The sequence below is a fragment of the Schistocerca piceifrons genome, chromosome 1, assembly GCF_021461385.2.
Source record: "Schistocerca piceifrons isolate TAMUIC-IGC-003096 chromosome 1, iqSchPice1.1, whole genome shotgun sequence".
NCBI classification, from domain to species: Eukaryota; Metazoa; Arthropoda; class Insecta; order Orthoptera; family Acrididae; genus Schistocerca; species Schistocerca piceifrons.
Window position 1 is genome coordinate 1,098,366,337 of NC_060138.1, and position 72,089 is coordinate 1,098,438,425.

General features: G+C 43.5%; 1 non-coding gene across 1 annotated transcript; it reads right to left on the minus strand.

Annotated features, from left to right (window-relative positions):
- Positions 1-25,640: 25,640 nt before the first annotated feature.
- Positions 25,641-25,715, minus strand: Trnal-caa. Its single transcript has one exon. It is a non-coding gene; the product is annotated as a tRNA-Leu (tRNA).
- Positions 25,716-72,089: the final 46,374 nt, after the last annotated feature.

The following is a 72,089-nucleotide window of genomic DNA, read 5'->3' on the forward strand; positions in this document are numbered from 1 at the left end:
TGGCATGGACTGAGCGGTTTTTTTAGGTTAGACAGTCTCGGTAAAGATCAAAAAGGGCTCCAGTCTCAAAGGGTACAGGGCAAAGAAATGAAAAGAATCGACCAAGTAACAGCCCGTATTGCAGTTGTAAATTGTCGTTGATGTGTTGGAAAAGTAGCAGAGCTTCAAGCGCTGATAGAAAGCACTCAAGCTGAAATCGTTATAGGAACAGAAAGCTCGCTAAAGCCGCAGATAAATTCTGCCGAAATTTTTACAGAGGCGCTAACCGTGTTCAGAAAGATTAAATAAAGTAGGTGGTGGTGTGTTTGTGTCTGTTGGTAGTAGTTTATCTTGTAGTGAAGTTGAAATAGATAGTTCTTAAGAATTACTATGGGTAGAGGTTATACTCAACAGCCGTACCAAAATAATAATTGGCTCCTTCTACCGATCCCCCGACTCAGATGATATAGTAGCTGAACGGTTCAAAGAAAACTTCTATCTCATTACAAAGATGTACCCCACTCATACAGTTATAATTGGTGGAGACTTCAATCTACCCTCGATTTGTTGGCGAAAATTCATGTTCAAAGCCGGTGGTAGATAGAAAACATCTTCAGAAATTGTACTAAATGCTTTCTCTGAGAATTACTTTGAACAATTAGTTCATGAGCCCCCACGAATTGTAAATGGTTGCAAAAACACACTTGACCTCTTAGCCACAAATAATCCTGATCTAACACAGAGCATCATGACGGATACAGGCACTGGTCAACAAAAGGTCATTGTAGAGAGGCTCAAAACCATATCAACCAAAACCACTGAAAATAAAACGCAAAATATATCTGTTTAAGACAGCAGATAAAAATTCGCTTCATGCCTTCCTAAGAGAGAGTCTCCATTCCTTCCAAGCTAATTATGTAAGTTTAGACCAGATATGTCTCAAATTCAAAGATACAGTATCAACAGCAATAGATAGATTCATACTGCATAAGTTAATAAGAGACGGGACTGATCCACCATGGTACACAAAACACATCAGAACACTGTTGCAGAAGCAACAAAAATGCATGCCAAATTCAGATGAATGAAAAATCCCCAAAACTGGCTAAGTTTCACGGAAGCTCGAAATTTAGTGCGGACGTCAATGCGAGAAGCTTTTAATATTTTCCACAACGAAACATTGTCTCAAAATATGGTATAAAACCCAAAGAGATTCTGGTCATATGTAAACTACATCAGTGGCAAAAAACAATCGATACCATCACTGCACGATAGCGATGGAAATGTTACTGATGATGGTGCCACTAAAGCGGAGTTACTGAATACAGTTTTCCGCAATTCCTTCACGAAAGAAGACGAAGTAAATATTCCAGAATTTGAAACCAGAACAGCTGTTAGCATGAGTCACATAAAAGTAGATATCTTAGGTGTTGCGAAACAACTCAAATCACTTAAGAAAGGCAAGTCCAGATGGTACACCAATCAGGTTCCTTTCAGAGTATGCACACACAATAGCGCCTTCCTTAGCAATCATATACAAGCGCTCACTTGACGAAAGGTTTGTTCCTAAACAATGGAAAGTAGCACAGGTCACAGCAATATTCAAGAAAGGAAATAGGGGTAACACATTGATTTACGGACCCATATCACTGACCTCAATTTGTAGTAGTATTTTGGAGCATAAACTGTACTCGAACATTGTGAATCACCTTGAAGAAAATGACTTACTGATACATAACCAACATGGATTCAGAAAATATCGTTCTTGTGCAACACAGAAGTAATGAATGCTGTCGACAAGGGATCTCAGATCTATTCCATATTCTTAGATTTCCAGAAGGCTTTTGATACCGTTCCTCACAAGCGACTATTAATCAAATTGCGTGCATATGGAGTACCGTTTCAGTTGTGTGACTGGATTCGTGATTTCCTCTCAGATAGGTCACAGTTCGTAGTGATAGACGGTAAATCATCGAGTAGAACAGAAGTGATATCTGCCGCTCCGCTAGGTAGTGTCATAGGCCCTCTGCTGTTCCTGATTTACATAAATGATCTAGATGACAATCTGAGCAGCCCCCCTAGATTGTTTGCAGATGATGCTGTATTTTACCGTGTAGTAAAATCATCAGACGATCAATTCTGATTACAAAATGATCTAGAGAGAATTTCTGTATAGAGCGAAAAGTGGCAATTGGCACTAAACAAGGAAAAGTGTGATGTCATCCACATGAGTACTAAAAGAAATCCGATAAATTTTGGGTACACTATAAATCGCACAAATCTAAGTGCTGTCAATTCCACTAAATACCTAGGAATTACAATTACGAGCAACTTAAATTGTGGGTAAGGCGAAACAAAGACTACGCTTTGTAAGCAGAACAGCTAGAAGATGCGACAAACCCACTAAAGAGACAGCCTACATTACACTTGTCCGTCCTCTGCTGGAATATTGCTGCGCGGTGTGGGATCCTTACCAGGCAGGATTGACGGGGGACATAGTGGTGAGAGTGTCACTGATATGATACGCGAGTTGGGTGGCAATCACTGAAACAAATGCGGTTTTCTTTGTGGCGAGATCTATTTACGAAATTTCGACCATCAACTTTCTCTTCCGAATGCGAAAATGTTTTGTTGACACCCACCTACGTAGGGAGAAATGATTATCATAATAAAATAAGAGAAATCCGAGCTCGAACGGAAAGATTTAGGTGTTCTTTTTTTCCACGCGCCATTCGAGAGTGGAATGGCAGAGAAGTAGTATGAAAATGGTTCGATGAACCCTCTGCCAGGCACTTAAGTGTGAATTGCAGAGTAACCATGTAGATGTAGATGCAAGTGATACTAACACATGTTATTATGAATCATGGCACTATATAGTTTCTGAAATAAGTTAACAAAACTTTTCGTGGATAACTGACTTTCCTCTTACACTTCTAATAATAAAAATGTTCTTGCTTTCAACTGAATCACAGACGTGTGAACAGAGAGCAGTTAGTATTTTACACTATCTTCACGTCTCATGTTAAACATGTAGATGGTGCTTTCTAAATTGTATTCCTTGTCCACAATTCTTGCTGGACTCATTGCAACTACAAGATAGATTTAGTCTCGAAATATCTGACATCCAAGAAATTACTTGTTTAAGACGACTTGTTATTGTAAATACACCACACCTTCTGTTCAACATTATGCAATACCTTACTGCACGAAATAACTACTCCTTGTGCACATCAGCCGTTGACTGCACAGTACCGCCGGCCGGAGTGGCCGTGCGGTTCTAGGCGCTACAGTCTGGAGCCGAGCGACCGCTACAGTCGCAGGTTCGAATCCTGCCTCGGGCATGGATGTGTGTGATGTCCTTAGGTTAGTTAGGTTTAATTAGTTCTAAGTTCTAGGCGACTGATGACCTCAGAAGTTAAGTCGCATAGTGCTCAGAGCCATTTGAACCATTTGCACTGTACCACTTTCCAGACAGAATGCCTGCTGCTCACGGTTCTAGTCACTTTACGTGTTAGTAGGTTTGCAGGGTACTTTCTGGAGTCAAGGATAAGATTATAGGGGTATGATGTTCTTATCTCCAATGCCACCCTCCACCCTCCCCCCCCCCCCCTGGCCCCGAACCTGAGGCAGTTATATGTGGTACATTCAAGGAGGTCCTCTTCCGCCTCACACTTCACCCCTCTTCCTCCTTCCGTGAACCAATAAGAATCAGAATCAAGCTCCTCTCTCCCCCTCCCTGCTTTTATTATTAGAGAAATCGCAGGGGCTTTGTCATTCTAGGTCTGTACGCTGCAGCGAGAGAACCATCAGCAGCAGAGGTAGATCAGCTTAAGAAATGGTGGTAAATGTTACTATAATTCATGCGGTGTGGTTGAATTACTGTAAGTCAATGGCATTATGCAACCGGAAAACGGCGATTCGTGCTAACGTAATTTTAGAGGTAAGATAGTTCGATATTGCAGTGTGTAGCTGAATTACTATAATTTAATGAAACCTACATCTACATCCATACTCCGCAAGCCACCTGACGGTGTGTGGCGGAGGCACATGGCATCTTCCGCAAAAAGGCGGAAAATATTATTCCAGCCACTCCTCTAGGCGAATTGTGTAAGAGATTGTTATCTTATTTAAAAACGGTAGCCAATATTACCGTAATTAATGGCCCCACACGGTCACCTTAAGGTTTTGTATCTTAATCACCACAAGCAGCAGCAATGTATTGGCCAGTTCCTGCAAGCACTCCACCTCCTACTGCTATTTACAATTTCGGTCGATTTTTTCACAAATACGCACTCTAAGTATGTGAGTGAACAATTAACACAGAGAAACAAATAAAACTATTGTTACCAGGAGCATGTCCCTGCATTATTAATGTCATAGTTAGTTATAAACATGGCATAAGCAATACATGTCTCACTTGTACACTATTGGCCATTAAAATTGCTACACCAAGAAGAAATGCAGATGATAAACGGGTATTCATTGGACAAATATATTATTCTAGAACTGACATGTGATTACATTTTCACGCGATTTGGGTGCATAGACCCTGAGAAATCAGTACCCGGAACAACCACCTCTGGCCATAATAACGGCCTTGATACGCCTGGGCATTGAGTCAAACAGAGCTTGGATGGCGTGTACAGGTACAGCTGCCCATGCAGCTTCAATACGATACCACAGTTCATCAAGAGTAGTGATTGGCGTATTGTGACGAGCCAGTTGTTCGGCCACCACTGACCAGACGTTTTCAATTGGTGAGAGATCTGGAGAATGTGCCGAACATTTTCTGTATCCAGAAAGGCCTGTAGAGGACCTGCAGCATGCGGTTGTGCTCCCTGCCACACTTGGATAAGCAGCTGCCAGCAGAAAGTCGTATACTCCTAGCTCACTTATTTGTTACATAGTTTAATTCTTAATTTCTTTGCGTGTTTTTGGTACTTGCATTGTTTAATTCATAAATTTCGGGCGTATTATAGTATTTGAGAGTTGTAGCATCGCGTTTTAGTACCTGAATAGTGTAAATTCGCGTAGTCTCCTTCCGCCGCCGAGCAGTGTGTCAGCAGTGCGCAAGTAGCAGCGTTACTGCATTTACTAGGCAATCTTGTATTTTAATAACCGTTTAAATTTTGTGTCGATTTGTTTGTGCTCTCTGTAGATTAGTTCGGACGTTCTTTGCACAACAGTTTTTAGCATGGATAGGGACTGCAACTGCTGTGTTCGGATGCAGGCTGAGTTGGCATCCCTTCGCTCCCAGCTTCAGGCAGTGTTGGCTTCGGTCACACAGCTTGAGGCTGCTGCCAATGGGCATCTTTGTGGGGGTCCTGATGGGGGTTTGTCGGGGACGGCCAGCTCGTCCCACGCATCCCCCGATCGGACTGTGGCTGGCCGGGATACTGCCCACATTGAGGCTGATCCCTCACCTGTGGCAGAGTGAGAGGTCGTCTCGAAGTGTGGCAGGGGGCGAAAGACCTTCCGGAGGGCTGAACGGAAGGCCTCTCCAGTTTGTCTGACGAACCGGTTTCAGGCTCTGTCTCAGGCTGATACTGATCTTCGGCCGGACGTGGCTGCTTGTCCTGTTCCAGAGGTTGCCCCTCAGTCTGCAAGATCCAGGGGGTCGCAGAGGGTGGGCTTACTGGTAGTTGGGAGCTCCAACGTCAGGCGTGTAATGGGGCCCCTTAGGGATATGGCAGCAAGAGAGGGGAAGAAAACCAATGTGCACTCCGTGTGCATACTGGGGGGAGTCATTCCAGATGTGGAAAGGGTCCTTCCGGATGCCATGAAGGGTACAGGGTGCAACCATCCGCAGGTGGTCACTCATGTCGTCACCAATGATGTGTGTCGCTATGGATCGGAGGAAATCCTCTCTGGCTTCCGGCGGCTATATGATTTGGTGAAGACTGCCAGTCTCGCTAGTGGGATGAAAGCAGAGCTCACCATCTGCAGCATCGTCGACAGGACTGTCTGCGGACCTTTGGTACAGAGCCGAGTGGAGGGTCTGAATCAGAGGCTGAGACGGTACTGCGACCGTGTGGGCTGCAGATTCCTCGACTTGCGCCGTAGGGTGGTGGGGTTTCGGGTTCTGCTGGATAAGTCAGGAGTCCACTACACGCAGCAAGCGGCTACACGGGTAGCAGGGGTTGTGTGGCGTGCACTGGGCGGTTTTTTAGGTTAGATGGCCTCGGGCAAGTACAGAAAGGGCAACAGCCTCAAAGGGTACGGGGCAAAGTAAGGACATGCGGGGACCAAGCAGCAATCGGTATTGTAATTGTAAACTGTCGAAGCTGCATTGGTGAAGTACCGGAACTTCAACCGCTGATAGAAAGCACCGAAGCTGAAATCGTTATAGGTACAGAAAGCTGGCTGAAGCCAGAGATAAATTCTGCCGAAATTTTTACAAAGGCACAGACGGTGTTTAGAAAGAATATATTGCATGCAACCGGTGGTGGCGTGTTTGTCACTGTTAGTAGTAGTTTATCCTGTAGTGAAGTAGAAGTGGATAGTTCCTGTGAATTATTATGGGTGGAGGTTACACTCAACAACCGAGCTAGATAAATAATTGGCTCCTTCTACCGACATCCCGACTCAGCAGCACTAGTGGCAGAACAACTGAGAGAAAATTTGGAATACATTTCACATAAATTTTCTCAGCATGTTATAGACTTAGGTGGAGATTTCAATTTACCAGATATACACTCCTGGAAATTGAAATAAGAACACCGTGAATTCATTGACCCAGGAAGAGGAAACTTTATTGACACATTCCTAGGGTCAGATACATCACATTATCACACTGACAGAACCACAGGCACATAGACACAGGCAACAGAGCATGCACAATGTCGGCACTAGTACAGTGTATATCCACCTTTCGCAGCAATGCAGGCTGCTATTCTCCCATGGAGACGATCGTAGAGATGCTGGATGTAGTCCCGTGGAACGGCTTGCCATGCCATTTCCACCTGGCGCCTCAGCTGGACCAGCGTTCGTGCTGGACGTGCAGACCGCGTGAGACGACGCTTCATCCAGTCCCAAACATGCTCAATGGGGGACAGATCCGGAGATCTTGCTGGCCAGGGTAGTTGACTTACACCTTCTAGAGCACGTTGGGTGGCACGGGATACATGCGGACGTGCATTGTCCTGTTGGAACAGCAAGTTCCCTTGCCGGTCTAGGAACGGTAGAACGATGGGTTCGATGACGGTTTAGATGTACCGTGCACTATTCAGTGTCCCCTCTACGATCACCAGTGGTGTACGGCCAGTGTAGGAGATCGCTCCCCACACCATGATGCCGGGTGTTGGCCCTGTGTGCCTCGGTCGTATGCAGTCCTGATTGTGGCGCTCACCTGCACGGCGCCAAACACGCATACGACCATCATTGGCACCAAGGCAGAAGCGACTCTCATCGCTGAAGACGACACGTCTCCATTCGTCCCTCCATTCACGCCTGTCGCGACACCACTGGAGGCGGGCTGCACGATGTTGGGGCGTGAGCGGAAGACGGCCTAACGGTGTGCGGGACCGTAGCCGAGCATCATGGAGACGGTTGCGAATGGTCCTCGCCGATACCCCAGGAGCAACAGTGTCCCTAATTTGCTGGGAAGTGGCGGTGCGGTCCCCTACGGCACTGCGTAGGATCCTACGGTCTTGGCGTGCATCCGTGCGTCGCTGCGGTCCGGTCCCAGGTCGACGGGCACGTGCACCTTCCGCCGACCACTGGCGACAACATCGATGTACTGTGGAGACCTCACGCCCCACGTGTTGAGCAATTCGGCGGTACGTCCACCCGGCCTCCCGCATGCCCACTATACGCCCTCGCTCAAAGTCCGTCAACTGCACATACGGTTCACGTCCACGCTGTCGCGGCATGCTACCAGTGTTAAAGACTGCGATGGAGCTCCGTATGCCACGGCAAACTGGCTGACACTGACGGCGGCGGTGCACAAATGCTGCGCAGCTAGCGCCATTCGACGGCCAACACCGGGGTTCCTGGTGTGTCCGCTGTGCCGTGCGTGTGATCATTGCTTGTACAGCCCTCTCGCAGTGTCCGGAGCAAGTATGGTGGGTCTGACACACCGGTGTCAATGTGTTCTTTTTTCCATTTCCAGGAGTGTAGACTGGGACACTCAGATGTTTAGGACGGGTGGTAGGGACAGAGCATTGAGTGACATTATACTGAGTGCACTATCCGAAAATTACCTCGAGCAATTAAACAGAGAACCGACTCGTGGAGATAACATCTTGGACCTACTGATAACAAACAGACCCGAACTTTTCGACTCTGTAAGTGCAGAACAGGGAATCAGTGACCATAAGGCCGTTGCAGCATCCCTGAATATGGAAGTTAATAGGAATATAAAAAAAGGGAGGAAGGTTTATCTGTTTAGCAAGAGTAATAGAAGGCAGATTTCAGACTACCTAACAGATCAAAACGAAAATTTCTGTTCCGACACTGAGAATGTTGAGTGTTTATGGAAAAAGTTCAAGGCAATCGTAAAATGCGTTTTAGACAGGTATGTGCCGAATAAAACTGTGAGGGACGGGAAAAACCCACCATGGTTCAACAACAAAGTTAGGAAACTACTGCGAAAGCAAAGAGAGCTTCACTCCAAGTTTAAACGCAGCCAAAACCTCTCAGACAAACAGAAGCTAAACGATGTCAAAGTTAGCGTAAGGAGAGCTATGCGTGAAGGGTTCAGTGAATTCGAAAGTAAAATTCTATGTACCGACTTGACAGAAAATCCTAGGAAGTTCTGGTCTTACGTTAAATCAGTAAGTGGCTCGAAACAGCATATCAAGACACTCCGGGATGATGATGGCATTGAAACAGACGATGACACGCGTAAAGCTGAAATACTAAACACCTTTTTCCAAAGCTGTTTCACAGAGGAAGACCGCACTGCAGTTCCTTCTCTAAATCCTCGCACAAACGAAAAAGTGGCTGACATCGAAATAAGTGCCCAAGGAATAGAAAAGCAACTGGAATCACTCAACAGACGAAAGTCCACTGGACCTGTCGGGATACCAATTCGATTCTACACAGGGTACGCGAAAGAACTTGCCCCCCTTCTAACAGCCGTGTACCGCAAGTCTCTAGAGGAACGGAAGGTTCCAAATGATTGGAAAAGAGCACAGGTAGTCCCAGTCTTCAAGAAGGGTCGTCGAGCAGATGCGCAAAACTATAGACCTATATCTCTCACGTCGATCTGTTGTAGAATTCTAGTACATGTTTTTTGCTCGAGTATCATGTCGTTTTTGGAAACCTAGAATCTACTCTGTAGGAATCAACATGGATTCCGGAAACAGCGATCGTGTGACACCCAACTCGCTTTATTTGTTCATGAGACCCAGAAAATATTAGATACAGGCTCCCAGGTAGATGCTATTTTCCTTGACTTCCGGAAGGCGTTCGATACAGTTCCGCGCTGTCGCCTGATAAACAAAGTAAGAGCCTACGGAATATCAGACCAGCTGTGTGGCTGGATTGAAGAGTTTTTAGCAAACAGAACACAGCATGTTGTTCTCAATGGAGAGACGTCTACAGACGTTAAAGTAACCTCTGGCGTGCCACAGGGGAGTGTTATGGGACCATTGGTTTTCACAATATATATAAATGACCTAGCAGATAGTGTCGGAAGTTCCATCCGGTTTTTCGCGGATAATGCTGTAGTATACAGAGAAGTTGCAGCATTAGAAAATTGTAGCGAAATGCAGAAAGATCTGCAGCGGATAGGCACTTGGTGCAGGGAGTGGCAACTGACCCTTAACATAGACAAATGTAATGTATTGCGAATGCATAGAAAAAAGGATCCTTTATTGTATGATTATATGATAGCGGAACAAACACTGGTAGCAGTTACTTCTGTAAAATATCTGGGAGTATGCGTGCGGAACGATTTGAAGTGGAATGATCATATAAAATTAATTGTTGGTAAGGCGGGTACCAGGTTGAGATTCATTGGGAGAGTCCTTAGAAAATAAAGTCCATCAACAAAGGAGGTGGCTTACAAAACACTCGTTCGACCTATACTTGAGTATTGCTCATCAGTGTGGGATCCGTACCAGATCGGGTTGACGGAGGAGATAGAGAAGATCCAAAGAAGAGCGGCGCGTTTCGTCACAGGGTTATTTGGTAGCCGTGGTAGCGTTACGGAGATGTTTAGCAAACTCAAGTGGCAGACTCTGCAAGAGAGGCGCTCTGCATCGCGGTGTAGCTTGCTCGCCAGGTTTCGAGACGGTGCGTTTCTGGATGAGGTATCGAATATACCTCCCGAGGACATCACGAATGTAAAATTAGAGAGATTCGAGCGCGCACAGAGGCTTTCAGACAGTCGTTCTTCCCGCGAACCATTCGCGACTGGAACAGAAAAGGGAGGTAATGACAGTGGCACGTAAAGTGCCCTCCGCCACACACCGTCGGGTGGCTTGCGGAGTATAAATGTAGATGTAGATCCTGCTGAAATGTAGGGCTTCGTAGGGATCGAATGAAGGGTAGAGCCACGGGTCGTAACACATCTGAAATGTAACGTCCACTGTTCAAAGTGCCGTCAATGCGAACAACAAGTGACCGAGACGTGTAACCAATGGCACCCCATACCATCACGCCAGGTGATACGCCAGTATTGCGATGACGAATACACGGTTCCAATGTGCGTTCACCGCGATGTCGCCAAACACGGATGCGACCATCATGATGCTGTAAACAGAAACTGGATTCATCCGAAAAAATGACGTTTTGCTATTCGTGCACCCAGGTTCGTAGTTGAGTACATCATCGCAGCCGCTCCTGTCTATGATGCAGCGACAAGGGTAACCGCAGCTACGTTCTCCGAGCTGATAGTCCATGCTGCTGCAAACATCGTTGAACTGTTCGTGCAGATGGTTGCTGTGTTGCAAACGTCCCCATCTGTTGACTCAGGGATCGAGACTTGGCTGCACGATCCGTTACAGCCATGCGGATAAGATGCCTGCCATCTCGACTGCTGGTGATACGAGGCCGTTGGGATCCAGCACGGCGTTCCGTATTACCCTCCTGAACTCAGCGATTCCATATTCTGCTGACAGTCATTGGATCTCGACCAAAGCGAGCAGCAGTGTCGCGATACGATAAACCGCAATCGCGATAGGCTACAATCCGACATTTATCAAAGTCGGAAACGTGATGGTACGCATTTCTCCTCCTTACACGAGGCATCACAACAATGTTTCACCAGGCAACGCCGGTCAACTGCTGTTTGTGTATGAGAAATCGGTTGGAAACTTTCCTCAAGTCAGCACGTTGTAGGTGTCGCCACCGGCGCCAACCTTGTGTGAATGCTCTGAAAAGCTAATCATTTGCATATCACAGCATCTTCTTCCTGTCGGTTAAATTTCACGTCTGTAGCACGTCATCTTCGTGGTGTAGCAAGTTTAATGGCCAGTAGTGTAATATAGACTGCGCAACTTCAGGTGTGCCTCAGGGCAGCGTAATAGGTCCGCTACTTTTTACGATTTACATTAACTGTCTGGTTGATGGTATTGACAGAGGCAGTAGACAGTCTGCCGATGATGCTGTGGTGAACAGGAAAGTAGTATCACACAAAAGTTGTGAACAGATCAATGAGGATTTGCAGAAATAAATGCGTGGTGTAATGACCGGCAGTTATCTCTCAATATTAATAAGTGTAACCTACTGCGTGTAACAAGGCAAAAATCCCCATTAATGTACGAGTACAAAATAAATGCCCAGACTTTGGAAGTGGTAACACCCGTCAAGTATCTGGGTGTGACTATTCGAAATGATCTCAGAAGGAATCATTGGATTACACAAGTAACGGGTAAGGCGAACTCTAGATTGCAGTTTATTGGTAGAATCCAGAAGCGGTGCAGTCCTTCAACAAAGGAAATAGTTTACAATACGTTAGTTCGTCCAGTCTCACAGTATTGTTCGTCTGTGTGGGACCCTTACCAGTTGGGTCTTATCCCAGAGATTGAGAAGGTCCAAAGAAGAGCGGCATGATTCGTGACTGGTACATTTAGCCATCGCGAGAACGTTACAAATCTCATAGTAATTTCGAAGTGGGACACACTTGCAGATAGACGGCGCGCTAAACGGAAGGGGCTGCTCACTAAATTCCGAAATCCGATCTTCACCGAGGATGTAGAGCATATATTATTACCACCAACTTTCAAATCGCGCAATGAACACCATTCAAAGATAAGGGAAATTAGAGCTCGTACTGAGGCGTTCAGACAGTCGTTTTTCCCTCGCGCGAGCCGCGAGTGGAACAGAGGGGGTGGGGGGGGGGAGGGGGGGGGAGAATATGACTTTGGCGCGAATTGTGCCCTCCGCCACACACCGCTTGGTGGCTAGCGGAGCATATATGTAGATGTAGAGTTAAGCGAAGTTCTGGTAGAATGTTAATTGTTCTGTGGTTGCAAGTATTACAGGAGCTGCAGTGGAAGCGGAATTGATTCCGACTAATTTTTAACTGAAATATGTTTTGAATAAAATTCTCATAGTAGCTGACTCTGCGCGTGTTACCGTTTTTTTTTTTTTTTTTTCGAAATTTGTCGCAGCGCACAACAAGAACAACTGAAGTTCGTATTCAAAACAAATCAGGTCACAGGTTCTAAAGTAAGTGATATAACTAACATGTGGCAATGCGCGGATGGCGTGGAATGATCACATCACCGAACTTATACTTCACAGTGTAAATAAATAGCTAAAACATAGAATGCACCGATACATACAATTAATGATACATGGTGGGAATATCTAATGACCATTTAGTCGTCGTATCTCGAAAATGTGGCTATTGTTATCAGTTAACTTAGGAATATGAATGTGAACGTCTTACTTCTAAAAAAGCAGATGACAGAAAAACGAGTCCGAGTTCTGTTATAAACAAAAAGGTTGTACGAAAATATAACATTGCTATTACTACATCGAGATCAGAGAAGCTTCTTCATAATACTGAATTGAATCGATGAAAATTAATATGCAGCATCGCCCCCCTTGAATGGCTATGACAAAGGTTGCAATAACTTGGAGCAGCCATACAAATGTACCATTAGGGGTTTATTTCATGTGATACTGAAAAAGTGTACATAATAATTACCTTGTTGCAAACACAACAAATTATAATAGACATATTATTCAGCAAACACTGAAAACACTTATGGAATATTCCGTCGGTTCTTGGTGGAACATTGATATAATAACAACTTGAATACACGGTGTTAATGCTCCAAATAATATTTATTTAATAGTTCGTTATTAACCGCCTTTCGGCTTCTTCAGCCATCGTCAGTTATCTGACGATGGTCTAAGAAGCCGAAAGTCCGTTCATCAAGAACTATTAAACATTATTGTGGAGCATTAGTACCGTGTATTCAAGTTATTAAGAGCAAACATTGGTTAATGGGAAGTAATCAGAGTATAACTTCTTGTGTGGTTGCATATTCTCTAATCTAGCTAGCTATTTGGGTAACACTGTCACTTCATGTCGGATTACTCGTCTTCCAAATACATTTTGTAAACGGAAGTCATGAAAACACCCGTTAATCACTGCTTGTAATTAACATTTAAAATATTCAAGATCACTTCATGACCTAGTTCACTGCATTTTGCAGTTCAGAGTGCTCGACATACATCTTTGGTGATTACATTTCCTTCTAATACAGTTAAAAATTTTCTAATTTATGAGGGAGAGGACGTCAGGATCGGTTCGCATTGTGGCAGATGATGATCACGAAAGCTGGTACCGAAGAAATGGCGCAGACAATGTCACTCGACAGTGTTATGATCCATCTTGGTAGCCAGCCTCTAAACCAAAATCATCGGCTGGAATAATCGACGGAAACCATCAGTTCGTTTCGTCAAGCATCTCAAAGTCACCTCTCTCAGATCGTCAGTTGTGGTGTGCATGAAGCAGGCATACCGCAGAATTACTGTCACGTAGAGTTTGACCTGTATAGGATATAGAAAGCACGGGTCAGTTCAAATTGAAACGTCCCCTTTGAACAATTACACATGACTGTGCTTAAACTGAGGCATAATATTTTTTAGCTCAACGCAATCTGACTTTCAAAAATCCCTACAAAAGAATGGCCCTGACTAACATTAACCTATCCGTTTCACAAATCACTTACCTCACAAAAATCTTCGTTATTCGAACTACTGCAATACAGCGAGCGCCACTACTGCCAGCTAAATAAAAGATTCAAACTACTGAAGGCACTAACTACTGATAGGCATAGTTAGCAAATGAAAGATTTTCATAGAGAACAAACAATGTATTTCCCTTAATAATGTTCAAAAGTCATAATATATATAGCAGTTCATGACATCCCTTCTTACAAATGTACTGTTTCTGATGGACACACGTCCAGATCATCAGCTCTCAAAAATCCGCCATCTCACTTCCCCACATCCTCCAGTGCTGGCAGCTCACCTCCAACTGCGCAACGATACACGCTGTTAACATCCAGCTGCCCAACACTACAATGGTAGACAACAATGCAAACTAGCCACAGACTGCACACAGCACAGTCAGTGATTTTCAAACAGAGCGATACGTGGCGTTACCAATAAGAAAACCTAAACAGCCTACTTACATAGCCCCCATGCTCCCCACAAAAAATTTTACAAATTGTTTTGGGCACTGGCCAATACATATTTGTTAAAAAAATTTTCACAATTACAATAACAAAGAAATCATATGCACACACTTATTGATACAATGTTGGTCAAAAGTTAAAATTTTCTCACAGTCCATAAAGACAGTCCTGATCATTGATCACAGTATTAATTACAATTTTATGCACAAAGTCTGAGCAGTAAAAGAAAATGCACATGGAAATAGTGGATTTCCATGCAGTCTTGAAGAAGTAGTGTTGTCCTTCCAACGGAAAGACAGTGCTGACTCTTGACATGCAGACAGGTAATGGGCCACGACAGAGCAAACCCACAGCAGAGTCAGTCGAAAGTTTGAAGCATATTGGTAGGTAGGTCATCACAGATCAGACCCACTGTAGTCCTAGTAGAGATTATGGTATTGGTGGGCCATCAAAGATGCAGAGCCACTGTAGTCCTTGTAGAAATAATGGTATTGGTGGGCCATCAAAGATGCAGACCCACCGTAGTCCTCGTAGAGATGGCCAGCAGCCATCCGTTGCGACTGTGCAGGTGCACAATCACCATCGAAGAGTCTTGCAGACAATATAGCAAGTCCATGAACCACCACTTGTGCACTCACAAAAATTTTTTTTTGAAATGTCCTTAGAATGAGCAATGCTGTTAACCAGTCCCTTGCTGAATTATTAACACACGTGCAAAGACTATCAGTCCCTACTTCTCACATATTGTCCATATACTATGACCAACAAAAACGTGTGCAGTGAAATGTAACTTACAAGTTAATAATTTGATGAACTGGTGCCAATTACAATTTTATAACGTAAGAATACAATAACAAAGGTACAAAATACATCATTAAAGAACATAACAATACAGATAACATTTGTAGTAGCACAGGCTTTACAAAAGAATAGAAATAAACAGATACATCAGTGTTACAGGAATTATGACATAAGTAACTATATAAAACAATGAGAATAATTTTTGAAACATTAATTTCACACATGAGCATTAAAACAGAACAGAATAAATAATGTCTAAACATCTTTACAAAGAAAATAACATATTATTAATGCAAATTATATTTGAGGATAACAGTATTCCTTGTCATAGTGAATGTAGCTTGGTAATAGAAAAATTCTACAACATAAATCTTATTAGCTAAACACATAAAGACAGGAAAAACACAAATACACAAGAGTACACAAACACATAGCAGAATAACACAGGAGGAAAGGACAGGGTTTGTTTTCAGTGTAACATTTGGTACTGCAGTCCAACCCAAAACTTCATTCCATAGATCTTTCGTCTTATTTCAACATTTGTTTCCACCAAAAAAATCCTATCCAAGCATGCTTTCTGTATTTATATGTTCACTTTTTTCTTACCTCATTATTTATTTCCAAGAAAATCCTACCTAAACCTGTTGTCTCTAAACCCTACTTTTTTGTTCATATCCACTTTCAAAATACTTTTTTGGCCAAACCATTTTCTTATAGCTTCTCAATGCATTTCTTCCAATTCATCACAACTCATTCTCTTATATAGCCTACCCCATCTTAAGCTAACTTAAATCTACTGAGCTCAGATGCTAAACCAAGGGACGAGGCAATGCAGCACCACAAAACAATTAACACAAACAGCAATGACAAAAAAATGCACATTGGCAAAGCAAGCAGCAGTAAATGTAATAACTTATATCTAAACATGACAAACCCACAAGCAGAAAAAAATAGTACACTAAAGACAACAACGTAGATAAGGGAAATGTATATTCACATCTTAATGTCTATGTAATTAAAGTGGTGCACCACAAAAACTTATTCTATGAAATAAATTACCAAGTACTTGAAAAGAAAATTATGTATGCTGTTCCTGTGAAGGGAAATGTCTTTTTGTGCTCCCTCATTTTTTTGGAAGTATATCACAAAATTATTATTTACTGGATCTGTAGATGGAAAATATTTATATAAGTACATCTATAAAATTTTATTTTAACCAATGCTGCCATGCAACTAGAAACCAGATATTAAACAAAATAGGCAAAGCAAGGCGTGAAACGTCATTCACTAGCCATATGGCATTTCATAATGCAGTAAACAATCTTTCAACTAGCAAGACAATAAATGTGAAATGTTTCTCATCATTTCATTTCAGTAAATATCATAAATTAAGAACTCTACAGTATAATCATGTTTTCAAGTTTGAGCGTGTCATATTTGCGATGCTTTCTACAAAGAAATGTCAATAGTAAGGATAATGGCCTCTTTCTTCTCCACCTAATGGCTTTTTCTCAAGGCGGCTGGCACACCTGGCCGCTCACAACGCATTACGTCACGGTCACTTACCTTTCTTACTGAAATATTTATGACAGCAGTTTCCGCTACAGTGACAGTCTCATATAAAAAATTTCACAGGTCGAGAATTTGCGTTGCAAATGTGTAGAAACAAAATCCTATGAATATAACAGTGTGCAAAAAATTTTTGCCTGCTTTGTGATACATTCACGGATTTACACACATTTCATAACTCTTAAAGTACGATGCTCAGCTTATTTATCATAAACATACCTCAACAGCATAATACGCATCGTCATCGCAATAACGACATCATAACAGATCAATCACATCTCAGAATCGTCGCAGCTTCTTTCAATAATTTCAAGACCTTCAATAAAGTCATCTACATCAAACGTACTTCAAAAATCATGATCCCTTACCAAATATATCATTCTAAGCTCTCATAGTATCACAATGGTTCCGAAAAAATATGAACAGTTCACAAAGTACAGACAAAATACAATTTCATAAGTATGAAGTTATCCAACTGTGTAATTGCGTAAACATGTGTCACTGACGTAGTAAAAAAAATTTTTGTTTCTCTCAGTTAAATGATCAGATAGCTGTGTAATTCTGTGTTACAGAAATATGGTACCGATGCGTAAAGTTGTATAAGCAAATACCATATTAGCTAGGGCTCCTTGTGCTTGCCAAACACATGGTACACAAAGTAAGCATGTACCCCTCTGAGGATAAATGTAATTATACCCTCAGGTGTTACATGTTACAGCAATGGAATGAAATGTATCACGGAAAACCTTTGTATCATTGTAATTCAAAAATCTTTAAAAATAAATGTTTTAAGTACAGAATTAATCACTCAAATACGTGTACTGTAGCGCTAAACTGTGCGTCTTGTTGTAAGATAATCTCTGTGGAAGTGTCGTAGTTATCGTCCTCCGAAAGCTAAGTTCTGCAGAAGTCAATGTACTTACCTCATGATAAACAAAAGTGAAATGCTTTGCGTATAGATATCTTAGTTATTATGCTTATTGCTGTGATGAAGAAAGTACTGTGCTGTAACGTATTGTTGTGCTACAGAAAAGGATGTCTCATTGTAGCTATACCACAAAAGTTACTACTAAAACATGTTTTCTTTTCCAGAAGAATTCAGAAAAACTGTGCAGATATAAAACAGAAACACCGCAAAAGCAACATTTTAAATTGTCACTCATTAGTAGCGTCGTGATAAAATCGTATAGCTGTCACATAAACTAACCACTGTGTCATCTGGTATCTAACAGAAAGTACTTTAAATCCAGAATGTATTTTCAAGTAAACCAAAATGTTGCATTAAAATCTCGTTAGCAGTACTGGTAAATGTTCTAAGTATGTGAGCCTTATAGTCGTTATGTAATCGTACAACTAAAAAGCAAGAATTTACACACACAATAACACTGTGTCGTCTGTTCACTATAACAATGCATTTGTAATTACTGTCTAAATATATGCCCTAGATTCTAGACTGGATAGTTTATTTTAAAACATAGTTGCATGTTAACAGTTTCTAAGTAACGTGAAGTGAAAAATTTTATAGCAAAGACTAATTTAAAAAGCAGATTATCTCTCAATAAGCGGTTCCACATGTGAAGTGTGGTGCAATCCTTTACTCTTCATAGTACTCAGAGTTTGAACTTGAATGCAATTATCATGCGGTATACGTCGGTAAAGAATATTCGAATTTTTCTCAAGGTTAGTAGCCTCTATGTTATTTTTCTCTGAGCCAGCCGGCGCACGTGGCTGCCTGCATTGCGAGTCATTGTCTGTCTCTTTGTTGGCGCATGTCGTTATTGGGATTAGGAGACCTAACGTCTACAAATACACCTTGCCGAGAGGGCCGAGCCCTGTTTGAATCCCGCCAGTGCTGATGAAATTCAGGTCTGTCGCTATGATTATATCGGCTGTCGTCATGTCGGTAGTTCCTGTAGTTTCTTTTTTGTCGGTTAAGTGGTGGAGAATTACTCCCTGAATTATCACTGCATGGTGGACCATTGCGTCTGAAGTTATTCTGTCTCCCGTAATAATAATTGTTTTGGTTCCCATATAGTCTGTTTCTATGGTTGTCTCTGTGATAGTCATTACTATGGGAATGTGATCTTTCTCTGTAATTATTTTTACTCTGCCAACGGTTGTCATACGGGTGGTGTCTGTTTTGGTCACGATTTGTGTTGTGAGAATACCCTTGTCATGTCCAGTTATTATTTCTTTCATCGCGGAAATGTGACGGATGTGACCTGTAATTGTCGTGCTCCTGTTTTCACGTTCCGCGATTGTCAGTGTCAATTTCCAGTTCTTGTAAGAGTCCCTGAAAAACTTCAATGTCGTCTTTGCAACGTCCTGCCAAAATAATATGTCGTAAACAATCAGGCAATTTAATTAAGCAAATGCGGATGTGATCTGAGGGGCTGTATGGGTTGAAAGATATTCATTCTTATGTAACATGTCTTCGAAATATTTGACAAGACCGGAAAATTCAGATTATTCGAAATGTTTCATCATTATGATGCTATGTTTTACTCGGTCTTGTGTAGCTTGAGACCAATATGCTGAGAGGAAGGCATGATAAAATTCTCCTTCACTGTGACAATCGTGAATGACCGATCGAATTCTTTCAGCTGGTTCATTCTCCAAGTAGCCACACATAAATTCTAATCTGTGCTCTAATGACCAGTTGGGAGGAAACCAATGAGAGAATTGATGGAGCCATGCTTGTGGATGAATGTCGTTGCCAGAATTCTTAAATGTTTTGAATTTACGTGTAGTAATAAACAGCTTATAGTCAAAATCATCATGTCGGCGAGTCGCATGTCGGTCATTATTACGTCGTTTCGGCGGTTCCATCTCAAAATTCGGTGTACCTTGCCAATTTCTTTCATAATTTCCGAAGTGCCCTGTGTTATTATTTTGTGGCTTTTCCGTATTTCTATGTCCCTCTTCCCGTATTGGAGCGCGATTGTCCTCTCTGAAATGTGTAATTCTTGTATTACCTGTGTAAACTGATCTTGTACTTCCCGGATTTCTCTTTGGTGTTGCGTGTTTATTTGATTCTGATTTTGTTTGAATTTCCTAATTTGTTCGTACTCTTCTGTATCAGTGAAGGGTACAGGTCTTGTGTCATTGCGATGATCATCCACCTTTGTAGATATGTTAGTGAACTGATCCGAAAGTTCGGCTATTTTCTCCGATGGTGAACTTATTTCCTCAGTGTGTTTTTCTGAACCAAGTTTCAGAGTATCCATTTGTGTTGAAATCGTATCTACTGTGTCCTTTAAGTTTTCCTGAGTTTTTGCAAGTTGCGTAACCGAATCGGTAGATGCAACTGAGTCAATCTTAGCTTGCAAGGTCTCATGATTTTCATGAACAATAGTTTGCAGTTCTTTTATGGCTGCTTCGTGATTCTGTAATGTATTTTCATGCCGCGAAAAAATAGGTTGGAAATGCTCACAAATTTGTGTTTTTACGTCATTACAGACTTTTTGACATTTCGATTCGATTTTATGTAACTCAGTAGTTAAATCTTCACGTGTTTGTTGAAGTGTTTCTTTAATTTGTTTCTGATTTTGTTCCATTTGTTGCTATGTTTGTCTCTGATTTTGTTTCATTTGTTGCATTAATTGCAATAATAATGTATTAGTGTCTGGAATCTGTTCCTCTATGCTTTTCGGCAGTGCATTTGCACCGGCAACATTCACATTTTGACGAGCAGAAAATGTGTCTTGACTTATTTGAGAAAATGGTGAGGACGCAAAACCTGAATCTACAGTATTTGCAAGATTGTGTCCTGTCATTTCGGATTCCTGAGGCGAACTGTTGCCGACCGATCGATCGATAATGCTTCCCTGTTCACTAATTGTTTCACTGTCTACACGATTATTTGCCGCCCGCTCCATTTCCTTATGCACAGTTACCAAATTACTAGTTTGAACATTAGTTAATTCATTACACGGTGGCGCTAACGCACTGCTTTCGTCTTCACTGTCATTTCTCAGTTTACTTTGGAGCCTAGTATTACGTTTTTCACACGCCATTATTGTCACAATATTTCACACGACAACACAGAAAAGCACAATTTGAAGAGCAAAATAAGAAAACACATTAACATAGCACTGAAAATAATATCTAGTTTATCTAGTTAATTGCAAGCGCAGCTGCGAAATACTTGGTGCAAATCTACTTGCATGCCACAAGTGTTTTACTGTTGTTGTTGTTGTGGTCTTCAGTCCTGAGACTGGTTTGATGCAGCTCTCTGTTTTACTGTACAACAATGAAAAACTACAACTACAAAGTAAATTCTCTCTATAATTACGCGCTAGCAATAAACAATAGCTACACTACAAGAAAAGATCAGAAGATTCCAGTGAGGTATCCTCGGCTAAGGGTCGACATATGAAACGTCCCCTTTGAAAAATTTATACATGACTACTGAAGGCACTAACTACTGAAAGGGATAGTTAGCAAATGAAAGATTTTCATAGAGAACAAATAATGTATTTACCTTAATAATGTTCAAAAGTCATAATATATATAGCAGTTCATGACATCCCTTCTTACAAATGTACTGCTTCTGATGGACACACGTCCAGATCATCAGCTCTCAAAAATCCGCCATCTCACTTCCCCATATCCACCAGTGCTGGCGGCTCACCTCCAACTGCGCAACGCTACTCTGCCCAACACTACAATGGCAGACAACAATGCAAACTAGCCACAGACTGCACATAGCACAGCCAGTGATTTTCATACAGAGCGCTACGTGGCGTTACCAATAAGAAAACCTAAACAGCCTACTTACAAAATACGTAAATAAAAAAATATTTTCGGAAGGTGACTGTCAACAGCCGATAAGTAACGTATAAAATGCATATTTGAACAATCAGCTACTTTTATTTTAAACCCAAATGTCAACCAGGTTAAAATGGTTGAAGCCACCAGTTACATTAGTCATTACTGAAATAATGTGTAGTGCAATCCATGAATATCAATATACGACACAGGACTTTTAGAAGCAAACACACGAATTTTAAACGTACACAGAGCAGTACTGCTCTGTGTACATTTAGTATTCGTATGGCAAGAGGAGAGGGAAAGAGAGATAAGGGAAAATTTGGAAATTTGTGGTAAGTTCCTATGGGACCAAATTGCTAAGGTCATCGGTACCTAAGTTTACACACTACTTAATCCAACTTAAACTAACTTACGCTAAGGACAACACACACACCCATTCCCGAGGGAGGACTCGAACCTCCGACAGGCGGAGCCGCGCGAACCATGACAAGGCGCCCAAGACCGCACGGCAGAAATGAGGGAAGGAGGAGATGGACAGAAAGAGGAATGGTAGAGGAGGAGACAGACTGATAGAAAGAGAGAGAGAGGGGGGGGGGTGGAGGAGGAAAGGACAGAGAGAGGGGGATAGGACCAAATGAACAGAAAGTGGAAATTTGTGGTAAGTTCCTATGGGACCAAACAGCTGAGGACATCGGTACCTAGGCTTACATGCTACTTAATCGAACTTAAACTAACTTATGCTACGGACAACACACACACCCCTGCCTGAGGGAGGACTCGAACCTCCAAAAAGCCGCGCGAACCATGGCAAGGCGCCTCAGAACGCGCGGCTACCCTGCGCAGCGCAGATGGACAGAGAGAGGGGGAGGGGGACTAGATAGACAGAGAGGGAACGAGAAAGAGGAGATGGGCAGAGAGAGGGGAAAGAGGAGATGAGCAAAATTGGGGAGGATATGGCAGATATAGAGTGAAGGAGGAGAGGTAGGTGAAGGAGGCAGGTAGAAGGTTTAACAGGGCAGTGGGCAGATTGAAGATGAGGGGGGCAGAGGGGGACAGAGAGAGGGGGAAGAGGACATGGAAAGAGGGAGAGAGATATGGTCAGAGAAAGGGGGTGGAGTAGATAGACAGAAATAAGAGGAAGGTGGAGATGGAGAGGCAGAGAGAGTGGGGAGGAAGAGATGGACAGATATGAGTGGGAGGATGAGGTGGACAGAGAGACAGTGGAAGGAAGGGGTGGCACGGGAGGAGGGGATGTGTTCATTATATGTGTGGACGTGTTTGCAAGCAAAGCTGTGGGGAAGAGTATACTACATTATACTACATTAATGTTGTACTTTGTTCTTTTCTGACCCAGTTAAATTCAAAAGAGAACGATGCAGCTATTCCACTTTCTAGTAGGGTTCATTTTCAGCTGCTACTGTCAATGTCTCTCTTGCTGCCATAGTGTCTGAATAGTACTACTATAGTTTTGTACAATACTATTTGGCATCTTTCCTCATCCTTTTATTTAGTGTACCGCGTGTTGTTCGACTACTACTGTCAAATTTTCCAATTTTACTGCGAGCTGTTGTTGTGGTCTTCAGTCCGAAGACTATTTTTATGCTATTCTTGACAGTAGACTGTCCTGCACAAGTCTCTTCATCTCGGCATAACAACTGCAACTTACATTCAATCGAACTTGTTGGCAGTTAGCTCTAAACGTGGGAAAATGTAAATTAATGCAGATGAGTAGGAAAAACAAGCCTTTCATTTTTGAATATAGTATTAGTGGCGTTCTGTGACATAGTCACGTGGATTAATAATAGGCGCAACATTACAAAGTGGCATGAAATGGAAAGAGCACGTAAGGTCGGTTGTAGAGAAGGCCGTGGTCGATTTTGGGTTACTAGAGAATTCTAGGAAAGTATAGCTCATCTAGAAAGGAGACTGCGTATAGAATACTGGTACGACTCATTCTTGAATACTGTTCGAATGTATGGAGCCCCTACAAGATCGGATTAAGGGAAAGCATCGGTGCAATTCAGAGGCTCGCTACTAGATTTGTTATCAGTAGGTCCGATCAACAGGCGAGTGTCACGGAAATGATCCGTGAGCTCAAATTGGAATTGCTGGAGAGAAGAAGATGTTCTTTTCTCGAAACACTGTTGAGAAAGTTAGAGAATCGGCATTTGCAACAGATTGCAGAACGATCCTACTGCCACCAACGTACATCTCACGTAAAAACCGCGAAGACAGGATAAGAGGGGTCAGCGATTGTGTGGAAACGTATAGCAAGCATAAAGAGAATGATCAGTAGTGGTACAAGGTATCCTCCTGTATGCACCGTATGACGGATTGCGGAATATGTACGTAGATGTAGAAGTATACTAATCGAACGTCACTTTTTTCATTACTAAATTAAATATTCCTTGATGACTAAGGATGGAAAGCGATAGCTTTCTTTCAGTTAAAATAGCATAGTTGACAGTTATGTTCAGACTATATATACTTTTTTCGTGGGTGTTCTCAGTATCAGAAATCTCAAGCTGATCGTCAGCGAAAAGTGTTGTCATCATATAAATTCGTGGAGTAAAATTGTATAATTGTAATATTTAGAAAGATATTACATATTCATCGGACAGGTAAAATATAAAATAGAAAGGTGCTTTAAAGATCTGACGAGAAAAAAAATCTGCAGAATAGTGCTACCACACGGAAACATTGATAGGGCATGCAAGAAGACTGCTGGAAGTAGCTAACGTAGCAAAGGAGCAGAATAACGGGAGAAGTTACAACAAACTTAAAGTGCTTAAAACACGTTAATGTGGACATTGGGTATTGTAGCTTTGCACAGAGTGAAGCATTATTGTTAGACAGAGAGGGAAAAAAAGCGGTATTGAATTTGGAAAAACAATTATGATTACTATGAGAAGAACTACGTAATTAGGTGGCTGCGCTCACTGGAGTTCAATGCGTGCAGAAGGTCTCTTTCCTCTTTACGTTTGTTAACCGGAAGTCTACATAGTCGTGATAAACGCCATGGATGGTTACCTCCTCCGTTCTCCTAATGCTTGTTCCGCACGTATGTAGAAATCTAAGCATTTAGAGAGCTTTCTCAATCCCCCTCTTTTAAAAGAAGTAGGCAGAACACAAATCAGAGATCAGGGCCGATGTTCGATCTAACAGATCGATTTTGACCTAAACGTTGCTCCGCAGACAACATGAAAAACCCGAGAGACTTGTCATGCAACACGAAGTCAGCTCTTCCTCGTGAAAACTTCTGTTATAGTACCCCTGCCGTCGTACATGAGCAGAAGTACAGTGCATTCATTATACGGGTGCACCAAAAATTACTCCCAAAATTTGAAGTGCCATAAATATGTCCTCAGTCGTTTACAGTTACGGTCGTATTGTTCTATTCTCACGTCTGAAGTGACTTAACCGGCCAGTTATAACGGAATATACAGTAATATGCAATTTTTTACTTACAAAACTCGTTGCCAGAGGTGAAAGAAAGAAGCGATAAGAAACGAAAAAACAACAAAACGTGAATGTATGTTACATCGATCCATCTGTTTCATTGGAGCGAAGAGTTTCTAGCAGACAGAGCACAGCAAGTAATTCTCAACGAGAGAAATCTACAGGCGTAAAATTAACTTCTGGCGTACTCCAATGGAATGTTGCAGGAGCATTACGTTTCTCAGTACATGCAACTGACTTAGTGATAACATCGAAAGTTCCATTAGGCTTTTCTGTGATGATGCTGTTGTATATAGAGAAGCCGCCATAAAATTGTACCGATATGCGGGAAGATCTGCAGAGGTCGACGTTTGGTGTTGGTACTCCTAACTTATCCTCAGCGTAAATAAATGTCAGGTATACCTCACAAACACTCAGACAGATATGTTATTAAACTTCCTGGGAGATTAAAACTGTGTGCCGGACCGAGACTCGAACTCGGGACCTTTGCCTTTTGCGGGCAAGTGCTCTACCAACTGAGCTACCCAAGCACGACTCACGAGCCGTCACCACAGCTTTAATTTCGCCAGTACCTCGCCTCCTACCTTTCTTTCAGGAGTGCTAATTCTGCAAGGTATGCAAGAGAGCTTCTGCGAAGTTTGGAAGGTAGGAGACGAGGTACTGGCGGAATTAAGGCTGTGGGGGCGGGTCGTGAGTCGTGCTTGGGTAGCTCAGTTGGTAGAGCACTTACCCGCGAAAGGCAAAGGTCTCGACTTCGAGTCTCGGTCCGGCACATAGTTTTAATCTGCCAGGGAGTTTCATATCAGCGCTCACTCCGCTGCAGAGTGAAAAATTTCATTCCAGATATGTTATTGTATTGATACGCGATTGCAGAACAATCACTGGAAGCGGTCACGTCTATTAAATACACCCTAAGACTAAAAAACAACGCTATACGAGGGAGTTATCCGAATGAGACGTAAATCAGTAATGTAATGGAAGTGTGCAGACGAACAAATGATTACTGTTTCAGAAAAATACGATGATTTATTCAAGAGCTTCAGAAATGGACCAAGTCGATAACGCACTGATCCACTGCTGGTCCTTATGCAAGCATTTATTCGGCTTGGCATTGATTGATAGAGTTGTTGAATGTCCTTCTGAGGGATATCGTGCCAAATTTTGTCCAAATGGCGAGTTAGACCGTCGACATCCCGAGTTGATTGGATCGACCTGCCCATAATGCTCCAGACGTTCTCGATTGGGGAGAGATCCAGCGCCCTTGCTGGCCAAGGCAGGGTTTAGAAAGCACGAAGGCAAGCAGTAGAAACTCTTGTCGTATGCGGGCGGGCATTATGTTGCTGAAATGTAAGTCCAGGATGGCTTGGCATGAAGGGCAACAAAACGGTGCCTACAATATTATCGACGTACCGCTGTGCTGTAAGGGTGCGGCGGATGACAACCAAAGAGGTCCTGCTATGAAATGAAGTGCCGGCCGGGGTGGCCAAGCGGTTAAAGGCGCTACAGTCTGGAACCGCGCGACTGCTACGGTCGCAGGTTCGAATCCTGCCTTGGGCATGGATGTGTGTGATGTCCTTAGGTTAGTTAGGTTTAACTAGTTCTAAGTTCTAGGGGACTGATGACCTTAGAAGTTAAGTCCCATAGTGCTCAGAGCCATTTGAACCATTTTTTGAAATGCTGTCTGGGGCGTCTCCAGACACGTCTTCGGCATGGAATCTCATTGGCTGGAGTAGAACTGTCTTCACTGATGTGTCGCTCTTCGAACTGAGCCCCGATGATCAGCAAAGACGCGTCTACACAAGCAAGGGTATAAAGTCAAGGGGTACCTCCTAATATCGTGTCAGATCTCCTTTCGTCCAGCATAGTGCAGCAGCTCGACGTGGCATGGACTCAACAAGTCGTTGGGTGTCCCCTGGACAAACACTGAGCCACGGTACCTCTACAGCCGTCCATAATTGCGAAAGTGCTGCCGGTGCAGGATTTTGTGCGCGAAGTGACCTCTCGATTAAGTCCCATAAATGATCGCTGGGACTCATGTCATGCGATATAGGCGGTCAAAGTATTCGCTCGAAGTGTTCAGAATGTTATTCAAACCAGTCGCATACACCTGTGGCTTGGTGACTTGGTGCGTTGTCATCCATAACAATTCCGGCGTTGTTTGGGAACATAAAGTACATGAATGGCTGCAGATGGTCTCCAAGCAGTCGAACATAACCATTTACAGTCAACTTTCCGTCTGGTTGTACCAGAGGACCCAGTCCATTCCATGTAAACACAGCCCAGACCATGATTGGAGCCACAATCAGCTTGCACAGTGCCTTGTTCATAACGTAGGTCCATGGCTTCGTGGGGTCTGCACCACACTCAAACCCTAGCACCAGCTCTTACCAACTGAAACTGGCACTCATCTGAACAGCTCACGGTTTTCCAGTCGTCTATGGTCCAACCGATACGGACACGAGCCCAGGACAGGCGCTGCAGGCGATGTCGTGCTGGTATCAAAGGCGCTTGTGTCGGTCGTCTGCGACCATAGCCCATTAACTCCAAATTTCGCTGCACTGCCCTAAGGGATACGTTTATCGTATATTCCACATTGATTTCTGCGGTTATTTCACGCAGTGTTGCTTGTCTGTTAGCACTGACAACTCTATGCAAACGCCATTGGTCTCGGTCGTTAAGCGAAGGTCGTCGGCCAGTTAATTGTCCATGGTGAGAGGTAATGCCTGAAACTTGGTGTTTTCGGTACACTCTTGATACTGTGGACATCAGAATGTTGAATTCCCTAACAATTTGCGAAATGGAACGTCCAATGCGACTAGCACCAACTGCCACTCTGCGTTCAGAGTGGCAGTTGGTGCTATAATCACTTTAGAAACCATTTCACACGAATCACCTGAGTATGAGTAATGACAGCTCTGCCAATGCACTGCCCTTTTATACCTTGTGTACGCGATACTACTGCCATCTGTATACATGCATATAGCTATCCCGTGACTTTTTGTCACCTCATTGTACAGCGTGTTTCAAAGTCTTTGCATGAAATGTCATGGTGAACAACTTTTGTTAGATACAAAATGTTCACTGACAGTTCCTGCTGACGCTAGGCATCCTTTAGTATTCATCGGCTCCAAGAAGACGAAATTTCACCGGTCTTGCAGGGTCTACTGACCAGGTATGCTGCATAATACCTACCCCCAGTTAATTGAGTGAATGATTTTCAACAAGAAAACCTAAAATTACTGTCTCTAAGTGGAGAGGAACAGATGAGTGAATTGTAGGCAACAAACAAGGCATACATGTGCCACAGAGTGCCTATGCAGAACCGTTTCTCAGGGGCATAAGCTGTACAAGAGGACTCCTAGCGCCAGCAAGAAGAGTTAGCGAACATATTGTCTCTAACAAAAGTTATTCCCCACAATGCAATCTATCACCCCTAGATGTTTCGCACAGACACACGCTAAAATTACAGTTATATATATATATATATTCCATGCATTTTTAAGACGTCAGGAAAAGGAGCATAGCAGTCAGGCTAAAATTACTATCAAATACGATTATACTGATAAGAAAAGAAATAAGTTTAGAGACCATGTCATTCGAATCACACAAAATAAGTCCCCCAAAATAATAATCTAGTATTAAACAATACAGAAAAAATCGTTTAGGTAGACAAAGATTTGTAAGTAGGCTGTTTATGTTTTCTCTATGTAAGTAGGCTGTTTGTTTTCTTATTGGCAACGTTACGTAGCGCTCAAAATGAAATCACTGGCTGTGCTGTGTGCAGTCTGTGGCTAGTTTGCATTGTTGTCTGCCATTGTAGTGTTGGGCAGCGGCAGCTGGATGTGAACAGCGCGTAGCGTTGCGCAGTTGGAGGTGAGCCGCCAGCAGTGGTGGATGTGGGGAGAGAGATGGAGGAGGTTTGCAGTTTGTCATGAACTGATATATATATATTATGATTTGTGATGATATTAAGGTAAATACATTGTTTGCTCTCTATTAATATCTTTCATTTGCTAACTACCCCTATCAGTAGTTAGTGCCTTCAGTAGTTTGAATCTTTTATTTAGCTGGCAGTAGTGGCGCTCGCTGTATTGCAGTAGCTTGAGCAGCGAAGATTTTTGTGAGGTAAGTGATTTGTGAAAGGTATAGTTTAATGTTTGTCAGGGCCATTCTTTAGTAGGGAGTTTTGAAAGTCAGATTGCGTTGCGCTAAAAATATTGTGTGTCAGGATAAGCACAGTCCTGTATAATCGTATTAAGGGGACGTTTCATATGTCGACCCTTAGCCTAGGATACCTCACTGGAATCTTCTGATTTTTTCTTGTAGTTTGTGTATTTAGTGTAGCTTTTGTTTATTGCTAGCGCGTAATTGTAGAGAGAATTTCCTTTGTAGTTGCAGTCTTTCATTGTTGTATAGTAAAACAGTTGTGGCATGCATGTAGATTTGCACCAAGTATTTCGCAGCTGCGCTTGCAATTAACTAGATATTATTTTAGTGCTATGTTAATGTGTTCTCTTATTTTTGATCTTCAAATTGTGTTTTTCTGTGTTGTCGTGTGAAATACTGTGACAATAATGGCGTGTGAAAAACGTAACACTAGGCTCCAAACTAAACTGAGAAATAATAGTGATGACGAGCGTAGCTTATCAGCGCCGCCGAGTAATGAATTTACTAATGTTCAAAGTAGTAATTTGGTAACTGTGCACAGGGAAATGGAGCGGGCGTCAAACAATGGTGTGGACAGTGAAACAATTAGTGAAGAGGGAAGCATTATCGATCGATCGGTCGGCAACAGCTCGCCTCAGGAATCCGAAATGACAGGACACAATTTCACAAATACTGTAGATTCAGGTTTTGGGTCATCACCGTTTTCTCAAATAAGTCAAGACACATTTTCTGCTTGTCAAAATGTGAATGTTGTCGGTGCAAATGCACTGCCGAAAAGCATAGAGAAACAGATTCCAGACACTAATACATTATTATTGCAATTAATGCAACAAATGGGACAAAAGCTTGAAAAGTTAGACACAATGGAACAAAATCAGAGACAAACACAGCAAAAGCTTCAAAAGTTAGACACAATGGAACAAAATCTTAAAAAGTTAGACTCATTGGAGCAAACTCTTGAACGAACACGTGAGGATTTAACTGCTGAGTTACATAACATTGAATCGAAATGTCAAAAAGTCTGTAACGACGTAAAAACTCAAATTTGTGAGCATTTTCAACCTATTTTTTCGCGTCATGAAAATGCATTACAGAATCACGAAGCAGCCATAAAAGAACTGCAAACTATTGTTCATGAAAATCACAACACCTTGCAAGCTAAAACTGACGCAGTTGCATCTACCGATTCGGTTACGCAACTTGCAAAAAGTCAAGAAAACTTAAAAGACACAGTAGATACGATTTCAACACAAATGGACACTCTGAAACTTGGTTCAGAAAAACACACTGAGGAAATAAGTACACTATCGGATAAAGTAGCCGAACTTTCAGATCAGTTCACTAACTTATCTACAAAGGTAGATGATGATCTGAATGACACAACACCTGTAGCCTTCACTGACACAGAAGAGTATGAACAAATTAGGAAATTCAAACAAAATCAGAATCGAATTAATACACAACACCAAAGAGAAATCCGGGAAGTACAAGATCAGCTGACACAGGTAATACAAGAATTACGTATTTCAGAGAACACTCGCGCTCCAACACGGGAAGAGGGACTTAGAAACACGGAAAAGCTGCAAAATAATAACACAGGGCATTTCGGAAGTAATGAAAGAAATTGGGAATGTGCACCGAATTTTGAGATGGAACGGCCGACACGACCTAACAATGACCGATATGCGACTCACCGACATGATGATTTTGACTATAAGCTGTTCATTACTACACGTAAATTCAAAACATTTAAGAATTCTGGCAACGACATTCATCCACAAGCATGGCTCCATCAATTCTCTCATTGTTTTCCTCCCAACTGGTCGTTGGAACACAGATTAGAATTTATGTGTGGCTACTTAGAGAATGAACCAGCTGTAAGAATGCGATCGGTAATTCACGATTGCCACAGTGAAGGAGAGTTTTACCATGCCTTCCTCTCAGCATATTGGTCTCAAGCTACACAAGACCGTGTAAAACATAGCATCATGATGATGAAACACTTTGAACAATCTGAATTTTCCAGTCTTGTCAAATATTTTGAAGACATGTTGCATAAGAATCAATATCTTTCAAACCCATACAGCCCCTCAGAACTCATCCGCATTTGCTTACTCAAATTGCCTGAACATTTACGACATATTATTTTAGCAGGACGTTGCAAAGATGACATTGAAGCATTTCAGGGTCTGTTACAAGAATTGGAAATTGACACTGACAATCGGGGAACGCGGAAACAGGAGCACAATAATTACAGGTCACATCTGTCACAATTCCACGATGAAAGAAGTAATAACTGGACACGACAAGGCTATTCTCACAACACATATCGTGACCAAAACAGACACCACCCGTATGACAAGCGTTGGCAGAGTAGTAATAATTACAGGGAAAGATCACCTCTCCGTGGTAATGACTATCACAGAGACAATAAGAGAAACAGACAATATGGGAACCAGAATAATTATTATCAAGGGAGGCAGAATAAATTCAGACGCAACAGTTCAGCACGCAGTTACGATTCAGGGAGAAATTCTCCACCACATGACCGACAAACAAGAAATTATGTAAACTACCGACAAAACGACAGACGTGAATGTCATCAGAACTGGCGGGATTCAAACAGAGCTGGGCCCTCTCGGCAAGGCGAATTTGTGGATGTTAGGCCTCCTAATCCCAATAACGACGCGCGCCAACAAAGGAACAGACAATGACTCGCACCGCAGGCAGTCGCGTGCGCCAGGTGGCTCAGAGAAAAATAACATAGACGCTATCCTTGAGAAAAATTCCAGTATTCTTTACCGACGTATACCGCATGACAATTGCATTCAAGTTCAAACTCTGCGTACTAGGAAGAGTAAAGGTTTACACCACATTTCACAGGTAAAACCATTTATTGACAGATAATCTGCCTTTTAACTTTGTCTTTGCCATAAAACGTTTCACTTCACGTTACTAGTATGCTTTAGAAACTGTTACCATGCAACAATGTTTGAAGTTAAATATCCAGCCAAGAACCAAGAGAAATTATTTAAACAGATATTACGAATGCATTGTTATTGCGAACAGACGACACAGTGTAATTGTGTGTGTACATTCTTGCTTGTTAGTTGCACGATTAGAACATTTACCAGTACTGCTAATGAGATTTTAATGCAACATTTTGGTTTACTTGAAAATACATTCCGGATTTAAAGTACTTTCTGTGAGATACCAGATGAGACAATAGTTAGTTTATGTGACAGCTACACGATTTTATCACGACGCTACTAATGAGTGACAATTTACAATGTTGCTTTTGCGGTGTATCTGTTTTATATCTGCACAGTTTTCTAAATTCTTCTGGAAAGAAAAACATGTTTTAGTAGTAACTTTTGTGGTATAGCAACAATGAGACAGCCTTTTTCGTGGCACAACATTACGTTACTGTACAGTACTTTCTTCATCACGCCAATAAGCATTATAACTACGATATCTATACGCAAAGCATTTCACTTTTGTTTATCATGAGGTAAGTACATTGGCTTCTGCAGAACTTAGCTTTCGGAGGACGATAACTACGACACTTCCACAGAGATTATGTTGCAACAAGACGCACATTTAGCGCTACAGGACACGCATTTCAGTGATTAATTTTGTACTTAAAACATTTATTTTTAAAGATTTTTGAATTACAAAGAAAGTTTTCCGTGATATATTTCATTCCATTGGTGTAATCTGTAACACCTGAGGGTATAATTACATTAATCCTCAGGGGGGTACACGCTTACTTTGTGTACCATGTGTGTGGCAACCACAAGGAACCCTAGCTAATATGGTATTTGCTTACACAACTTTACACGTCGGTACCATATTTCTCTAACACAGAATTACACAGCTATCTGATTATTTGACAGAGAAACAAACATTCTTTTTACTACGTCAGTGACAGATGTTTACGCAATTACAGTTGGATAACTTCACACTTATGAAACTGTATTTTGTCTGTACTTTGTGAAATGTTCATATTTTTTCGGATTCATTGTGATACTATGAGAGCTTTGAGATATTTGGTATGGGATCATGATTTTAAAGTACGTTTGAGGTAGATGACACTATTGAAATGAGCAGAGAATTTTTTTTACGTTTTGAAATTATTGGAGGAAGTTACGACGATTTTAAGATTTGACTGAAGTGTTATGATGTTATTATTACGACGACGATGCGTACTATGCTGTTGAGGTATGTTTATGATAAATAAGCTGATGCTATATGAGGAATCTGATTATGCTATGTAGCTATTATGATGAAATATTGAAGACGTGTTGATGAATATGAATATGTATATGTGTAATAAGGTAAGGAATAAGGAGTAGGGGTTAGGGACTCTGATTTATGAAAAGGTTGTTGGAAACCAAGAATCGTACTTTAAGAGTTATGAAATGTGTGTGTATATGCATGAATGTATCACAATGCCACTGAAAATTTTTTTGGACACTGTTATATTTATAGGGTTTTGTTTCTACAGATTTGCAACGCTAATTCTTGACCTGTGAAATATTTTTATATGAGACTACCACGGTAGCAGAATCTCCTGTCGTAAATATTTCCGTACGAAAGTTAAGTGACCACCTGCACGTAATGCGTCGCGGGCACCCAGCTGTGTCAAACACCTGGAGAACAAGCCATTAGGGTGTGCCTTTCATCGCTAATGCGACACCCTCGTTACTTGAAAACATATGATTACTCGCACTTTGTGCTAATTGCTGAAATGCTTATGAATTGATGGGAAATATTCGTACATCTGCACACCTGATTATGACAAGTGTCTTTCTATGAGAGTTGAGAGCTACTGACTTACGAAATGCCACATGACTATTGAATGATGTTTTTATGCTTTGGTTTGCGTAATTGCTTATTTCACTTGATATCTGGTTTCCAGCTGTGTTGCAGCATTGCTTTTATAAAATAAAATGCATTTGCTAATGTGAACACTTTCTGTCAACAGATCTATTAAATAATTATTTTATGATCCACATTCTTTAAAAAAGGAGCACTTGGAAAGTACATGGTAATATTTCTTTTTACAATAAGTTGTTGTGGTGCACCACTTTAATTACTTAGACATTAAGATGTGATTATACATTTCCCTTATCTGCATTGTTGTTTTTACTGTAATATTTTTTCTGCTTGAGCTATGTCATGTTTAGATATAAGTTATTGCATTTGCTGTTGCTGTTTGCCAGGCATAGTGCTACTAAATTTCACATTACATTACTCTGCTAAGCCAATTTTACTACTCATTGATTTTTCATGTTGCTGCACATTGGCTCATATTAGTTGTAATTTTGCATTTTATCTGTAAATTAGATTTACTGCTGCTTGCTTTGAACTCTGCATTTTTTTGGTCATTGCTGTTTGTGTTACATGTTTTGTGCTGCTGCATTGCCTCGTCCCTTAGTTTAGCATCTGAGCTCAGTAGATTTAAGTTAGCTTAAGAGGGGGTAGCCTCTAAGAGAATGAGTTGCGATGAATTGGAAGAAATGCATTGAGAAAACAGGTTTAGGTAGGATTTTCTTGGAAATAAATGTTGAGGTAAGAAATGTGTGAACATATAAATACAGAAAGCATGCTTAGATAGAATTTTTTTTGGTGGAAACAAAGGATGAAATAAGAGGAAAGATATATGAAGTTTTGGGTTGGACTGCAGTACCAAATGTTACACTGAAAACGAACCCTGTCCTTTCCTATTGGTGTTATCCCACTATGTGTTTGTGTACCCTTGAGTATTTGTTTTCTTCCTGTCTCTGTGTACTGTTTCATAGAATTTTTTCTCTCTTCTAATACTAAGCTATATTCACTATGAGGAGGAATACTGTTATCCTCAAATATAAGTTGCATTAATAATATGTTATTTTCTTTGTAAAGTTGTTTACAATTCTGTTCTGTTTCAATGTTCATGTGTGAAATTAATGTTTCGAAAACTATTCTCATTATTTTATGTATGTACTTATGTCACTATTTTTGTAACACTGATGTATATGTTTATTTCTATTCTTTTGTAAAGCCTGTACTACAAATGTTATCTGTATTGTTATGTTTTTAATGATGTATTTTGTACCTTTGTAATTGTATTCTTATGTTATAAAATTGTAATTGTCACCAGTTCATGACATTATTAACTTGTTAGTTACATTTCACTGCACACGTTTCTGTTAGTGTTTGCACGTGTGTTAATAACTCAGCAAGGGACTGGATAACAGCATTGCTGGTTCTAAGGACAATTTCAAAAACTTTGTGAGTGCACAAGTGGTGGTTTATGGACTTGCTATATTATCCGCAAGACTCTTCAATGGTGATTGTGCACCTGCACAGTCACAACAGATGGCTGCTGGCCATCTCTTCAAGGACTACAGTGGGTCTACATCTTTGATGATCCATCAATACCATTATTTCTACAAGGACTGCAGTGGGTCTGCACCTCTGGTGGCCCACCAATACCATACTCTCTACCAGGACTACAGTGGGTCCGCTCTGTGATGACTTACCTACCAATACTCTTCAAAACTTCGAATGACTCTGCTGTGGGTTTGCTCCATTGTGGCCCATTACCTGTCAGCATGTCAAGAGCCAGCACTGTCTTTCCGTTGGAAGGACAACACTACTTCTTCAAGACTGCATGGAAATCCACTACTTCTGTGTGCAATTTCTTTTACTAATGAGACTTTGTGAAAAAAAATCTGTGATTACCGTAATGAATGATCAGGACTGTCTTTATAAACTGTGAGAAAATTTTAGCTTTTGACCAACATTGTATCAATAAGTGTGTGCATTTGATTTCTTTGTTATTGTAATTATGAAAAAAAAATTTTCAAATCTGTATTGGCCACTGCCCAATCCCATTTGTAAAAATTTTTTGTGGGGAGCATGGGGGCTATGTAAGTAGGCTGTTTATGTTTTCTCTATGTAAGTAGGCTGTTTGTTTTCTTATTGGCAACGTTACGTAGCGCTCAAAATGAAATCACTGGCTGTGCTGTGTGCAGTCTGTGGCTAGTTTGCATTGTTGTCTGCCATTGTAGTGTTGGGCAGCGGCAGCTGGATGTGAACAGCGCGTAGCGTTGCGCAGTTGGAGGTGAGCCGCCAGCAGTGGTGGATGTGGGGAGAGAGATGGAGGAGGTTTGCAGTTTGTCATGAACTGATATATATATATTATGATTTGTGATGATATTAAGGTAAATACATTGTTTGCTCTCTATTAATATCTTTCATTTGCTAACTACCCCTATCAGTAGTTAGTGCCTTCAGTAGTTTGAATCTTTTATTTAGCTGGCAGTAGTGGCGCTCGCTGTATTGCAGTAGCTTGAGCAGCGAAGATTTTTGTGAGGTAAGTGATTTGTGAAAGGTATAGTTTAATGTTTGTCAGGGCCATTCTTTAGTAGGGAGTTTTGAAAGTCAGATTGCGTTGCGCTAAAAATATTGTGTGTCAGTTTAAGCACAGTCCCGTGTATAATTGTTCTAAGGGGACGTTTCAGATTGAGATCGAGAGATCAGAAAATGAATAAACCGCGTATGATAAAGCCATATAACAAGAGCACGTAACAGGCAGAAGCTTAAAACCTAAAGCAAAAAGAAGAAGAATTCGAATACTTCTACTTTTTTCAGCACTTATTTTCCCGTTGCCCACGTTTCACGTTCATAGACCACTCCACTCCAGACAAACATCTACAAAATCCCCCCCCCCATTGTCAGTATTTGATACCCGTGGAACACTTTTGTTGATGAACGCATCCCTCTCCTCACTCTCACAAATTTCCTTCTGTGCCTCCCTTGCTCTGGTCCTCTTGCGTAATGTTGTATATAAGCTCACGTTATACGAGACCAGGTAGCGTTACGTCATGAGGCAGCTTCGTATGCCGTAATTCATCAGCACAATGAGCAGAACATGTGGCAACAAATCTGTGAACTCATTCCGATAATGATGCCTATCACCCTTTTCCTGGCCTGTACGTTCATCTGACTTGTCTGAGTTATGGTTGGTCAGTAAACTCAATCATCGTGAGTCTACATTCACATACGAACAGCAGCAGGGAGAATCCCCAGGAACGTATCCTACCCAGGTCCTCTTTGGTTCTAATCTACAAAATGTAGAGTGTCTCGTTGCTGTCCAAACGATCTCCACACCGTACCGAATTCTCGTACTGAGTTCTCAAAGACAGGGATCGTGTACACCACAGAATATTTCAAAAAGATTCATCCAACTTCAAAGAACCATATCGTCTACGTGAATGAAGTTAGAAATCTGGGGTTGTACTACTACTACTACTACTACTACTACGTGATCAGGCCCCATGGACTGCACACTTCTACAAGTTTCCTCCTCCACTGTATTCTGTCCGTTGCTGCTATCTTCTACCATCCGTCAACATCTATTGACTATTGACACTTGGTTTAAATCTTCATGGGGGCCACCCCTCCAACGTTTCTTGGGTCCCCCCCGGGGGTCTCTTTCCTGTAGGTATGAAATCCAGGAGCTTCCGAGGCCATCTGTGATCCTCCATCCGGGCCACATGGCCGGCCCACTGCATTCGTTTGGCTTTGACAGTTTCTGCTATGTTGGGCTGCTGGTATAGTTCCTCAAGTTCTTGGTTGTATCTGAGCCTCCATTCCCGTGTATCGGCATCCACAACCGGAGCAAAGACCTTCCGAAGCATTTTTCCCTCAGAAACGAGGAGCTTATGGAAGTCGTGTTTCCGCATACTCCATGTCTCACAGCCATATAGAACAACAGGCTGGATCAGGGTTTTGTACAGTCGAATCTTGAACTGTCTGGAGAGATATCTGGACTTATGCAAAGAACTAAAAAAGTTCTGTTTTCAAGAAAAACTTCACAAGGGTATATGTTACACATGCACGCGTGTACAGCATTGGGGTACTTCATAATAATTTCAATTAGGGCCAAATCTTTAATTTACCTTTCACAAATGTTCAATGATGTGACTAGCATCCAGACGATATTCAGATTCATACCATACGAGGTCTATGCAGGTTCTGAGGCATCCTTTTTTTTCTCTCCCTCCAGGACTAGGAGCAGACAGAAACATGCGGTTTGCCTTAAAATATGCGAGCAGTCTTTGTATATGCGTGACACAGTTGGAAACAGCGTACGGCTCGCAAAACTCTAGCTGCTAGCTGCTGCGGAGGAATATTACCGATGCTAGAAATGGCGACGCTTTCGTTGTAGGAATAGCGAGCAGTGTACGTCTTCCCCAATTAAGTGGTTTGACACTCTTTGAAATTTATCACCAGGTGAATGATATGTGTGGTTATTACGTCATGAATGTGAAGAACATAGATTCTTGAGTGCGACATCTCAAATGGCTTCAAATGGCTCTGAGCACTATGGGACTTAACATCTGTGGTCATCAGTCCTCTAGAACTTAGAACTACTTAAACCTAACTAACCTAAGGACATCACACACATCCATACCAGAGGCAGGATTCGAACCTGCGAGCGTAGCGGTCACGCGGTTCCAGACTGAAGCGCCTAGAACCGCACGGCCATCCCCATGCTGCCGGGAAGTGTGTGATTTATTCAAGAGAAAGAGCTTCACAAATTGAGCAAGTAAATAACACGTTGGCCCAACTCTAGTTCTTATGCGAGCAGTTATTAAGCTTGTCATTGGCTGAGACAGAGTAGCTGGATGTCCTCCCGAGGGATATCGTGCCAAATTCTGTCCAATTGGCAGGTTAGAGCGTGAAAATCCCGAGCTGGTGGGAGGACCCTGGCAAACCCTACCTAGGTCAGCAAGCTAGCCTGATCTGTCCCCATTTGGCAACGTATGGAGCATAATTGGCAGATCCCTCCAAACAAATGGAGATTTTGACGATCTAACTCGCCAATTGGACAGATTTTGGCACGACAGCCGCCAGGCACCCATGGTGTAGAGGTGGCGTCTTTGATTAGTAATCAAAATGTCCTCGGTCCCGGGTGAGAACCACGCCACCGCTTAAATTTTGAATAAAAGTCATCAGCATTGACGACCTAAGTCTTCCAGCACAAGAAGTCACCTCCATTCTGCCAACGGCCTTGTCAAAGAAGGCGGAGGAGCCGACAGAGGTTCAGGGTACTCTCTTGCCCTTGGGGTGGAAAACTACCCCTAAAGGCCAAATAATCAGCTGTCGTATGAGGCTGCAGAAGGCAACGAAACCACTGCATCAAAGACACTTAATGTGTATCTACAGGACATATGGGCTGTAACTGAAAAAGTGTCACGATGATCTCTCCATTCCCAAAAGTTCCGGAATAGTCTCCCATTCGGATCTCTGGGAGGGGTCTTCCAAGAGGGAGGTGCCCAGGAGAGAACGACTGAACAACCACAGGAAGGATAATGTTCTACGTTTTGGAGCGTGGAATGTGAGAATTTTGAGTGCTGTAGGAAAGCTAGAAAATTTGAAAAGGGATTTGCTAAGGCTCAGTCGAGATACAGTGGGAGTCAGTGAAGTGAAATGGAAAGAAGACAATGATTTCTGCTCATAACAACAGCAACAGAAAATGGCATAACTAGGGCACGATTCGTTATGAATAGGAAGTTATAGCAGAGAGTGTGCTACTGAGAACCTTTCAGAGATAGGGTTGTTCTCATAAGAATCGACAGCAAACCAACACCGACAACGGTAGACAGGTATACATACCGACGCAACAGGCCGAAGATGAAGAGATAGACAATGTATATGAGGATATTAAACGGGCAATTCAGTTCGTAAGGGGACATGAAAATCATGGGGGACTGGAACGCCGTTGTAGGCGAAGGAGTGGACGAAAGAGGTTACTGTAGAATATGGGCTTGATGCTAGAAGTGAGAGAGGAGAATGATTAGTTAGGTTCTGTGATAAATTTCAGCTAGTAACAGCGAATACACTATTCAAGAATCACAAGAAGAGAAGGTATACCTGGAAAAGGCCGGGAGATATAGGAATACTTCGCTTAGATTACATCATGGCCAGGCAGAGATTCCAAAATCAGATACTGGATTGTAACACGTACCCAGGAGAAGATATAGACTCAGATCAAAATGAAGAGTAGGCTGAAGTTTAAGAGACTAGTCGTGAAGAATCAACACGCAAAAAAGTGGGAACGGAAGTACTAAAGACGAGAGATGCACTTGAAGATCTCTAAGACTATAGATAGTGCGGTAAGGAATAGCTCAGTAGGCAGTACAGTTGATGAGGAATGGACATCTCTAAAAAGGGAAATCAGTAAACGAAAAGAAAAACATAGATACAAAGAAGGTAGCTGCGAAGAAACCATGGGTAACAGAAGAAATACTTCAGTTGATCGATGAAAGAAGGAAGTACAAAAATGTTCAGGGAAATTCAGGAATACAGAGATAAAAGTAACTTAGGAATGAAATAAGTAGGAAGTACAGAGAAGCTAAGACGAAACAGATCGAAAAAGAAATGGTTGTCGGAAGGACACACTCAGCGAATAGAAAATTCAAAACAACCTTTAGTGAAATTAAAAGCTAGAATGGTAATATAAAGAGTACCATGGGAATCCCACTGTTAAACGTAGAGAAGAAAGAGTGGGTAGTTGGAAGGAGTACACTGAAGTCATCTATGAAGGGGAGAACCTATCTGATGAGGCGATAAAAGAAGAAATAGCAGTCGTTTAAGGAAGAGATAGAAGATCCAGTATTAGAATCAAAATTTAAAAGAGCTTTGGAGGGCTTGAGATCAAATCAGGCAGGAAGGGATGGAAAACATTCCATCAGAATTTCTAAAATCATTTGGGGAAATGGTAATAAAACGACTCTTCACGTTGGTGTGTAGAATGTATGACTCTGGCGATATATCATTTAACTATAGGAAAAATATCATCCACACAATTCTGAAGACTGCAAGAACTGAAACGTGCGAGAATTATTGCACAATCGGCTTAACAGCCCTTGTATCCAAGATTCAGACAAGTACAATATACAGATAAGTGGAAAAGAAAATCGAGGATTTTTTAGATGACGATCAGTTTGGCTTTAGAAAGGTAAACGCAGCAAAGATCCAGTTTTGACGTTACAGTTGATAATGGAAACAGACTAAAGAACAATCAACACACGTTCACTAAAGAATAATCAACACACGTTCTCTGGATTTGTGGACCTGGAAAAAGCGTTCGACAGTGTATAATGGTGCAACATGTTCAAAATTCTAAGGAGAATAGGGATAAGCAATAGGGAGAGACGGGTAATATACAATATGCTCAAGAGCCAAGAGGGAATACTAACAGTGGAAGATCAAGAACAGAGTGCTCGGATTAAAAAGGGTGTAGGACAGGAATGTAATTTTTCGCCCCCGCTGTTCTGTCTACATATCGAAGAAGCAACGATGGAAATAATAGAAAGGTTGAAGAATGGAATTAAAATTCAACCTGAAAATATGAATAATAAGATTCGCTGATACGTTTCCATTCTCAGTGAAAGTGAAGAAGAATTACAGGATATACTGAATCGAATGAACAGTCTAATGAGTAGAGAATATGGTTTGAAAGTAAATCGAAGGCAGGCGAAAATAATGAGAAGTAGCAGAAATCAGAACAGCATGAAGGTCAACACTAGGAGTGGTGATTATGACCTAGATGAAGTTAAAGGGTTCTGCTACCTTGGCAGCAAAATAACCCATGACGGACGGAGCAAGGAGGACACGAAAAGCAGACTAGCACTGGTAAACAGGGCATTCAGGGCCAAGAGAAGTCTTCTAGTACCAAACATAGGTCTTAATTTGAGGAAGAAATTCCTGAGAGCTTACGTTTGGAGCATAGCATCGTATGATAGAGAAATATGGACTGTGGAAAAACAATAACAGAAGAGCATCGAACCCCCCTGAGGGTTCAGGGGTAAGAATAGGCCCGCGGTATTCCTGCCTGTCGTAAGAGGCGACTAAAAGGAGTTTCAACTGTTTCGGCCTTTCATGTGTTGGTCCCCATTAGGGTTTGACCTCCATTCTTCCAAATTCAACAGAAGTACGAGCCTTTTGGGGAAGGACACCTTATGTGGTGCACCATAAGTCCTCTGTGCCCTAAGACCTTGGCACTCTTCATCATCTTGGCGTCGTAACTGCTCCCACCGTCCATCATTTTGGGCATACACGCCTGATGGGTTGCGTAAGTTACACCCTTAGTGCGTCACCATCTGCACCCACGATAATTATGGACTTACCATGGCACCCAACATCCAGCACGGTAGCCAGCCCGTTGTGATGGGGTCGTCATGTACCCTCTAGATTGTAGCCCCCTGACAACACAGGGATCGTACTGCCGGTGCCTGAGCTGACACATTCCCACGTAAGCCAAGGAGTAGCTGCCTGTCTCTCTGGGGCATCGGGACTCCCGACAACGGCCATCCTGCCAGGTGGCCTTTGCTGCGGCTGGGTGTCGCCTATGGGGAGAGCTCTTGGTCGGAGTGGGTGGCATCGGGGCGGATGATCCGCACTGAAGTGGATGAAGTCTCAATCCCGTGGTCGAACGACCGCCAACGTCTCTAAGCGCGGTAAGGTAGACTTTAACGCTGTGACATATCACCCCAAATCGTTCCCTTCCCTAGCCATGCCATGGGAGGGACGTAGGGCTGCGGACAGACAGGAGCCGTATTCACCGTGATACCCTGTGTGCAGCAGAGCCAATGGGGATTCGTTTTTAGGGACTAAGCCTCTCTTCTTTGTGAACAATCTTGAAGATAAGTTTGGGGAAGTGGCGTCTCTTTCCAAAATCAGGAGTGGGGCCATTCTGACTCGCCTGTGGGAAGCTCGGTGACATATCCGTTAACGTCACTCCCCATAAGCCCCTAAATTTGGTCCAAGGGATTATCTTCCATAAAGATCTTCTGCTACAGTCTGATGACGAGCTACGAGAGAACCTGCCACGACGAGGTGTACACTTTGTCCATTGTGTCTTTCAGGGGCCCAAGGATAATAGGATCGCTACCAGTGCTTTCATCCTGGCCTTAGAGGGCGACTGCTTGCCTGAGAAGGTCAAGGTCATGATCTACCGGTGCGATGTCAAGCCCTATGTCCCGCCCCCTATGTGATGCTTCCAGTGCTGGAAGTTCGGACACATTTCCTCCAGATGCACTGCCAGCCCCACGTGTCGAGATTGTGGACGACCTTCGCATCCCAATGCTCCCTGTGCTCCGCCTCCCACCTGCGTTAACTGTGGGGAGCATCATTCTCCCTGCTCGCCAGACTGTGCAGTCTACCAACGAGAGCGAAAAAAAACAAGAAATTAAGACCCTGGACCGTTTAACTTACCAAGAGGCAAAGAAGAAGCTAGAACCACTCAACCCCGCACCTATGTTGAGGAGTTATGCTGCTGTAACACTGCCGCCACCAGTTCCCACAAAGACTCCTTTCTCAGTTGGCCCACAGAACAGTCAAGTTACGCCTGCTCCACCGCTGGTAGGGGCCACTCTATCCTCCACTACTCCCAAAACACCCGGTTTGGGAGCAGTGCACCCCGAACAACCGGCGACATCCATCCCCATCTCTCAGCTGGAGAATCGACAGCCTTCTCCAGCTGCTCGGCCAGAGAAGCAACAGCCTCCTCCAGCCTCACTCGTTCGGAAGGGGTCCCTTGGGGGAGTCCCTTCCCAGGACTTTACAAGTGTCTCACAGGACACTAGCCAGTGGCTGAAGAAGCCACCAGCTGCTGGTCGAAGGGCTTCATGCTCTTCCTCTGTTCCTGACAATACGTTAGGAAAGCCCTCCCAGCATGCAAACCCTCCTCCCAAAGACAAGAGAGAGAAGAGGAAGCTCTCTAAGAAGAATAAGGACCCAGTGGTTCCCAGGCCACCGCTTCCTGTCAGCTCAGCCTCTGAGGATGAGGTCGAGCTCTTTGCGTCTCCTGATGACCTGGATCTCGACGTCTCATCAGAAACGATGGAAGTTGCGACGTCAGTCACTCAGTCGGTGGCAGCATGTGACCCTGCGAAGTAATTTGCATTTTCAGTGCCTTCATGCCCCTACAGGATACGCTTTGTACAATCCTCCAGTGGAATTGTGGCGGTTATTTTAGCCCTCTACCTGAGCTACATCAGCTTCTAAGCATGACACCTGCTTTATGCATTGCCCTTCATGAAACCCGGTTCCCGGCAATGCGGACCCCTGTCCTTCGTGGATACAGGGGTTATTACTGTAACAGTAGCACTTACAATAGTGTGTCAGGTGGAGTCTGCGTGTATATAGTGCTCCTGTGCCCCCTCAAACATCATTGGAAGCTGTGGCTGTCTGCTTAGGGACTACCCAGGACACAACCGTCTGCAGTGTCTATCACCCTCCAGGTGGTACAGGTCCCCTGACCGAATTGGCTGCACTTGTCACCCAACTCCCCACACCTTTTCTTCTCCTGGGGGATTTTAACGCCCACAATCCCCTATGGGGTGGAACGAAGATTACTGGCCGAGGAAGAGATGTCGAGTGTCTTATCTCCCAACTCGACCTCTGCCTCTTAAACACTGGCGCCGCCACACATTTCAGTGTGGCACATGGCACGTTCTCGGCCATAGATTTGTCGTTGTGCAGCCCAGGGCTTGTACCATCGGTCCACAGCATAGTCCATAACGACTTGTGTGGTAGTGACCATTTTCCCATCTTCCTTTCACTATCCCATCGTCGCTCCCCTGAACGCTTGCCAGGTGGGTATTTAGCAAGGCAAACTGGGAAGTGTTCTCCTCTGCTGCCACTGTTGAATCTCTCCCCCACAGTACCATCGATGTGGCGGCTGAGACACTGACTGCGGCGATTGTTTCCGCTGCGGAACGTACCATTCCTCCTTCGTTAGGGTGCCCCCGGCGAAAGTCAGTGCCTTGGTGTCGCAGGAGGTCGCTGAAGCCATTAAAGAGCGTCTGCGAGGTCTTCAGCGACATAAGCGGCACCCGTCTTTGGAGAACCTAATTTTATTCAAACGTCTTCGTACTCAGGTCCGGAGGCTCATCAAACGGCGGAAACAGGAGTGCTGGGAGAGGTACGTTTCCACCATTGGTTCTTGTACTTCACCCTCCCAGGTGTGGATGAAGTTTCGGCGCATCTTTGGATTGCAGCACTCTACAAGTGTCCCAGGGCTTTCCATCAACGGGGCGCTATGCACCGATGCCGATGCAATCCCCGAGCATTTCGCTCAGCAATATGTTCGGGCCTCTGCGTCGGGGAATTACCCGCCCGCATTTCTTGCGCTAAAACGCCGGGAGGAAGGCAAACGACTTTCTTTTGCTTCTCGCCACCCTGAGGCGTATAACGCCCCATTTAGTTCGTGGGAACTCCAAAGCGCCCTGGCACGGTGCCCCGATACAGCCTCTGGGCCAGATAGCATCCACAATCAGATGCTCAAACACTTGTTCCCGGACTGTCTGCGATGTGTTCTTGCCATCTTCAACCACATATGGGGCGATGGTGTCTTTCCGTCGCAGTGGCGAGAAAGTACCATCGTTCTGGTGCTGAAGCCTGGTAAGGACCCACTTCATGTGGATAGCTATCGGCCCATCAGCTTAACCAACACTCTGTCCAAGCTGCTGGAACGTACGGTGAGTCGATGGCTGTGTTGGCTGCTCGAGTCTCGGGGTCTCCTGACTCGCGCTAAAGTGGCTTCCGTCAGGGCCGTTCCACCACCGATACTTTGGTCTTCCTTGAGTCTGCAATCCGCACTGCTTTTTCCAGGTGCCAATACCTCGTCTCCCGTCTTTTTCGACCTCTGCAGAGCATATGACGCGACGTGGCGCCACCATATTCTCGCCACGTTGCACGGGGAGGGGGGGGGGGGGGGGGGAGGGTCTCCGGGGCCCTCTCCCCATTTTTATTCAGAATTTTTTATCTGTTCGGACATTCCGCGTTTTACTTGGCACATCCCATGGTTCACTTCATGTCCATGAAAACGGCGTACCACAGGGCTCTGTATTGAGGGTGCCACTTTTCCTTGTGGCCATTAATGGCCTTGCAGCAGCAGTAGGGTCGTCTGTCTCACCCACGTTATATGCTGACGCTTTCTGCATCTTTTTCAGCTCCTCCACCATTAGTGTTGCAGAACATAGGTTGCAGGGAGCCATACGCAAGGCGCAGGCGTGGGCCCTCGCCCATGGGTTTCACTTTTCTCCTGCGAAGACTTGTGTTCTGCACTTCTGTCGGCGTCGAACTGTCCATCCCCACCCTGAGCACTATCTTCAGGATGCCATGCTCAGGATTGTTTTCTGGGATTGCTGTTTGATACCCGGCTTACATGGCTTCCACATATTCGTCAGCTCAAGCGTCAATGCTGGCAGCATATGAATGCTCTCCGCTGCCTCAGCAACACAACTTGGGGTGCTACGGCTCTACAACGCCCTCGTGCTGTCCCGACTCGATTATGGGAGTGTAGCGTATGGCTCAGCGTCGCCCTCAGCGTTGCAACTGCTGGACCCCGTTCACCACTGTGGGGTTCGACAGGCGACAAGAGCATTCACCACCAGCCCCGTTAATAGCCTACTTGCTGAGGCTGGGGTTCCTCCACTTCGCGTCCGGCGTCAACAACTCTTAGCTAACTATGCTGCCCACGTCCGTTGTTCGCCCCGTCACCCTAACTACCATCTCCTTTTCTCTAATGCTGCAGTCCACATCCCACACCGGCAGCCGCGATCAGGCCATACAATTGGGATCCGTGTTTGGTCACTCCTTACTGAACTCGAGTCTTTGCCTCTTCCATCTGCTTTCCAGGTCCACCCACATACACCACCTTGGTGTATTCGTCGGCCGCAGTTTCGGCTGGAACTTTCACGATGGCAAAAAGATTCAGTTCCTCCTGCAGTCTTGCACCGCCAATTTCTTGCTCTCCTAGGCGCATACCGTGACTCGGAGGTTACCTATACCAATGGCTCGATGGTTGATGGCCATGTGGGGTACGCTTCTGCTCATGCAGACTACGTAGACCAGCGCTCCTTGCCGGAAGGCTGCAGTGTTTACACCACAGAGCTAACAGCCATTTTTCGTGCCCTTGAGCGTATTCGTACCAGCACTGGAGAGTCCTTCGTCATTTGTAGTGACTCTCTCAGTAGTCTTCAGACTCTTGACCAATGCTACCCACGCTATAGCATTGTTGTTGCCATCTAGGAGTCCGTTCACGCTCTTGAACAGCGTGGACGTTCGGTGGTGTTCATATGGACCCCGGGACACGTTGGGATAGCGGGAAACGAACTCGCCGACAAGTTAGCCAAAGAGGTTACCGCAAACTGACGCTGGAGATCGGCCTCCCGGTAACTGATCTCCGATCGGGTCTTTGGCATGTGGGGAGACGAATGGCGTACTCTGTCTGCACCCAACAAGCTGCAGCGAGTAAAGGAGACCACGGCTGTGTGGGGTTCCTCCATGCGGGCCTCTCGCAGGGATTCTGTTGTTCTCTGTCGGCTCCGCATTGGTCACTCTTGGCTGACGCATGGTCATCTGCTGCGTCGAGAGGACGCCCCTAATTGTCGCTGTGGTGCAAACATGACGGTGGCCCGAATGTTTTTGGAATGTCCTCTTTTAAACGCCGTCAGGTGAACTTTTAATCTCCTAGGTGATCTATCATCTCTTTTAGGTGACAATGTCTCTATGGCAGATCGGGTTTTAAGTTTTATTCGCGCAAGCGGCTTTTATAGATCCATCTAATTTTATTGCGTCGCCCTCTTTTGTGGTGTATATTTTACTTAGTTTTGCGTTGTAATTCCACTCCACCCTAATCATTTAGACTGGAGATTTTAACGTGTTGCAGAGTGGCTGGCTCATCCTTTTATTTTCGTGATCAGCCAGCCTACTCTGTACAATTTTAATTCTTTTTGCCTCTCTTCTACACGTTTTTGTCGCTGTGCTCCATTTTCCATGTTGCCTTACCGTTAACCTTGGGGCTTTTCTTCCCCCGGAATTTTTTTTGTGTTCAGCCTGACAGGTGGATGGTTTAAATATGCTCTGTGTGTTTATGCAACAAGGGACCGATGACCTTTGTAGTTTGGTCCCTTTAATCTTTAAACCAACCAACCAAGGGCATCGAAGCATTTGAGATGTGATGCTACAGAAGAACGTCGAAAACTAGGTAGACAGATAAGGTAAGTAATGAGGTGAGGAAAGGAATACATGGAAAACACTGACAAGGAGAAAGGACAGGATGATAGGTCATCTGTTAAGACACCAGGCAGTAAATTCCATGATACTTGAGAGAACTGTGGAGAGAAAAAACAATAGAGGAAGACTGAGATTGGTATAGATCCAGCAAACGTAGGTAGCAAGTGCTACTCTAGGATGAAGAGGCTGATACAGGAGAGGAATTCGTGGCGGGCCACGTCACATCAGCCACAAGGCTGATGATTTAAAAAAAAAACTCAGGAGGACGTCCTACAACTGTATAAAACAATGCCAAGCCAAATAACTGCCTGCCTAAGAGACAGAGGTGGACTTACATATTATTGACGTGCTCAATTTGTGAAGCTCTTTCTCTTGAATACATCATCCAGTTTTTCTGAAATTATAATCATTTTTTTGTCTGTACATGTACATGACGTCCAACGATTTCCGTCCCATTCGGATTATTTCTTTTTTTTATACTTGCTTTGAAGGATCGTCAATTGAGTATGAAAGAAATCACAAATCACCTCTGCATTTGGCAATTCCGTGGGATTTATGTACACACTCCAGCTAACCGGAAAATCTTTCGGTTGGGTGCCACGAATCCCGACGGATGACATCAAGGCTGCAGGAGTGACAGTTTGCCAGACGATGTTGACACGCGATGATGGCATGATTGGGAGTTTCATTTCCAACAATTATGACTAAGGATGAGACATAGATGTCGTTTCTCAATCCTCAAATGTAGTGACAGTCAGCTCATGAAACCTCAGAGACTCACCACCACCAAAAAAATTTCGTACAAGATGAGGTGCTGAAAAAATTATGGTAGCCATATTTTAGAACAATGACGACGAAATCCTTACTCATTATGTTCCGAAGAGCACTATGGTGACAAATATGAGGTACAAAGACGTTACGAAGAACGAGCTGCTTCAAGAAAAACGACCGCAAAAGACTATACGTGTGCTTTTCCACTAAGACAATGCACCAAAGCATCGGGCAAACGCAACTCAGGAGTTTTGTGGAAACAACTTTGAAATGACAAAACGAATTTTCACTCTGTAGCGGTGTGTTAGCTCATTTGAAACTTCCTGATAGGTTAAAATTCTGTGTCGTCCCAGGACTCGAACCAGAAAGGGAGCTGATAACCTCTCCATTTAGCGCACTAAAATACTAATCATCATCATCATCATCATCATCATCATAGAACGAAGACCCTTTGCAAAGATCCCAGGTTCGAGTACCGGTCTGGCCAAGAAGTTTCAACTTCGAAATGCTTGTTCATGCTTCTAACGTTGCCCTTAGCAACTTTTCGCTCTTTCCAATGATGTGCTGAGGTTTCACACTCTCCAACATGCTGCTGTTGCATCAGCGATTTTTCGGTGGTCAAAACAGGCTCCTAAGGAGCCTTTGCAGCGGCCACAGAATCTTGGCCTTGATACTGTTGAAAGTGTGCACGGCTACAGAAATTACGTTGCGAATTGGAAAAAAATTAAATTTTTTTGTGAAACATGAAATAGGAGATCTTTGAACTAGTATGCAACTACCATCTTTTCGAGTATGTCCGGAGCTACTGCAGTCACTACTATTGCCATGCGGTGTTACAGTTACAAGAAAGTTATTTAAAGGAGAGGCACATGGACAGAGTCTTTCACAAACGCACAAAAGAAAAATTACATAGCGTGAGACCTGTAGGTCAATGGTGCAATGCGAGATCTGTGCTCCCGTTATGGGCGATACATCGTTGGGCGGCTCATTCTTAAGAAATTCTGTTATATGCAGATCCCAGTGCGGTGATGCTCCGCCCTGTTGAAAAATGACATTTTCATCACCTTCTCGACTAGATGCACATTGGGTAATGACACATGACAGTATATTGCTGGAATGACAAGTCTCGCCGTGCGGGGTAGCCGCGCGGTTTGAGGCGCCTTGCCACGGTTCGCGCGGCTCCACCCGTCGGAGTATCGAGTCCTCCCTCGGGCGTGTGTGTGTGTGTGTGTGTGTGTGTGTGTGTGTGTGTGTGTGTGTGAAGTGTGTGTGTGTGTGTGTGTGTGTCGTCCTTAGCGTAAGATAGTTTAAGTTAGATTAAGTAGTGTGTAAGCCTATGGACCGATGACCTCAACAGTTCAGTCCCATAGGAACTTACCACCAATGACACGTCTCATGTTTCACATTCTCGATTCGACGGATATTTGATAATGGTATGTGACAGTATGTTGCCGGAGTAACAAATCTCATGTTTCACGTTCTCGACTAAACGCACATTGGGTAATGATAGACGACAGTATATTGCTGGACTGACATGTCTTGCATTTCATTTTATTTAAATTCATTTGGTTTCAGTTCAGCTGAAATCAGATGGTTAATACTGAAGCTTACAGGAAGGAACCTCAGTAACTGTGGATGTTAGGACGTCAAATAATATCTTACTTCTCTCTGTACACAGGGTGGTCGGAAATTCCCGTTACAGACTTCTTGGACTTGTAGAGGGGAGTGAGTACATCGTATTTTCAATAGTAACCCATGTCCGGAAATGTCATCCAATGAGACTACAGAGCGTCAAAGTTTTAGGCGCGGGCGTCTGTAAATGTACGTATACACGGGGTGATTCCGTGATGATGTTACAGACTTTCTAGGATGATGGAGAACGATAAATGAATTAATTTGAAGCAAGGATCCCTGTACCGGAAACAAACGAGTCGAAAGTTATAAACCAAAACCGTTCTGATACCTCTGACTGTTGAATACATGTGCCGCTTCTTGTGTTGCGAAAAGTGTAGGGTTGGTAACTTTCAGTGGTGGCAGTGAGGACAAAAACGAGAAAAAATGTCTAATAAACGTGGGCTCATACCTGAGGAGCTATGACCATTCGTTTCTCTTCGCCAATGTGAAACACATCTCTCATGAGCAAGTGTTCATAGCTGTTAAGGTACGCAGTTTAGAGCCCACGTTTACTGGACATTTTTTATCGTTTTTGCCCACACTACCACCACTGAAAGTTACCAACCCTACACTCTTCGCAACAACAGAACCGGTACATGTATTCAACTGTCAGAGGTATCAGAAAGATTTTGGTTTATAACTTTCGACTCGTTCGTTTCCGGTACAGGGATCCTTGCTTCAAATTAATACATGTATCGTTCTCCAGGATCCTAGAAAGTCTGTAACATCATCATGGAATCACCCCGTGTATACGTACATTTACAGACGCCCGCGCCTGTAACTTTGATGCTCTGTAGTCTCGTTGGATGACGTTTCCGGACATGGGTTCCTATTCAAAATACGATGTATTCACTCCCTTCTACAAGTACTAGAAGTCTGTAACGGGAATTTCTGACCATCCTGTATATTGGTGTAAATTAAATTTAATTCTTCTGGTAATTTTCTTGGTGTTTGTGAATCACAAACGGGGACTCTGCCTGTGAACAGCGAATCTAAAATCTCATAAGGTCTGTGGGGCCTGGAGGTGGGGTAACCCTGTGCTGCTGACAGATAAGGTGGGTGGGTCGTGGCATTATCTGGGTCTTGCGTCCGCCCTACTGTTGGCAAAATAGTGGTTCGCTAGGAGTACTTCGCGCTGTGTGTGGTCCGCGTACCTTCCTAAGAAAAACAGATAACACAGTGCACGGACACTCATGTTTGGGTCAACTTACAGATTTAGCAAGGCAAGGTAGCCGACCGTAACTGCTGAACTTTGTTTTCACAAAGGGAAGTTCTTCCCAGAAGAGACTGGAGTGGCACGACCGTCCCTCTGTGCTGCCATGACAAGCGAGGGAGCGCTCCTACTCTGCCGGAGGCAGCCAGGCCACTTACTAAAAATTTGCAACGGAACTCCTTACAGGTTGACAGCAATCACTTGGCAGAGAGGAGGAGCCGAACATTAGTTAACAGAACATCCAAACATGGAGACCAGAGCATTGGCTGATGAGAAAACTAGTGCAGAGAGAGAATGTCAGACACATTTGTTAACAACTGTTTCCTTCTACAGGTCAAAACTGCAGAACTGCTAATTCGGGAATTTGTTGCTTTATTTACTACCGTACCATTGGTCAGAATATTGTAATGCCATCTCATTGGCGCACAGAAAGCCGTGCACGCTCAGAAGCGAAACTTAGTCTGGAGAGAGAGAGAGCAGGATCAGTACCGTTTCCTCAGCAGTCAGACAGTAAAGACTTATTCTCTGGCGGCCAGCGCAGAAAGACTTCTTCCCCGCCAGCAGTAAGCAGCAGTTGAGTCTGACATATCCAGCCTTGTGCTGAACTATTTGCAGAATTTGGCGAGATTACACGAGCTTAGGCGAACGAGTGGCGAGGCTCAGAGATGATTTATAGGCGCAAAGATAGGAACGAGTAACTATTTCGAATCTTGTAATGTCAGGAAGAATTAGAGGACTCATCCACAATTCATCTTCTGACGTAGTAAGCATGTTTTAGTTAACCACTCTTTCAGCGTAATCATACAGTCATTGAGCAGGTACTACGAGTCTGTTCTGTCAGAGCCGATTTAGTAGGTGAGAACCTCATATGTTCCCATTACCTTCCGGTCTTTGTCAAGACATTCGAATCCCTCATGTTAAGCTATTATTCATTCTGTATGCCTGACGTTTCTGAACTCCAGTTAGATCATTTTATCACGTTTATATTCGTGTACTGAAACAGTAGAACTATGGAAATAAATTAATTTGATCTGTAATCTTATTTCATTTCCTTTTATTAATTATATATTAGCACGTCGCTGATCCATGACACATGTTTCATCACGGCCACCATTATCTAATTAATTTAATTCGTTGCACATAGTTCTAATTCCAGTAGATGAGCCTACGGAAGTTTACACATTACAAACGCCCATTAGCAGTAATAAACTGCTCAAGGGAAACCCGTACATGCAATTACATGAACAGACGATTTACAACTGGCATAAACGTAACTTTTAGTTTCGATGCGTAAATAAAACTTACCCCAAGCTTCTCTCTTCATTCATCCAGAAGATATTACAGTCTTGTGAAATCGGAAGAATACTTTTCAAACGTCCTGTGCTGCAGTCCTAATTATTTGTATATTGCCTTATACATCCCTTTTTCTCAATAGATACTAATTGTACAGGGATGAATGGGGTATCGTTATAAAGATATTTTAACCGCCTTTTGACATCGCATACCTATTTTGCTCTGAAACTTACTATTTGTGGAAAATTATGAAGTGAAACGGACCTTTAACTGTCATAGGCAAAAGAGCATCATGGATATCCTGCTTCGTTCATATAGTTTACGAAGCTAGCTTATTAATCAATGATAAGAAATTCCCTTTTTATATTATGTTACTAACTACATCATTTTTGTTCTCTCTCTCTCTCTCTCTCACTCACTCACACACCCACCCACCCACACACACACACACACACACACACACACACACACACACACACACACACACACACTTCATTGAACAGCTGTGTAGTGATAGCCTAATCGCTTTGTAATTTAACACCCTTTGTAATCCGCGATCCGTGTCAAATATCTGAATGTTATTGAATAATGAGTATTGATAATAACGTTATTAAATAGCTGGTAAGTGTTTCTTGTTGATAAATGTATTCTTAAATGTTAACTGTTTTCAGTGGGGGGGGGGGGGGGGGGGGCGCGGGGGATCTGAGACAGACTATAGTTTTCTATTCTGCTCCTTTCTTTAGCTACTTTCATATGACTGCACTGCTGTGAAGATAAAATTGATCTCATTAAAGATGTAAACAGTTATGGTTACAATCCAATTTATTTCCCCTAATAACTCTCCGCTAACTCTCAAGCAGCTTTTCACCTTGGTTACCCAACCAGTAAGGAAGCAGTGTTGCAGAACACCTTTTCCAATACAAAATATCAGCTTAAATTTTTTTATAAGCGCTGCTTACCAATTAATCTTTAAAATGCATAAATGCCCAGGCATTTATGAATTTTGGGCATTTTCCCAGGCATTTATCCTGGGCATTTGCCCTAACTTATAACTGCCCAGGCATTTTACACTACTAGTCACAAATGTATTTCTTAGTGTTGAAATTTCCAAATACACTACCTGACAAAAAAAGCTGAAGACCTAGAAGCCACGGTCGGATTTCAGTGTAACTTGGTACTCGTACACACCAACTGCGGGTGCGTAAATGATCTGAGTTGCAATAATCTGTGACAGGTAAAACGGCTACAACAGTGTAGTAGTGCTGTTCGTGTTCACTGTTTTACCAGGTCGGGTAGGGTACATAAAGGGTGTGAACAGTGCAGGAAGCTGTTGACCACTGTCACGGAAACGGAGATGCTGTATACTGGTGTGAGACGACTTTATCAGCAGACGACAAAATTTTAGAGGGACTTCATTCTGGGTCTCCATTTGGCCAGCAGGTCGAATAGTGCAAAATATCCAGATATGTGGGGCATTCGGATGTGACAGTGGCCCATTGTTGGACTTCTTCGGAACATGTGGACATATACACTCATTCTCAAGGTTCTGGTCGAACACGTCTGACCACCACAAGGAAGAATTGCCGTGGTGTGCACTAAGCACATCGTAATCCTTTCACACATGCACCTACTATCCAAAAACAATGCTGGACGTACTCTCATATGGCAAGAGGAGGGCGTACGTAATGCACCCAGGAATACTGTCGAACATGATTATTTTTTTGGTCCAAGTGTTATGGTGTGGGTCAGTATAATGTTGCATGCGAATAGTGACCTCCAGATCTTTGAACACGGTGCATTCACCAGTCAACGTTATAGTGCACTGTACTCCTTGTCCATGTGAGTCTTTTCATGGATGTGTTCGGCTCTGTCTTCATTTTTATAGATGGCACTGCGCGACCGCACCGAACACCGCAGGTGGAGGATCTCTGGGATCGAGAGGATTTTCGGCGAATGGACTGGCCTGCCCGTTCCCCCAACTTCGCTCCCATCGGGCACGTGTGGGATGCTTTAAGGAGACGTATGGCAACACGTCCACATACACCAACAACTATCCAGATACTGTCAGCCGTGGTGTTGGAGGAATGGGACACCCTACAATAAGAACTCTTAACCAACCTCGTGACCAGCATGCAATCACGTTGCGTAGCATGCATTGACGTCCTTTCTGTACTATATCGTAGCAGTTCTTTCTGTTTATGGGCCAATTTTTTGCGAGCTATGTTACTTGGTAGTGACACGTCATGTGAAAATTACACTACTGGTCATTAAAATTGCTACACCACGAAGATGACGTGCTGCAGACGCGAAATTTAACCGACAGGAAGAGGATGCTGTGATATGCAAATGACTAGCTTTTCAGAGCATTCACACAAGGTTGGCGCCGATGGCGACACCTACAACGTGCTGACATGAGGAAAGTTTCCAACCGATTTCTCACACACAAATAGCGGTTGACCGGCGTTGTCTGGTGAAACGTTGGTGTGATGCCTCGTGTAAGGAGGAGAAATGCGTACCATCACGTTTCGGACTTTGATAAAGGTCGGATTGTAGCCTATCACGATTGCGGTTCATCGTATAGCGACATTGCTGTTCGCGTTGGTCGAGATCCAATGACTGTTAGCAGAATCTGGAATCGGTGGGTTCAGGAGGGTAATACGGAACCCCGTGCTGGATCCCAACGGCCTCGTATCACTAGCAGTCGAGATGACGGGCATCTTATCCGCATGGCTGTAACAGATCGTGCAGCCACGTCTCGATCCCTGAGTGAACAGGTGGGTACGTTTGCAAGACAACAACCATCTGCACGAACAGTTCGACGACATTTGCAGCAGCATGGACTATCAAATCGGAGACCATGGCTGCGGCTACCCTTGACGCTGCATCACAGACAGGAGCGCCTGCGATGGTGTACTCAACGACGAACCTGGGTGCACGAATGGCAAACCGTCATTTTTCCGGATGAATCCAGGTTCTGTTTACACCATCATGATGGTCGCATCCGTGTTTGGCAACATCGCGGTGAACGCACATTGGAAGCGTGTATTCGTCACCGCCATACTTGCATATCACCCGGCGTGATGGCATGGGGTGCCATTGGCTACAAGTGTCAGTCACCTCTTGTTCGCATTGACGGCACTTTGAACAGTGGACGTTACATTTCAGATGTGTTACGACTCGCGGCTCTACCCTTCATTCGATCCCTGCGAAACCCTACATTTCAGCAGGATAATGCACGACCGCATGTTTCAGGTCCTGTACGGACCTTTCTGGATACAGAAAATGTTCGACTGCTGCCCTGGCCAGCACTTTCTCCAGAACCAATTGAAAACGTCTGGCCAATGGTGGCAGAGCAATTGGCTCGTCACAATACGCCAGTCACTACTCATGATGAACTGTGGTATCGTGTTGAAACTGCATGCGCAGCTGTACCTTTACACGCCACCAACCTCTGTTTGACTCAATGCTCAGGCGTATCAAGGCCGTTAATACGGCCAGAGGTGGTTTTTGTGGGTTCTGATTTCTCAGGATCTATGCACCCAAATTGCGTGAAAATGTAATCACATGCCAGTTCTAGCATAATATATTTGTCCAATAAATACCCGTTTATCATCTGCATTTCTTCTTGGTGTAGCAATTTTAATGGCCAGCAGTGTACTTTCGTCGTTAATTTTTTTTTTTTTTACACCAGTGTATTTATCTTGATCTATCAGTGGTGTTTTCAGACATTTCATTAGCTGGCTTTTCCGTTAGAGGGCTAGTACTACTTTGCCTATACATGTCATGGAAATGCAATGAAAACCACAGTCACTTAGCAGCTGGCATTGGGAGTGATGTGTGCGTTTCCATTAGCGCCACTACCTCACTCACTCACTACATGGGCTTCCAGTTCACCGAGATTGAGGCTAATGCATCATAAATCAGTTCACTGTTGGGTAAAAGCAGCTGTGCCAAACAGCGGATCCGACTTGGCGATTACATTCAGCTCTCACGGTCGATAACGAACAATATAAAATGGGCACTCAGACGCCACGCATGCTGTCCATAAATAATACAGATGGTTCGCAAAGTGGATGACAGCAGGTCACCGAAAACGGAAAACAGTGCCCACTAACTATGTAGGAGAAGCAGATCAGTTATAAACTAGGTTATCAGGATGAGTCGAGAGCTTTTATCAAATAATTTAGTTGATTCATAGCTACGTCATCCCGCTATTGAAGCAGATGGGAAGCCCACATTTAGATACTGAATAGCATAGCCTTAAAGTATGGGCTTCCGCGGAAATTTTGTCACGGGGAGTAAGATACTAAAATTTCCAGTTCTGATATACGTTATTGCATAAGTCTGCAGACGTTTCGTACCTTAAGATCTAAATGTAAGAAGAAGTGAACAAAACTTATTCTATCTCAGACTCTTGATATGCTTTTTGTATTTTTAAGGTAAGTTACTTTGCTACCTGAACAGTTACCGTACTTCAACAGTATACACAGATTACAGTTTTGTATGTTATTGATATGAATACGGATGTCGCATTTTTTATTCAGTAGTCTGAAATTACATTCTCATGTGATTAAATTCACGGTATCCAACCAGTTACGAAATAAATCTAGAAGATAATACAAATAATATTTTCATATTCCCATAACGTTAGTTTGAATCTGAACATTAAATGCATGATATAGTAAAACAGGCCAGAACAATAAGAAACTCGACAAGACTAACAGAAGACACTTCTCGAAGCGGAGAAACAGAGAAGAAACTTTGAAAAAGACTTGTCCAACTTGAACGCAATTTACAACGCTTTGGCTAAAGAACTTGACATTTGATCACGTCACTGGATTTATTGAAGTGTTTTCATGCCTTCCTCTTTTTTTTCGTAAGGGTCCTGGGGACAGATGGCGGTAACGAATACTGCTGCCGTGTTTGAGCTGTGCTGGGGATCCGCGCGTCAGAGTGTCGGATCGGCCCTTTCTGCCAGCTCGATAAGGGCGTTACGAGGAAATGCCAGAGAAAAGATTGAGGGCGCTATTTCTGCAGTGTGCTGTAAAGGTTCGCTTCCTCCTGGACACTGCAGGAGAGCGCCAAAACCGCAGTCGCACCAAAGAAACGGTGTAATTTCCAGTGTGAACAGCTTCACAATCAAACAAAAATCAACATACAAGGTGAATCACCTAAAACGTGCACCGCAAATATTGTGGCAATGGAAAGTGGTATTGTTTCGCAGTTTACACAGAATTGACTGGTAGTCAGGAGCACGTATTGTTACCAAATAAACTGATTGTAATAATTCTTACAAGCGCATTTTTTGTGAAAACATACACTTTTTGAAATGGAACAATGCCTATTGACATTAACAAACTAAAAGCAAGATAAGTTAGAACGGCAGTGGTGTTTGTTGCAGGATTCTAGTGCGAGTCGTTTGCGAGATATCGTCCTTTGAAAAGTTCCCCTTCTCGCTTTAAGCGAGCGGTCGCTACGATCACTTCGGCTACCTGATCCCACTTCCAGGACCGACCCAAATCTCCATAATACGGACATATTATGTCACTGACTGTCTACATCCTGCACTCGCACAATTGCTGTGATCCTCGTGCAGTAAAAGACTTTATTGCTATTGTGACGGCCTGCATTCATGTCTGAAACACATTGCATAGTACACGGAAAATCACAGATACTGCAAACAATAATACAGGCCTAGACTGCCCGCAACAATAATAATAATTCCCCATACGGGAATCACAGCAATTGTGTGAGTGCAGGACTGGACACTTAATGACATATGGGGACTTGGGTAGGTCCTGGAAGCGTGCTCAGATGGTCTCAATGGTTAAGCCAATCGCTCGGATAACGTGGAAAATCCTGGTTCGACTTATAGTCCGACACAAATTTTCATTTGCCACTAATAAATTGCGCAACTGCAGTCTAAAGTATTCACAGTTCCGAATACATTTCTTCCATTCTGATTTAAGTTTTTCTAAAATGCCGTTAGGTGAAGGGTCTGACAGTAAGTTATCGCATTTATGGCCCCTGCTCTAGATATGAAGTCCATGAATTCACAGTTCCGAATGCATTTCTTCCATCCTGATTGAGGTTTTCCTAAAATTAATTCAAGCAAATTCCATGACGGTTCCAGCTGAGAGACCACGGCTGACTTTCTTTTCCATCCTTGCCAATTTAGGCCTGTAAGGATAAAAATGCTTGTATATATGAAGTAAGGTTTCTTAGGTTCTTATAACGTACAAGGTTCATTCTAAAAGAAAAGAACATTGTTTCTCCAGACATGTATGTTCAAAATAATAAAATAAATTATTGTACAGCAAACATTGATATCTCAGCTATTTTATAAGTTGCCACCTTTCAAAAGTAATCATTTGTCGTAGCACTCCACAAACAATTCAGTGCCTTCTGCATACTAAGTTGGCTTCAAATTTTTGAATCAACCACCAACGTACTCTTTCCGTTCGTAGTCATTTACATAGCGTCTTTCGCTCAAAAAAATCCTACAATTTGAGAAAAAGAAGGTGAATGCTCATATCCAAGTCTGAGCTATAAGAGAGATTTTCAAAACTTCCCACTCAAAGCTGCCAAAACAAAACAAGCAGCCCCCGTCGGAGATTCGAGTCCTCCCTCGGGCATGGGTGTGTGTGTTGTCCTTAGTGTAAGTTAGTTTAAGTTAGATTAAGTAGTGTGTAAGCTTAGGGACCGATGACCTGAATACCACAAATTTCCAATTCTTTCCAAAACAAGCAAAGAACCGCGCCTTTGTTTTGAACGGCGCGGCATAGGCGGTGAAGGGTCTGACAGTAAGTCATTGCATTTAAGGTCCCTGCTCTAGACATTAAGTCGATGAATACGACGTGGCGCTTTATCGGTGCTCAATTTTTTTGCATTCTGTGGTTTTTTTATACCATTCCATTGACTGGCGCTTTGTTTCTCGACCCACGTGTGAAATTTAGGCGACGTCGCCAGTAACAATGTGGTTCAATCTTTGTCCTGCCGAGTGAAAAGTCAGTGCAGCTCCCATTCGTTGTTTTTCGTGTTATCTGTCGAAAATCGGGGAAACCATCTGCCACACGCTTTTCTGCAGTCTAAAACACCAGTAACAATTTGGCAAAGAACTAGTTGTCAAATTTCAGGAAAGTTAAAGCTCGGACTATCAACAGTACAACGACTATCCTGTTGAATTTTTTGCTCAGTCCTTGATTTAAGTTCGTTAGTCACAACTGAAAGTCGACCTGATCGTTATTCATCGTGATTATTCACACGTCCGCCATTAAACATGACACACCATTTTCTAACTGAAGCATCATTCATCGCATTTTCATAAACTTCGGTTACATGTCGGTAAATTTCAATATGGGAGAATTTTTTTGCTTTCAGAAATCGTTACACTACAAACCTCACTCTCAGTGGAAAAGTTAATTTTGTCTCACATTTTAAAATAGCGCCGGCCGAGCGGTTCTAGGCGCTACAGTCTGGAACCGCGCGACCGCTACGGTCGCAGGTTCGATTCCTGCCTCGGGCATGGATGTGTGTGATGTCCTTAGGTTAGTTAGGTTTAAGTAATTCTAAGTTCTAGGGAACTGATGAGCTTAGATGTTAAGTCTCATAGTGCTCAGAGCCATTTGAACATTTTTTTTTAAAATAGCATAAATAAAAAGTAAACGGTTGTTCCCGTTCGCTGTTAGAGTCCTATAGGTGCGAGTGGTTTGGTGGGTGTACAACGCGGTGGTAGGGTTGGAGGGAAACAGAATCCTGCCGTTCGTCGAATCAATACATTCTTTCCGTTTAAAATGACCTTTGGAGTACCAAACTTGATCCCAGGACGAATAAAAGTACTACAAGTTTTCTCCATAATTGCACAAAACCACAGAAAACCTAGATCTGGATGGCTGGAAGGAGATTAGCAGCTTCCTACCGCAGACGAGGCTTCTCTTTAGTGTCTTAAGCACTACACCACCTCGCTCTATATAAGTTAAGAGCTAGCAAGTAAAGAAGCGAGAGCGAGATGCGGAGGTGAGGTCAACTAAAAACGACCGCCGCAAAAGACTAATGAATAATACATCAGTCGATAGCGAAGTAAAGAAACTGATGTGATTGATTTATTGATGCCCCTATTTAATCGCCGGGGGAACGGAGTACCGCTGTGAGGCGAATGAATCCACACCATCTCGCACTGTACCCCGCCTATTGTATTATTGGAAGGCTGAATTGCAAGAGAAGTGGTCAGTACAACGGTCTCCAGTAGTTCCAAAAGAAGAACCGTACGACTTCTTCTAATGGCTTCTCATCTCTTTCAAATTCCCTGAGAGAGCGTGTAATCTATCTGTTAGTTTAGATTATTGTTTCGTAAATGAATTCAGAAATAAACATGATAAACAGTGCTAGATTGCGTAATTAATAATAGAAATTTTATGTGTGCCAAATATTTCGTAATTTCAAATTTTCTAAAGAACACAATTGTAACTGTACATTCACAGCTCGTACAAATCGATTGTAACAAAGAAATTAATTTCTTTTCGTAAATTCTAGCTTGAAAAATAACATATGGTGCATAAAATTATATGAATTTTTTCAGAAAAACAGCTGAGGTAATACTGACCTGTCCAAAATTCGAAAAATATTATTGGTATCGACTACTACTGTTGAGGAAAAGTAATGCTAGAGGAGGATGTCTCTTTACAAGCGGCATTCCAGTTGTGCCATTAACTACAAAATCACTGACTCAACTTTTTTTGTAACAAGAATATATTTTTTATTTATTAAGAGACTTCCCTGGGCTGTGCAGAGGGCGTGGCTAGATAGGCCTCCGCCAAGGGCGAGTGCAAAGAGGGAAAAAAAACTAATCGCGAAAAAACAAGAGTAGCTTTAAGAATTAAACGGAAGAGGTTCAAAAAATGGCTCTGAGCACTATAGAACTTGACATCTGAGGTCATCAGTCCCCTAGAACCTAGAACTACTTAAACCTAACTAACCTAAGGACATCACACACATCCATTCCCGAGGCAGGATTCGAACCCGCGACCGTAGCGGCCGCGCGGTTCCAGACTGAAGCGCCTAGAACCGCTCGGCCACACCGGCTGGCAAACAAACGGAAGAGGTACACAAGTTTTTATACCCTCCCTGTTCCTACCTTCTGTCTAATTGAAGAAGCGTTCCCTCGACCCGCGATTATAAACGCACGCTATTGACACAGAGTCATTTCTGCAGTGTCATTTCGACCAAGTAGCGTCATGAAAGAGAACAGCATATGGATTACCAGACCAATTGTGTGATTGGATTGGAGAGTTCCTAGTTAACAGAACGCAGCATGTCATTCTCAATGGAGAGAAGTCTTCCGAAGTAAAAGTGATTTCAGGTGTGGCGCAGGGGAGTGTCGTAGGACCGTTGCTATTCACAATATACATAAATGACCTTGTGGATAACATCGGAAGTTCACTGAGGCTTTTTGCGGATGATGCTGTAGTATATCGAGAGGTTGGAACAATGGAAAATTGTACTGAAATGCAGGAGGACCTGCAGGGAATTGACGCATGGTGCAGGGAATGGCAATTGAATCTCAATGTAGACAAGTGTAATGTACTGCGAATACATAGAAATAAAGATCGTTTATCATTTAGCTACAATATAGCAGGTCAGTAACTAGAAGCAGTTAATTCCATAAATTATCTGGGAGTACGCATTAGGAGTGATTTAAAATGGAATGATCATATAAAGTTGATCGTCAGTAAAGCAGATGCCAGACTGAGATTCATTGGAAGAATCCTAAGGAAATGCAATCCGAAAACAAAGTAAGTAGGTTACAGTACGCTTGTTCGCCCACTGCTTGAATACTGCTCACCAGTGTGCGATCCGCACCAGATAGGGTTGATAGAAGAGATGGAGAAGATACAACGGAGAGCAGCGCGCTTCGTTACAGGATCAGTTAGTAATCGCGAAAGCGTTACGGAGATGATAGATATACTCCAGTGGAAGACTCTGCAGGAGAGACTCTCAGTAGCTCGGTACGGGCTTTTGTTGAAGTTTCGAGAACATACCTTCACCGAGGAGTCGAGCAGTATATTGCTCCCTCCTACGTATATCTCGCGAAGAGACCATGAGGATAAAATCAGAGAGATTAGAGCCCACACAGAGGCATACCGACAATCTTTCTTTCCACGAACAATACGAGACTGGAATAGAAGGGAGAACCGATAGAGGTACTCAAGGTACCCTCCGCCACACACCGTCAGGTGGCTTGCGGAGTATGGATGTAGATGTAGAACAGAGGTCTGTCGCCAACTTGGTTTGCTCTGGGAGCAGTGCGCTTGGTTTACACACCTGCCGCCTACACAGCTCGCTCATATTCAACAACGGAGTCCTTGCTGCTACTTCGCAATGGTACTTTATGCTCGAAAAGGCCGACGAACTATCGAAGCAAATAATAATTATGCTTTTTGACCGAAGGCTTCAGATTTTTGCCGACTTCTGCCGACTGGGGACTGGAAAGAGACGTGAAGGTAGAGGAAACAAACAAAAATGTGAGACGATATGTAATTACTGCCCCGCCCAGCCAGTACTTCAACTGCTCCCAAGTTTCGGTTGGTACGATCAGCTGTATAAAAAAATCACGAATACGCGTTCTGTAGCTGACTAATAAAACCGCGGGACTTGTTACTCACTATGCTTATAGCGAAGAGGTTTAACCCTTTAACTAACAGTTTTATTTCAAAAACATTAATGTCTGGTTATTTTAATTAATGTCTTCGTCAGAAGTAACAATATGAAAAGAATTTTTCCCGCCGTTTCGATATACAAGGGGGGGAGGTATAGGGGTGGAGGTAGGACATACAGGATTAATCATAAGTACCTACGTGGTTTCAGAAGACGACTGCATAAAAGCTACAAGACACACTGGAAACAGGCAAACATCAGTAGACAGAGCATCTCGCCAAGTTTGCAACTCATACTACATGTGCTCAGTATGAGCTGCTTTTGTGATACGGCAAGCGTCAATTCGTGGGTACAAGTCGTCTACGCGATGAGTCTGGGAAGGCACCAAGAATAGGGCTTTGCGGATCTGGTGATTGGGATGCCTGTCTGCAGGTACGATCTAATTCGATGTGAAAGTGCGGAGATGGCGGTTAACAATGACACTTAAGGACAGCACGACCTATAGGTGCAATCTGTGACTATAATGATTCTGCTAACCATTAGTAGGCCTATCTCTACCAGTGGGACATTGATGCATAGCAATATCATGCAGCAAATTCCAACTGTTCTTCAATTTCAACATTTTGTTGACATGGAACCAGCAATTTTATTAAATTCCTTAAAGCGTGTTTATAACGATTCGGTCAACATTTGCTGTATTTAATTTGGATGGCTGGTTTCGAACCTTACAGGCTCATTTAAAAGCCTGGCCTACTCAGGCTGATACTCTGATCTCAATAATAAACATCAAAGTGGCAACGCATGCTTTATAAATGTTTGCAGAATGAATTCCACAATCGACAAATGCCTCTTACCAAGTCAAAATCGTACTCTGCCTTTTGGTAAGAGGGATGTGTGGATTGTGACATTCATTCCGCAAACATTTATTAAGCGTGTGTTGCCACTTTGATGGTTATTATTAAGATCAGGCACTATCAGTCTCAGTAGACCAGGCTTGAAAACGAATGTGTAAGGTTCGAAACTAGCCGTGTAATATAAATACTGCAACTGTTGACAGAATCGTTTTAAGAAACTCCAACTGGTTCTCTGATAACCTAGAGGGACACATACGTATTTCTACTAGTATTTCTACAATTGGACCACGGCCTCTTAGCCCGGAAGTTTTAATTACTGAAGACGCCGGCCATGAAAGCCTACACGCTATGATTTGGCTGTCTGTTTCCGAATACGTGGAGATTTCCGAGTGTGTGGTTAGGCAGGAACTTAGGAGGACGGCTCAAATCGCTGCAAATGAAACGAGCAGCAACGACATGTACACTGAAGGAAAAAAATCGCAATACCAAGAAGAAGTTGTGGGACATACACAAAACATAGCAGGAGTTTTCCTACATCTGAAAGATGATGTCCTTGTAACAGAAACAAAGGAGTAAAACCTTAAAAGCCGTATCACATTCGTTTGAAGGTCACCTAAAGTAGAGGGCAGATCCGCCGGTAAACCTGCCACTGCCATCTCGTCTAGTAAAATGTGGTACACAGTAAGCCGCAAGCACCACGCACTGGATGGTCCTCTCGCCGGAGCAAGAAGCCATGCGTCAGAGGAGTGTGGCTCTGCGGAGACGAGCGAGGTGGACCTCATCCCGTCTTCCTGGCTGAAAGGAAGACGCAGCTTATTATCGGTCACTTCAAGTCCCTAGTCTTCCCATTGTCGCATGACTCTGTGCCCCAACAGCGAGATGGCGGTGTGCAGGGGAATAACACACTGAAATAACTAAGGATCGCTACACGCATTCTTGGCTGCTACATCCGCTCTTTCGTTCCCTGCAGTACCCACGTGCCCTGGTACCCTGCAGAAAGACACTTCCTTCCCTAGTCGTTGTAGTTGGAGGAAAACGTCCTGTATATTCTAGATTACCTTATCTGCTCGGCACAAGCACTGGAGAGAGGGAATGGCACTCAGAGAATCGGAACAGACAAGGAATTTCGCACTGGAAATACACCTCATCTGCTCCAGAGCCGGCAAGATCGCATATAATTCCATGTCAAAGATAGGGAAGTAGTAAAGTCCCAAGACAGTTGGACCTTGAGTACAAAATCACGGAAAACAACAGAGCAACGAACGGAGACTCACTGTTTCGACCCATCCGTAATGAAGCAGTGGAGTTGTGATGCTCATTTAAAATGTCATAAAATAATGTATTACGAACATATGCAGGAGTGCAATCTCTACCGTACTGCACCAGATCTAAAATTATTTTGGGTCTCCGCAATAATCAGGGGACAGATGGTTAAAACACTCGATTTAGGATTATACTTGCCCCATTCCAAATGACTCGATAACATGCCTCACGCGGATCCCAAGTGGCCCTGTAGCTCGTGAACGACTGGAGAAAGGCGTTCCAGAGATGAACGAGCAACATTATGATATAGTGGAGAATGCGGATCTGTGAGGAATATATATGCGTGACGCATCATGAGGAGTTGCTGTCGGAATGTAAGTGAGAGTTCACTAGCTTCTGCACAGAGACAGGGTATGGGCCAGGTCCTATAAGCACTCATCGCCAGCCTGATCACCTCATGGTGGGCAGCGCCAATGATCTTCAAATAAGAAGACCTCGCCGAGCCATACGCCGTGCACCCGTAGTCTGGCCGCGAACGAATGAAGGCTCTATAAAACTGGAGCAGACGCGCCCTGTCCGCTCCCCAAGACCTGTGGCTAAAGCACTCTATGATGTTCAGTGCCTTCAGAGTCTTGGCTTTCTAGTCTCTCAGGTGTGGCAGTCACGACAATATGAAGGCAAAGACGAGGCCTGGAAACCTCACCGAGTCTTTGAAGTGTTGAATGGTATCTGTCATATGCAAGTCAGGCAAATTAAAGATACGACAAGAACGACTAAAATGAACACACAAACACTTATCTGCGGAAAATTGAAAAACCGTCTTTGCAGCCCACTCCTCTAACCTCTCCGCAACTGATGGCTCACAGTTGCAACATAGGACGAGGAACAGAAAATAGCAAAATCGCCCACAAATAAGGAGCACTGTAAAGGGCTCCTTACTGTAGACGTGATGCTGTTTATGGCTGTGGTAATGAGGGTAACACTTAAAACACTGCCCTAAGGGACACCATTTTCTGCTCGAAATCGATCTGACAGCGCGTCAAAAACCCGGGTCCTGAGACAAGAAAGACCGAATGAAGATGGGGAAGTGTTCACGAAAGCTCTTTTGATGCAGTTGCGTGAGAATACTGTGTCTCCAAGTAGTGTCGTACACATTATTGAAATGCCAATACAGAGATGTTTACATAAGAAAGACTGCTAAATAGCTGCCTCTAACAGGGTCAGGTTCTCGAATGTGGACCGAAATCTCCGGAATTCACACAGAATGACTGAGGAATGGACTGGGCTCTAACAACCAGACCAGACGAGGTTAACCATTCGCTCCAGGGTCTTTCGTATACAGGTCGTTAAGGCGATACTCCAGTAACTACTGGAACTCGTGCAATCCTTTCCTGGTTTGAGGAGAGGTGTCAGAAGTGCCTCTGTCCACGAGCTGGGAAAGTGACCTGTCTGCCATATCAAACTAAAGCATGTAAGGAGGATTTTCTTTTACACTGCTGGCAAATGTCGAAGCATGCAATACCAGATTTGGTCGTCACCATGTGCACTGTCACGAGTCTCAGAAAGCGCCGATTCCTGCTCCCACATGGATGGATCTGAAGTCTAACTTGCCCCTCTCTACAGTAGCACATTATTGACGAAACGCCAGATCCCGCTTGCATTGGCAATACATTTCCCAAAACGCTCTGCCAACGTTTGAGCGATGTCTCTGGGTGTTGTTTGGAGAGACACCCCTGTTTCAGTGCTCCTGCTATTGGCAATCGACTGCATTTGGTGGAAATCCTCCGGATGGCTTCCCAAACTTTTGTAAAACATATGGAGCGGTTGATAGAGTCCAGGAACGCTTGCATGACGTTTTCTTGCTCTCCTTAATTAAACGTCAAGCCTTGGCCCTCGAGACTCGAAAGGCTGTGAGGTTGTCTACTGTTGGGCGGCATTTAAACGATTGAAGAGCCACACGCCTGTCCCTGACTGCTGAATCACATTCATCTGGTACAGGTCGCCTCCGAGGATGAACTAAGGACTTTGGGACTGATAGATCAGCAACATGATAGATCACTCGTGTGATGTACTCCACCCATTCCTGTGGCGTTCAAACACAGCCAGCTGACTGGACAGCGTTCAGTTAGCCCGGCTGATCATCCATTTCGATAGCTTCTGTTCAACCAATCCTCCATCCGGTAGGTGGATCCACAGTGGGAAGTGATCACTGGAATGAAGGTCATCAGCTGCTTCCCACTGTGCTTAGTCTGCAAGGGCTGGAGAACAGAAAGTGAGATTGATGGCTGAAGATGACCCATTAGCTGCCGAAAAGTGAGTGGAACTACCCATTTTGAGGATGCACAATTCCTGAGACATCGTTTCTCGAAGACTCGACCCCTGGGCAAGTATAATTTGAGCCCCACAATAAATTATGAGCATTGAAATCACTCAGTAGAAGAAATGGGCGGAGAGTTGTTCAATAAGGCCTGTGAGAGCCTCCGTCTATTGCATCCTCTGAAGGTAAGTAGAAGGAGCAGATAGTGATCTTCTGACCTACATGTACTGCAATGGTTACTGTTTGTAGGTCATAACCAAGGAGAGAGCAGAGGAGTGGTGTACGTCTCTGACGAATATGGCAGCACCTCCCTTGGCTCTTTCCCCAGTCAGGTCATTCTTTCTATGGAGGGAATAGCCCAGTAGCATAGGCACACCAGTGGCTTTGAAATGTGTTTCCTTTAAACGCAAGCGAAGAGGTAGAACCTGTGCCAGGAGTTTTAGTTCCTCCACATGAGTGCTGAAACCATTCGTGTTCCACTGTAGTATGGGAGCCATTTATCCTATGTACTTTCACTCTGTCTTTCCACTGGGGTAAGGAGCTCACAATGGATGGAGGGTCACCCTTTGGGCAAGATGGTTGCCCTGGCCTGACTAATAATTCCATTGGCTCTGAAGCAGAAGCAGCAGAACCGTCATGTCTAATGACATCGACATGGTCTGACTGTCTACCGCCTATTTTGGCTTGTGGTGGTAGCTTCCCATTTGCTTTCTTGACCTGGGAGGGCTTTGTGGGAACCCCCACAGCAGCGGCAGAGGCAGTACTGGATATTTTTTACAAGACTCTGCCTTTGGAGGTACCAGGAGCTGCACAATTGTGGCAACTGTGGCTTTCTCTGATGTTCTCAGAGGGGCTATGGGTTCTGAAACAACTACAACTTGACAAGTACACTGACAAACGCAGATACTAATGCTGATATCGGCAACCTCCGTTTGTGCAGAGGTATTAGCTGTCGAAATAGGCTTCATAATGGCAGAAGCAAGGGATGTAGTAAGTGTGGGAGGCTGCATAGCCTTATAAATCTTCTTGACCTCACCATACGGGATGCGTTTCGATGCTTCAATTTCCTGTATCTTCCTTTCTTCAAGAAAGACACTGAAGTACCTACTCCAGACAGGGTGATCCCCAGTTCAATTTACACACTTTGGAGGTGAGCAGCAACCAACTCCATCATGGGCAGCCTTGCCACATTTGCCACCAGTGGCGTCACCCTTACTTCCTAAGGTGATGTGCCCAAAACGCTGGCATTAAAAACAGAGCATGTGGTTGGAGGCCTATGGCCATACACTTAGGTGAAGGAAACCTGCCTTCATATGCTCTGGGTATTTCGTGCTATTGAAGGTAAAGATGAAGGTATCAGAGTTTACTAGATCCCATTCACTCTTTTCAATATATTTTGCACATCAACAATCCCTTCCTGACCCGCTCATCTTTAACTTCCTCCATGGGAATGTCTACCAGATCTCGAGGCGACACCTTTGCTGTAGTTCGGGGTGTTATGGAGCTCTGTTTCTGTGTCACATTCTCCAAGGCATTTAGCTTTCCGGGAAAGGCGAAACCTGCTCAAAACTGCCCTCTTTCCGTTTCACATTCAAAAACGCATTCTGACCAGCATCCTGCATTCTGTTACTATTTACTGCCAAACTCTGTGCAAGCCCTGAGTCTAGAGGACTGGCTACATGAGCCCTCTTATTTGACTTGATATAGTACCTACCCTTTCCGATGTAAGGAGAAGGAGAGAACTTCGACAGTTCCATTTGAGTCCCACGAGCAGCTAGGGAAATAAGTGTCCACTCAAAGAGAGCCCCACATGCCTGAGTAAACCGTTAACGACTGTTGCATCACAACAGCCATGCATCTCACTGGCGCGCAGCACACCCTGAGACTTACAGAGATTTATACCAACCTTGCGACCCTGGCATTCAGACCAAGAACCCCGTTCCCTGTGACACATAACATTCCACTGCAACGCCGTACAGTGGTCGCTGAAGCATGCCCAGTGCTTACGTTGACAAGGGACTGGCGGCACTTACCAACACCCAGCACAGGAACCCGCATTCAGCAAACGAATGTTGAGTCCTAAGGGCATCTCTGACAGTGGAATAAGTGTACCAGTACTGTTGTTGCTAAGACTGTAGGGAAGCAACTTTCAGAGGTTTATAGGTCAATGATCGACCACAACAAGAAAGGATGTCTAATAAATATGGCCTCTTAAATGCATACCTTAAGAGTTATGAGTACTTGTTTGACAGAGAAGCTGTGTTTCACACTGGTGAAGATGAAAAAGTGATCATAGCTCCTCAGGAATGCATTTTAGAGCCCATGTTTACGAGACATTTTCTCATGTTTTGGTCCATACTACCACCGCTGAAAGTTTGATACCCTACAATCTCAGCAACAACAGTACAGGTACGTGTATTCCAGTGTCAGAGGTATCGGAATGATTTAGCTTGTAACTTTCAACTCGTTCGTTTCTGAACCAGGGACCATTAGCTCAAATTGATACATTTATCTTTCTCCATCATCCTTGAAAGTTTGTAATTTTGCATTAGTATACAATCTGTATATGTCTAAGTATTTTAACAACACGTTAATAACACAACAGCAAAAAATTGGAAAATAATAAATCCTTTTCATGGTAGTTACAGAACGCATATAAAAAGAAACATAAAACCTGCAATTCTATCTTTGATGTGAAAGGGAAGGAAAGAAAGAAAAATATATTATACCAGACTATAGAAGTATCTTCACACAGTCCGTGGATTGATACAAAACGAGCTGCTGCACTGGTAAAATCCAAATGTCGTGTGACTAGGGCCTCCCGTCGCGTAGACCGTTCTCCGGGTGCAAGTCTTTCGGTTTGACGCCACTTCGGCGATTTGTGCGTCGATGGGGAGGTAATGATGATGATTAGGACAACACAACACCCAGTCCCTGAGCGGAGAATATCTCCGACCCAGCCGGGAATCGAACCCGGGCCCTTAGGATTGACATTCTGTCGCGATGACCACTCAGCTACCGGGGCGGACGCTGCACGGGTAAGACAATGGACTTGATTTAGGTTCTCTATGGTTTCCCTTTAGCAGCTTGAGGCTAATGCAGGGTTGGTTCCTTTGAAGCGGTATGGCAGATTTTCCCTTCCCAGTCCGATCTTGTCCTCCGTCTATAATGACCTCGTCATCGCCGGTATGTTAAACCCTAATCTTCCTCTTTCCATGGACTGTTGTTTCGATTCTGGTATAACACCAGTCATCCAAGTTTCGTCTGTAGTGACACTCTGGATTAAAAATGCACCACATTCATTTCTGCACACCCTGCAAGAACTTTCTGCACCAAGTCACCACACTTAACAGTGTAGTGGTAAAGTGTGTATCTGGAAACCGGAAGGTCATGGGAACGAATCCGATCAGACCGAAGCATTTACAGTCTGCGTTTAATCTCGCCTTAATCTCTCAGTGATGAGTGACAAGGAAAGACGCGCGGCTCAGTTTCCAGATTAAATTGTAGATCCCCTTCCCGCAGTCGGTTAACAGGGGTAGGTAGGGACACATAAGACTTGCGCCAGACAGTTAATTATTGCAGCAGCAAGTCTTCAGTGATGATAGATGATTACTGAC